At 45.6% G+C, this 72,089-nt stretch overlaps 2 protein-coding genes and 1 pseudogene across 2 annotated transcripts; 1 reads left to right on the forward strand and 2 right to left on the reverse strand.

Annotated features, from left to right (window-relative positions):
- Positions 1-568: 568 nt before the first annotated feature.
- Positions 569-3,443, reverse strand: LOC120840079 (annotated as a pseudogene).
- A 22,146-nt stretch (positions 3,444-25,589) lies between these two features.
- On the forward strand, positions 25,590-44,649 carry LOC120840047 (juvenile hormone acid O-methyltransferase-like). Its single transcript, XM_040210482.1, has 4 exons — positions 25,590-25,619; positions 38,966-39,571; positions 42,881-43,037; positions 44,483-44,649. Exons 1-4 carry the CDS (start codon positions 25,590-25,592, stop codon positions 44,647-44,649), a joined length of 960 nt encoding a protein of 319 aa, XP_040066416.1.
- Positions 44,650-55,817: 11,168 nt separating this feature from the next.
- Positions 55,818-58,857, reverse strand: LOC120836135 (TNF receptor-associated factor 6-like). Its single transcript, XM_040210518.2, has 2 exons — positions 58,528-58,857; positions 55,818-56,959 (listed from the first exon to the last, which is right to left on the reverse strand). Exons 1-2 carry the CDS (start codon positions 58,795-58,797, stop codon positions 55,979-55,981), a joined length of 1,251 nt encoding a protein of 416 aa, XP_040066452.1. The 5' UTR covers positions 58,798-58,857; the 3' UTR covers positions 55,818-55,978.
- Between the last annotated feature and the right edge of the window lie 13,232 nt (positions 58,858-72,089).

Here is a 72,089-nt window from a genome sequence, read left to right on the forward strand (position 1 = left end):
TAACTGCCCGCCCGTGAACCTCGGTGCGTATGGGCCAACGAGCAGTTTTTAAGTTTTCTTTTCTCTCTTTCGCACTCTTTCTCGAAAAATGACATAGCGTGCCTGAAGAACCAAGTGCAAGAGAAGGATAAAGTTCACCACTCCAATTTTTATTTTGCCCCAGAAGAGCGCCATTTTCGTCTCAGAAGGGCACAGACATCCTCACAAAATTAAAAAATTCTTGCTTGATCAAGCTGCAATTGCAACAAATAGAAAAGATAAAAGAACGAAACCATTGTGTCAATCTATCGTTTTTATCTCGTTTCATTTTATTTTTACATGAAATATATGATTGTAATCAACAGCAAAACCAGTACGATATAGTATATGGGTTAAAGTGATATATCAACATCCAAGTTTTCTCCCTATTATGCCTGAAGGTGATTTAGCTCTAGCAAACAAAAAAAGACAGCTGTAAAACTGCGCTATTAATGATACCGCGATATTGAAGGAGACGTAAAGATGCTAATTTTAATTTTAGCTGTTTCTTTTTTCTTGTCATTCGTTCGTAACAGAGGCAGGTTTTCAATTACACGACCTCAAAGTACAGGTGCACTGTGTCTCTTTTAACAAACCTATACTTTTTTATATCCTCCAGTTTCAGCTCCTTCAAGGATGCACCACTTCTGTGGGAATTTCCGTTTGGCCTCTGCAACTCGTCACCATTGCATATACTCGTATCAACTGAGAAGGAAAGACTCAAATTTTTGTCCACGCTGTGAACGAATCTGACACTGACAGTCTTGCTGAACGGCCATTCCAGGCTTGAATCGTAGGCTCCAGGATATATTTCTAAATACATATAAACATTACAGAAGAAATCTTCCCATTCAATGCTGCATACAATGGAAACGTTGTATCCGCTCAAATAGTGCCGGGGGCTCTCAGCAGCCGCGGCCTCATCCTCGAGTGCTTGTTCCTCCAGAGCTGTGAATCCCCTTAAGTACCAGTGGAATTTCTTTCCTCGGTGATCAGGATGCAGTCCTTGGCACGTGCTCTCTGTGGCGTGCAGCGAGCGTTCGGCGTGTGCGCTGAAGTTTCCGGCCTGACAACCCTTCTCCACTTCACCAGCGACGTCACTCAGTCTGTCTTCCGCAAGAGAAGGCCCTTTGATGTGCAATCTGGACAAGTGTTTCAAAAAGTGACACAGAGTGAGCTTTCAGCTGTTCTTTCAAACTCCTTTCTGCTTTTCTGACGTCCTCCCGACACAGGTTCAGGCTAGTTTGCAGACAGGACAGGTCTTCAGAGAGCCTGCCCAACGCTTCTTTGATTTCATTACTTGTCTGCTCGATGCTGTCGTATCCCTGTGTGGCACGGTCTGTGTCATCAACGGGCCCAACGGCGGGTAAGTGGCAACCACGTTTGCAGTGTCCCACAACCTCGCTCCTCAGTACGGACGCTTGACACCGAGGACAGGACACAACGTGGAAAGCGCACTCCATGTAGTGCTTCAAGAGACTGCAAATGGGACCCTCGAAGTTGTAGCCATTGAACTTGTTCCAGCAGGCCGCCTTGGTGAGACCAAAAACATCGAAAACGCGGGTTACATAAAGTCATGCCAAGTAAAAATACAAACAAGGGCGTATCACTAAGTCGGAAAACGTTGACGGCACTTAATTAAACAAGGGGAGCTGGAGAACTTTTGTACTTTCAGATCTTGGTAACACTACTCACAATGTAATGTGACAATACTTCGCGATGTTTGCAGTACGGTCGTAGTGCTAAGCACCTCTACATATTCCCAATCTCAAATCTATGGAAATGCATGCTCAACAGCAAACGTAACACAACGCTGCCAACGTATGCATCACCGGTCATGCTGTTTTTTTTTTTTTTTAATAACTAGTGTGCGGTAATTATTTAAATAGTTTCTGTTACCGTTGTTTATCATTTAACTTATTATGAACATCGCTTATAATCGGTATAGAGCATTCGGTACCGAGATATGCAGCGTGCGAACATAGGGGTTCGTTATCGCGTAGCGAAGAACAGCATTCTCTACTTCCTACAGAATCTACTCATAGCTACTATGTAATAACGCTGCTTGTAATTGGCCGATCTCGGGCATCCTCGACTGCAGTGAAGCCACACTTTAGCTATGCTTACCGCGATATTTCGGCGTAGTTAGGCTAAATCCAGATATGCATTTATGTCATATACTTTGGCTTTGCTACCGCCATGATTTTAGTGATAGGGAAATAAGTGCTTTAGATATACTGAACGTGCCTTATGAAACATGTAATTGTACAATATTCGGAAACGAAAATGGGAAAGGGAAGAAATCATATTAAGCAAAAAGTAAAAACGTCCCTATAAAAACTTATGCGGTTTGTCCAATGAACCTATTTGAATTTATATAACTTGTATAAGGCATACATAAGTACCTATATTATAGTTTCTTTTTTTTAACTTTTTTTTTTTACTGGGGGAGAATTTTTGTGAAACCATTGCTAGCTGCGGCACATGTACCCATGATCTCTTGATTACTGGTAATCCAGGGGGGTTTGTGTTACTGATGGCAACTTTTTTTAATAAAGTTAATCGTTTCAATGCTTCCTTAATGATGATTTCTTTGTGTGCCGCGCCAAATCCGACAGATGTCGGTTACACGAAGCATAGCGCAGAGAGGTAAGTGCGAAAGCCGACGTGTTTTGGTAAGTAAAACTTTTGAGAAGGAAACCTTAAGCCCACACTTTAGTTTAATGTCAAAAAAGAAAACTAAATTACTATTCTACCTTCAATAATCAAGAATCAAGCACAGCCGAAGCTACAAGTACGAGGATGATAAGTTGAACGGAGCTTTCACTTGTACGGGTACGCGTGGGCAGCATGAGAGCTCGGAATGGCTCGACTCTCGCGGCTCTATTTTTTACTTTGCTCGTATTTGTTTAATGAAACCAAGGTAGAGGTTTTATACTCCAATGTAGTTACCACTGGAATACAAAAGTCAAAAAACCTAGCTCAGCACTCTCGCAGAACAGGTCAAGTAGTGCCTCAATGCAATGATCTCAATCAGGAGGTACTCACTTCCTTTTGCTTATAATTCACACAACAAACATGACATTAGCACTTACCCGGCGTTTGGCTAAAAAGCCCACTGAAAGGTCGATTCGGGAGCAGTCATCCTCGCCGAAGGATTCCTGATCGATGGGACAGATGCTCTCTTGCCGAGAGCACTCTTCGTAGCAGTCAGAGCAGAGCGTGTGGCCACAGAACACCCTGATGGCTTTGAGGGACACGAGTCCACACAGTGCGCACGCGCTGTGTGCAATGGCGGGCTCCTGGAAGAGGATGGGCCTCCAGTCCAGGGCGTCGGAGAATCCGGAAATGCAGAAGGACCTCATCTTGGATGAGCCACCGTCGAGCCGGCCTCGGGTCCTTCTTCGATTAGGGGGCTCGAACCTACGGAATGGAAGGTTCTCGTTATATCAACATTACGATTAGCTTAATATTTCATTGATTGATTGATTATTAAGCGCAAAAATAAACGCAGGCCTTGCTGCGCCAAAGAAACTGTTAAAAGAGTCTATAGTGAATGAAAGGAATTACTATGCAGAAGATTTATAACTGGTTAAGGTAGCCTGTTTTTTTAAGAAAATCTCGAATGTGATGAGAGGGGACTAAAGGTTCATCTCCCAGCAAGAAGACTGGATGAAATGGAAGATATCCGGAATGTGACGGGAAACTTGTTTGACGTTCTTGATCAAAGAATTTGCAGTGCCATAGAATGTGCTTTATAGTTAGCAATTCACCACAATGCTCGCAGAATGGCATGTCCTCCCCACAGAGAAGATGTCGATGGGTCTCACGTGAATGCCCAATTCTCAAACGACACATTAAACTTTACGGCGACGGCCTCTATGGTGCGAACTCTCCCATACCCCCAAACGTGGTTTGACAACATGCAGCTTATTATATATTTCTTTGTCCCAACCTAGCTGCCAGGCGTTATAAATTGTTTTTCTGAGAACTGGTATAAAATCTTCTTGAGGCAGCCCAACGAGTGTTTCCAGAGTACCCTTGACAGAGGAGGCTACCCTATCCGCCTTTTCATTACCTGAAATTCCCACATTGCTTGGTACCCAGCTTACAAAGTGTTCTGGCTTTCACAAAGTGTTCTGAATATACAGCCTAACCGAGAGTGTGTGGAGTTTTTGCACCATCAGTGAAGAATTGTGCATAGTCCTTATACTTACACTCTAAGAAAAAATGACTGCCCTGGGTAGTCAAATGGCGCTTTGGAGGCTTTGACTACCCCAAAAGGCGAGTTACTAGCCTTTGGGCAAAGTGACGACCCCAAACCGCTGTGGAATGACCGCCTTTTTCCAGATGACGACAGTGGTGTGGTCACTTTCAAATCCGATATTCACGTGCAGGCAGTCGTAAATGATATTAGTAACTTGGATAACTACTGGAAGACTATATATGATGTGCTTCCTTAGCTTTCGTGATCTTTTAAGATCCGCCAAGATCACATCTGTCGTGCCATTCGCGTAAATAGGTGGAATAAACATTTTGTCAGCGCGAGCAGCAACACTGGTCTCGACAGCCGTGGACCGTGGTGGGGTGTAGCTGTGGCATCATAACAACAACAAACGGCGTGGGTGTTTGCCGAACTGAGGTCAGGATGTCTTTCTGCCCTATTTTATTGCAAAGAATATAAAAAAATGATTAATTGTATAACTGATCGTGTCGAACCATTGAACAATGGGACCGAGGATCGGCAGGGTAAACATGCTCAGAGGTATGTGACTGTGTCGCCCGTACTGTTTTCATCAATCTCGGACTGGTTGAATTCCTGAGCTGCACCCGTCGTGGTTGTGATCTTCTGGCTGTACGTACGTAGTGCGCGAACTTTCCAATTCAGTAGCAGGTTGAGATTCAGTGGTAGCGTAGTAATTGGCTTTTACTAGGTTGCTGTGTCGTCACGAGCGCTATTTGTGCTTTTACAAGCGCCAGCGCGAGCCCGAACTTGCGCCTCTTTCACCGTTTGCGTTCTTCTGGTTTGATGTTCTGCTCTATGATTTATTAAACCTAAATCTAAAGGTCAATCGCCTCTGCCTCGTCACCCATCAGGACACCCCATAGCGCTGCCGCTCTACCGGCCCTTTTTGGACGTCTCCTGTTGCCAAGTAACAGCCGGATCGTCGAACCTCCATCATCGTCGCCTCTCCACCAGAGGATCACTACATTTTGGTGCGTCAGCTACCACTATATTTCGGCGCGTCACCTACCGCTATATTTTGGTGCGTTGGCCGAGCCTGTCGGCCCGTCCCGTTTTTTCGACTGTTTAACTCTTTTCTGGGCACAAAAAGAGCCCCCGCGGTTTTTCACAACGCCCTTGCGCTCGTGCTCGTTCAGTTTTCTTTTTTTTTTTCTTCTTTTTTTTTTTTAAGGGCAGTATATACGTTTTTGAGGTTCTTTGCAGTGTTCCAACACATGTCTTCCTTCAGTTCTTTTAGGACAGTAAATAAGCCCCTGATATTCTTCACAGTGTTCCAACGCCCGTGATTGTTCAGTTTACCAGTCTGCCTTGCAAGACGGGGCCTTTCAAACCTTCTGATCTTTTCCCCTTGGCCGGTCGCTCTGCTGTACCCGGTTTTGGACTTTACGAAATTTCACTGCATTGAGACATGCTGCCCTATACTCCGTTCACCCTTAAGCTGAGACAGAGCCATATATGTAGAAAGTTTGGCCATTCGTTGGGAAGTATAGGAGACAAATGAGGAAGTGCCATTGGCCGAAAGCAGGCTGGGCGTGTTCCAGGGCGTCTTCACAAATTCGAATGTGGCCAATCAGAAGCCGGAAATAGTACCCTGGCGGTGGTTGCGAGAAACAAAATTCATAAGTGCGTCGGAGTAACTTTCGGTGACTGAAAATGTGGTACATGTGATGTTTCAATCACGGTCATCCGAAATTATGGTGAAAGAGTGTGCGACTGGCGGAACGATCGACATAATCCGTGCGCCGAAGGCCGGGAATCTACCGTCTGAGCGGTCACACTCTCCCCGAGCAAAACAGAGTTGAGCGGCACATTTGTTTCTTACATCCTTCTGCATGATCATGATTGTAACATCCTGTGCACCCTATTTTAAACCATGAAGGGTCACTACACTTCACACTTACGTGCCTATTAAAACCATACACCAACATATACCTATGATTAAAACAGTTTCTCGCTACTACCGCTAGGGATTCTTTTAGGCTTCTGGTTGGTCAAGAGAGAATGTCAAGCCCACTTTCTGCTTCTGGTGCATGCCCAGGCTCTGCCTGCGCCTAACACGGACCAAACACTCTCTAAACACGGCTCTGAGCTGATACTGCAGTGGGAACTGCTTGCCCGCCGAACTAACCAGCCGCCTCCCTTTCATCACCTGACCCAGTCCTCGGTCTGTGGATATGAGCGGGAGCGTGATGACGTGGTGAAAGAGGGATGTATGACTGGTCCATTGAAGACGTAGCTTTCACCACAGTTTCAGCTTAGGGATGAATGGAATATAGTCAGCGCGCAGGATGGCTACCCAGCTCCGGCCTCCCAAGAAGTTGGTGTTTACAATACGGCTGCTGTCTTCATTGGCCTCTTCGCTCTAAACCGTATGCTGAAGAACGAGCGTGCACCAGCATGTGACACAAAGCTTTATCGATCGCTGCCCGGTTGCGGACGAGCTAGCATCTCCTCCGTTCTAGACGGGCGCTTTCGGTGAATCGCAGTGCTGTGAAATTAATTGTTTCTCTTTCGATTTTTCTTCTAAAAAACGTTTTTATCATAAATGCCTGTGACCACAACAGCCGCCATTAAGTCAACATTTTTCTCTGATTGCGACTATCTCAATTATGACAAACTTTCCTCGGATATGAACTTTTTCCAATATCATTTCTCATTGATCACTTGTGTGTATTAGAAGATAAGTGTTGTGTTCTGGTATTTTTATTATTGTAGTCTTCCTATACACCAACTCATGTTTACAAACAAACCGGCGCGCCCCTAGCGGACGCCACCGGCGCCGCGCATGCGCGGTGGATGGTGGGCAAGAAGCCCGCCGTCGCCCATAAACAAACCATTGAATTGCGTTGTTGTCGGCGTCGGTGGGAGTCCCCGTGCTCTTTTTCACGTTGGAATTGTTGATTCTACGTCCTCCTAACAATGTCTGACTACTTGAGCGGCTTCAGCAAAACTAACGAGGCAAAACTTTGCGTGAATAATGTGACGTGCGGCGATTCATTTCTCGTGGACGCCGCAGAATAGGCGCTAAAGCCTGACTCCCACGATGAGATTCTACTCGCTGTTTTCAGACGCGACGTTGATTGGACTGCAAAATCGTGGACCGTAGCTGAGATGGTGGATGTCGATACTGAAAACCGCAAGTAGAATCGGGCATTACAAGTCGGTGATGCATCCACTGGTAACAATAATGATCAACATCTTCTTGTATCTGTCTACACTTAGCCTACTTACCCCAACCAACCTTCAAAAGTGTTTTGAGGCCTGCACTTAGTTCTTATCGCAATTACCGGGTCAACGTTTGGTTTACGGGCCGCTGTCGTTTGAACGAGCTGACGACAAAAAGCAGCCAATTTTGAAAGAGCAGACGACAGTTCGAACGCATGCGTAATGGGGCACGGGCAAGAAGCACCGCGTCCCGCGTCGACAAACCACTCGAATGTCACGTTGTCGGCGTCTGTGTGAGTCTGCGTACTCTTTTTCGCGTTGGAATTGTCGATTCTAGGTCCTCATCGCAATGTCTTACCACTTTAATCGCCTAAGCGAAATTATCAAGGCTCGTTACGCCGCTAAACTTTCCGTAAATAATTTGACGTGCGGCGATTCATTCCGATGAACGCCGCAGAATGGACGCCAAAACCATGATGAGATTCTTCTAGCTATTTTCGGTAGCGACGTCGCTCGTGTTGCAAAAGTGTAGAAGGTAGCGGCGATGATCGACGTCGATACTGAAAATCGGAAGCGGGAACGGACCAAGCGTAACAAGTCGGTGATGGCCACCGGTACCAATGATCAACATCTCGTATCTACTGTTTACACCGAGCCTACTTAAGTTTTTTGAGGCCTGCAATTACTTCTTATTGCAATCACCGGGTCAAAGTTTGGTCTACGGGCCGCTTTTGTTTGAACGAGCAGACGACAAAAAGCAGACATGTTTGAAAGAGCAGACGAAAGTTCGAACGATCAGGCGGCCGTGTGAATTTGAAGACGCACTGAACCCGTGGGTGGTTCGGACAACTTGACGATTTTCTCTCGTTTATGTTGGAACAAAGCAAATACATCTGGCGACCACAAGGTGTTGCCCGCACACGCAATCGTAGTTCGACAGCGTCTGGTTTGCCCTTTTCACGGCTACTATCCACGTTCTCGGACGAACGGAGGGGGCAGAAACACATGAAAACTGATCTTCAAACCTTTCCAGACTCTCTTGGTACAACCTTCGTCGCAGCATTTTGACGAGAAGGCAGGTTTTTTGTCTCGTTTCTTCCAAAGGAACACGGGAATGCATGTCTGGCACGGCGACTTCTGCCCACCGCCCCAGACCGGAAGTGCGTCCGGCGCGCCACCACCGCGGCGTGACGTAGGAGAGTTGAGTTGGTGTATAGCTACTGTTAAAAAAAATATTAAGAATGGGAGAGCAGTAGTTTTTCGTTCTGCTTTGATGGGGTACAAAAGCAACATTTTAGCGCCTACTTCTTTGTGTAGACATGGTCTGCTTCATGACTGCAGCTCTCAAACAGCAGTCTTTCGTCTATAAATGCAAGAAAAGCAATTTTAAAACAAATAAAAAAATGTCCTAATACCACCTGGTAGTTGAGGTCTGAGCTTTGTTAGAATGTCTCACGTCACGGGCCCATCAGGAGCTACACCACAGTGTGGCGTGTCCGATGGAGGCGTGCGGGAGCGAGCGACGCTTGGCGCACGTCTCAGGTCTAGTACACCGTACCTCAGGCATTCCGACTTATCAGAATTGCAACGCGCTGACGATAAAGCTGGCGCCACCTAGTGACGGCGATCGTAATTACTATACCCTTGGCCTCGTATGGGCCCGTGACGTTGCGAGCGTGACGTCACGGGTAAATATCCCGAGATTTGCGTGCCGACTCGATGGCTGTTTTTGAGGCGCTCGCCAGAATCTGTCGGTTGGAACAAAAAATATAGCCATCTGCTAAAAATACAAGCGTGCCATTATCATTTACGGATATTGTGGATCATATTTCACTTATTTCGAAGTGTTCTGGAAATATTCCAAGTTTTGATTCTGTACCCCCTTAATGTCTTTCTTGGGGTTTTGTTTGAAAAAACTTAAGGAAAGGAGAATCTAATAATTGGCTTTTACTAGTTTGTTACAACGTCACAGACACTATTCGCACTATTATGAGTGCAATCTCGAGTCCGAGCTTGCACCTCTTTGCCATTCTTGTTCTTCAGTTCTGATGTTCTGCTCTATAATTAATGAAATCTAAACCTAAATGTCAATCACCTCTGCTTTATCGTTGGCAGGGTTCGCGCTGACTGTGAACCCCGCCACTACTCGTCTCCCATCAGGGTACCCCATCACCTGGCCGCTCTACCAGCGCTTTTTGGATGTCTCCTGCTGCCAAGGACCAGCCTGATGATTGAACCACCGAACCTCCAACATTGTTGCCTCTCCGTCAAAAAACTACTACAGGTAGGCTGGCCCACTTGTGGGGAAGCTGTGTCCAGAGCTGATCTGCCTGGTGTTGGTGCTGTCCTCTTGAGGTGCCTACTGTTGTCATTCTTATACCATCAAGTGAGCAGACAATTTCAGGAATCCACCATAGGCCTAAGCTGCGCGCCCACACAATCTGTCCCACACCAAAAGGATGGTTGCCTCCCATGTGCGGGGACGAGTCCAAATGCATATAGACAAAAATCAATCGGGGATCTGATGTGGAAGCCAAATAACAGTTAAGAAGAATACCTCCTATCTTTTGCTGAGGTTCTGCAGCAGTGGAACTTCAACAACAGCGGGGAAGTGCTTGCAAGCCTGGTTCCAAGACTGTGAGGTTCAACCTCATAAATTCCCCCTTGTCTCCACATATTGCATGCTCGGATAACCTGATGAACTGCGGGTGATACAAAGCGGTGGTGGGGTGATGTACATGACTGTTGTAAAAACTGTTTGAAAACAGTACTATTAATCTGGGTTTGTTGTCGTCAAACACAAGTGTCCTTGGCTGTCCAAATCGATCAAAGATGTCGCACTGGGCTTCCACTGTGGTCTCGGCCGATGCTTCTATCTGCTTTGTGCCGATCAGTATCACGTAACTCTCCAGCTGTACGGCATAATATAAGCCATGTTCAGCGTTGCTTGGTATCCAATCAGCTGACCCGAACCTGCACCAGGGGCATTTAACAGGACTGGGCACATGTTTCGCACCTTCTTACAGGGCCTTAAATGTCTTTGTCAACACCGGGGTTCCAGAAGGTGGTTTGTGCCAAGCTCTTCATGACTGACCTGCCTGGGGCCCTATGTCGCGCTTTGTGGACTTCCGCGGCGGCTAGGAACAAGGAAGTGACGTCAGCAACGCAGCAAGCACAGATTAAGTGTTGATTGGTGAAAGTCGCTGATGACGAATTTTTGCAGAAGAAAGCAAAGCTCACTTTTCCTTTGTTTTCTTCTGCGGAAATTCGTCATCAGCAACTCTCACCAATCAACATCCAATCTGCGTTTGCTGCGTGTTTGACGTCACTTCCGTCTCCCTAGTCGCCGTGGGAGTCCGAAAAGCGCAACATAGGGCCCCAGGATAGGCGTCATGGAGCATAGCCTCCTGCATACTGATAATGCCTGCTCATTTGCCAGTTGCCAGCTATCACTACAAGGGTGTGTCGCCTTCCTATACAAGGCAGAAAATGTGAATGAAAATAAGCCTCTCGTGCGTTCTTGTATTCTTGGTGCTGTTTTTGGTATTTGTCGTGGTACCTGTGGGCAAGAACTTGCCGGGGCTGTCATTTCACGAGACCCCAAGCAACACTCGGGATCATGGAAAGTGACTAAAGCTTATTTTGAGGGAAGACTGCGTCCCAAATTCGACCTCCTATATACTTAATAGTGTGTGGTAGGCACCTTTTTGTGACGTATATGAAGGAAGGCTTGTCTGGTCCTCCTTCGTGGATTCTGCTGAGGTTCCACTCAAAGCCCAGCTTGGCTCAGGCCTCTCTGGTGTCAAAGCTGGATGAGCCCATGTACCCTTCCAGGTCCTGTTTTGGTGTTGCTTGACTAGCTGTTACTGTTTACCTACGCACATCGTTCTCGCACTGCTCGAGGTATATAGTGACGGGCGCCTGACAACAGGCACAGTGCGTCATTAGGAAACGTGAGCCCTGGCACAGCTAACACCTTCCACAGTGCTTATGTGACTTCGTAGCGGTTGTTACCCCAGAGGACCCTGGCTGTTGCAATTCCTCTTCACCTTCTGAACTTTAAAACAAAACCAATTATGCAGCCAAACCAAAGCATGCACTACCTTTCAGCATTTTAGCACCGCTTCTCGACATCATTGTCGTTGTTGCAATGCTTTGTTTGTTTGCAGTTGAGATGGTGATATCACAACACCTTCCTTGTCACTCATGGTGCTTGCAGTAGCTTTGCAGAACACGAAAACATTCAAACTGCATACACCTGACACTGCAGTGAAATGACCAAAATATTCGGTTGCAATTTCTGCTTGCGACATTGGGACGTGCCATGTCACAGTGTCATAGGACGCCAGCTACGATTGATGTGGGAACCATCATGTAATGCCTGTCTTTGTCGTGCACGTGTTTCACATCTACTTTGCCAACTGATGCAATGAAAAGAGTTTTTGTTGAAGGCTACAGAGTTGGCAGGTTACAACCGCTTGAGCATTCAGCTAATTGGTGATTTCACTTGGCTACTCGTTTCAGTGGAATGTGTAATCTTGATTCTGTTTGTTCATAATCTATTTATTGGCTGGTTTGTTCGAAAATAACTCAGTCGGTCTATTTAAGGAAGCCTCAAGAAAAAGCTTTGCTAAGGCAGCACTAGCCTTGACAATTTTTTTTGTTGAGACCAAGATAAGGCCACCTGATTTTATTTTGAGCAAGGCAGCACACTGTAGAGGAGGAATGACCCAGATTTAGCATGAAGTTATAGGTTTCACATGAGCACATTCCATTTGTAGCTGAAAAAGAGGTGTCACTTAATTAGAAAGACAAGTGAAATAAAAGCATTCTTAGGTATTTCGGTTAAGAAAGCTGTGCATACTTTAGCTCAGCTTTCAGTATTTTGGGTACATTTTGCTTTGTAGCCTTGAGTTTATCTATGATAACTATTAGTTCACTTGGAGCATGTAAAATACATTGGTTTTGACAGACAACCGCACTTGGGCATCTATCATATGTCTGAGCTGAGCCTTCATTTTTTTTTTCAGCTGAAGTGTATCTCTTGCTTGGCTTGATCAGTATCTACCTCATGTACTGAATGCCTTTTTACAGGGTTGCGTTGCCACAGGAGACTTGTGCGCTTTTGGGCGTTTGGTGAGTGGTGTCACCAATCACCATGAGCCCCGAGCCCAGCATGGGTTATGACCCCCTGCAAGCCTGGCTGTGCTAGGTGTCCCCGTGTCTGATGAAACTGGGGTCTTGGCAGTTGAGTCAAGCCCGGGCTAGGTTTCCTTCAAAGGCCACCCAGGTTAGGCAACACACCACCCCAGCCCACGCCCTGCACAAACAGGTGTCCTGTGTTGGCTCGCCTAGGACGATTCGGTCAGTCGCTTTGCTTCACCACTCCTTTCCTCTGACGTTCTTCTCCATCCCTGTTTTCAACCTCTCATCTTTCTTTGAAAGTGAAGAGGAATTATATAGCCCATGGGTGTTGAAAACCACCAGGGTGTGACATGACGACACCAGATACTTTACTATGAAAATATCTCACCCCATGAGAATCCAATGGCCTGGACACAAAGAGGCTTTGCATGGTTGGAACGACTGGATGTGCAGCAGCCTCAGCGTTTTTGCCTTTGAATAGACCAATCTCACCAGCCAGTTTCATTAAGCCTCCGCTGCCACAATGCATCAAAGAAACTTAATCTGCATGTGGGAAAACCCCGCTGGAGCTTTGCATGTGACGAGACGACACGAGCCGTCTCGTGCTTTGCCTCCTGTGAACTAAAGTTATGGCGGCATCACGCATGCGTGGAATGCTTAGTGAGATCTGCCTATTGGGACAGTTGATGGCAACAATAGATGACTGTTCCCGTCTATGGTTGTGGACACCTGGAGCACCAGTCGAGACAGCTGCCTCTGCTGTCTCGGCAAACCCAGTATCTCGGCGTGCCCATGGCAGCCCTCTCCCTTGGTGCGGCATGACTGCTGTACAGTGTGGACGGTGTGATCCTCATGCATTCTCTCAGATGCATGGTGTCTACACCGTTAGGAGAGCAACATTTGGCAGTGTGGGTGCGCTGGCGTAAATGAATGGAGACAAATGTATATTTTCCTGGTGAAGTATTTGGTGACACTGTCAACTGGCATGCTTGCAGCCAGGCTAGCAATGGCCGTGGTAAGGTGACTCGTATCACAAATGTCCCAAGATGTCTCCGTCACATTTCAATGACTGCATTAGATGTGCTTCCAAGAATGTGACATTCACAATAAAAATATAGCAATTTACTCAAGATAGATATTAAACATATTTTAATGAACCTGTATGTGCTTGTAGTTTAATTTCATTATCACTGCAGGGTCAGAAGGTTAATTGACAACAAAATTTGATTGCTTTATTTTTTTCTAGTTTTGTAATTTATGGTTCTAGGTGCATCAGCAAAAGACATAGGCATAGTTGCAAGTGATCACTCCGAAAGTTTGGGTCTATACAGCATGAGCTAATTGTATTTTTGGATAGTGATCATACAAGAAATAGCACGTTTCTATTTCAGCGGTTGCTGCTCGTGAACTCAGGAGACTGGAGTTGCAGCTATTGCTACTTCAATATGTAACGAGATTTCAGCTGCTCGTCAGACCATGGCCAGGCGGTGGAATGGATCCTCAATCCTTTGGGGGGCGTGCTTGTTGGTTTAGATCGTGAAACTTCCAGAATTATGTTCGCCTTGCAACGTCAAAATGTTGAAAAAGATTTTTCGTGTGAAGTCAGCCTAAAACAAATCTGTTTGCTACATTGTTCCACGTTTGTCACCGTTTTTTTGTTTTGTTTTTTTATAGTGATTTATAACTGTTGTGGGAAACACCAGTGCCCACCATCGAGCACAGCACCTCATGTAGAAAGCACCAGCAAAAAGATGCGAAAGAGGGTTAGCAGATAAGGCCCACCATGTAATAGATGCCACCAGCCCGACAACCCACAGGACCACGTATTGCATGCAATGAATCAGTTGTCGTCGTTAACCTGTCTCGACCACGACATGCCGGCAGCGGTGGGATCCAGTGTTGCCCATGAGAAGAACAAAGGCTATATCAAAATCATAGGAGACGAGTGAACAGTATGCGCTTCTGCTATTTGTATTGCAACCAACAGCAGCTTGTCAGCTACCCTTGAATAGACCCTTTTCGAAAGTGTGCACCAGCTATACTATGTTCCTCCTGCCGGACCAATCAGCCGGCTCCCTCTTATCACCCAGTATTGTGATTGCTGCGCCAATTGTGCCAAACTGTGCCTAAGTGCTTATTCTGCTACACTTGCTACATTTGATCAAAATGTGAGGAATTCGCACCAACATAGCACCAGAACTTAAGTTCAATTAAATAATACTGAAAATATAACAGCTGCAGGCCTCGCTGCCGGGGCGAATCGTTAGTGTAGGCTCGTGCGGGTTTTCAGGACTTTCGATAATCGTCTCAAATAACATACTATTCGATTTGATTTTGCACCAAGCACTGACAGTGCTTAGAAGTTTCACAAGTCTCGTGTTCGTGGTCTGTTCTGGTGGGTTAGTTAGCTTTGTTGAGTGCGCTTCTCACCGCGTAGTGTAATGCAGTGAAGCAACAATTGCAAATTAGGCGTCGCTATGTTGCGTGTCTTGCTTCGCCGCAGCACAAACGCGTGCTAAGGGGAAAGGTACTCCTCCAGAGCGAGACGGGGTGCAAGAAGGTATATATGGACTCTTGTACGTTTATTTTTTATGGGTCTCTTTTTTTGTCTGAATGAAGAGTTGCAGTTTCGTTACAACCCCCTTAGAACTTGAAGGACACATAGATCTAGGTGCTCAAAATGATTGCATTTTAACATTCTTTCAGTGGGATTTCGTACCTAAAATAATCATCCACAGTTGTTTGCGCTGTTCTTCATCAGTCATCGTCTTGTTGCCGTGTCTGGTGCTTACACAAGCAACTAAACAGCTGGTGTTTGTTCTCCTAATATTTGCCATCTCTCCTCACATTCGCAGTGATATAAATGAAAATGAAGTGTGGGGTTGTGCTCCAAGAGCTCTTTTTGCTCCTCCAAAATGAACTTTTGGCTGCTCAAACAGCTGCTCCAAGGCAATGACCAATCACATCACTGCTTTTATCACCTGACCCAACTCTTTGCGCGTGGGTATGGCCTGGAGCGTGATGATGTGACAAAAGAGAGGCGTATGACTAATCTAACGAGGACGTAGTTTCCACCAGTCTCAGCTTAGAAGTGAGTGGAGTATGGTAGCTGCAGCACCAATTATCGAAGTCTGCCATTATTTGGGCACACACTGTGGCCGATGTTTTGCTTGATGTTACAGAGAAAATTGCCTCATCTCAATTAAGCTTATGCGAAATTGCTTGGTAGTCTGACAACACTGAGAGCGTCACTGTTTTAATGTTAGCAAGCGTTGTCGGTACTGAAGCACGGTGGAGGACAGTATGTGATGGCGCGGCAGCTGTGTTTTCCGCCTTCTGACCATGGAACGGGGACGAACAGTTTAAACAACCTACCGCAACTGTCTGATGAAACTTTTGGAGGCCTGTGCACACGCTGGCGACAACCCGCAGTGTGTAAGCTTGTACAGCAAAGGCGAAGGATTTGCACCGCTGCTTCGACGAGGCTGTTGCCAGCGTGCACAGGCTCCTAGAGCTTCATCAGACAGTTGCGGTAGGTTGTTTAAACTGTTTGTCCACATTTCATGGTCAGAAGGCGGAAAACAGCTGCTGCGCTATCGTACACTGCCCGTACGGCTCTCTCTGATGCCTCCACTGTGCTTTGGTACCGACGACGCTTGCCAACATTAAAATGTCGACGCTCTCAGTGTTGTCAGATCACCAAACAATTTTTCATAAGGTCTATTGAGCCTCTTTGACTGGTTGCCATCTTTTGTTTTAAACATGGCATATATCGAAAGCTTTTGGTGCAGTGATTCGATCCAGGTTGGATGCAAAAGTAACCGGAATGAATTTCTGAAAGGCGGGCTGTTTGTAGTACCAGCTTCCGCCGCTAGCATCGCTTTGCAGCATCCCTTCCGAGCGAGTTTGCCGACTGGCATTGTCTGCTGCAAATATTTTTTCCAAGCGCTTCAAAATCTTTTTTTTTTTTCAATGTCTGATATGAAAGAACAACATGGGGCTGTGAATTATTGCTTTAGGTAAAACTGTGCCAGAAACTCTTGTAATGCTTCAGAGAGCTTACAAGGAAGATGCTAATAAGAAATTGCAAGTGGTTTTCTCGCTTTAAGACTGGTGATTTTTTGATCGATGAGCAACCTCGTTCTGGGCGACCTTTAACCTCCTCAACTGAAGAAGAACACAACAATATTTGGGCACTGATCACTCAGAGTTTGTTCCTCTTGGTGAATCTGTTAACCAGGTGTTTTACCGGGGAATTTTGCGACACTTGCGAAACTCAGTAGGGCAGAAATGCCCCGATATGAGGGAAAGGGGGAATGATCGTTCCATCACAACAATGCCTCAGCAGACACTGTCCTGGCATGACACCGCTTTTCAACCTCCCATATTCTCAGGACCTCGCCCCGTGTGACTTTTTTCTCTTCACCCGTATGAAAAGTCTTGAAAGGAAATAATTTTATGGATGTGGAAGGTCCTTCAAGTCAGACATTGCAAAAAACAAGGAATGATTTTGAAGCGCTTGGGGAAGAAATTCACAACATGCCGCTAGATCCTTAGCAGACGACGCCGGTCGGCAAACTAACTTGGGAAGGGTGCTGCAAGAGGTGGATGCTGGTACTACGAATGCCCGGCCTCCTGAAATTCATTTCGGTTATTTTTGGGTACCCACTCATACTTTCTTTTATTGTTGAAACTTTGGTTCTGTGGCCCAGTATCTTGCTTGGTGTAAATCATATCCCTTTTTCTGTTATACATATTTTCAGGTATTTGTTTTTTTAGAATGGTGAAGTGATTGTGATGTTGCATATTTTTATGACTTAATATGTTTGTAATGCATACATAACATTGTTTTTTTGTTTAAACGTTCCCTGTTTCTATGTAAGTTTTCTGGTTTGTTTCATATTCAAAGGGTTGTTTCTGGCTTTTGAAAGTATCATTACTATAACTATTATAGTTCGATAGTCCGGTGCTGGAAAAAGACTCCTTTTCAGATTTCCATTTCCACAATGTGTCAAAAGTACCTACAAGGTTGTTTTATGAGTTTTATTTATTTTTTAGAGGAAAGTATTTTCAATATAAAATTGTATAATCAGGTTTGGAAAATAAAATAATACAAACAATTGCCACCTGAGCACTTTGTCTTCATTATAGCCACTTTATGTATATATACTCAGTATAGTTTTGGTTGTAATGCCCTAATGTTTTGAGCTTAATACACTGTTTATATCAAGTGTCCCCATACTTGAAAAGTGCCAACCTTTTGTTGTCAACAGAAAACTGAAAGATTTAAAATAATTTGATATCGGTGTACATGTTCCCCAAAAGCAGCACAAAAAAAAGGAGAAACCTTGGCTATGCTAGTTGTTTTTGTTTCTTTTACAGGTATCCCAATCCTTTTTTTTTTTTTTCACGAGTATAATTTAGGGGATTCTAAAGTGGAGCGAGTAGAGCGACTCATCGGTCACACGATCAACACGGGAAAGCGTGCCGCCAGCGTTTGCCCGTTACAATTGTCACCTATTCTCAAGCACTAAATTTAAGTGCTTGAAAAATTTATGCCCAAACATATTTCTAGGCAAACTAAAATTGTAGAAACTTGTGTGCCTTTATTTATGGCTAACGTAAGTACATTCATACAAAAAGAACAATGAAATTTTAAACCAGTAAAAAATTATTGAACGTATCAAATATGATACACTGGGCTTTTCTGCTATGTCCTTGCCAGCTGCAGTCTCGTGGCTTGTGGTATTCAAAGAAACAGTAGCGTCGCTTGCTCAGACTCGGAGTTACATTGCATTTCGCGCACACAACTGTGCTAAATGTGTTCACGCTGGGCACACAGTTCCTGCATCGAAGTCGGTTGCTCGCCATAGTTGGAAGATGCCCAAACCCGTCTTTTTGAACGTCATCTTGGGGATGACTTGGCGGTAACTTCCTCTTCTTCATCGGAGGCGAAAGCAGACTGACCGGCCGTCCTCTTGGCGCATTTCCAGTAGAGATTGGGCTTTCTGATAAACTGGCAATGAAGGTTCTCAGCTTGAGTGGCCGCTCCTTCAGCTGATGGCTTTGGCGCCTGTGAATATTCCACGCATTCACGACACAGATGAAGATAACATGATATATGTGGTACGCGTACCAGCGCCTCGACCGAATGGTGTATTTGTACAGCGACACTTGATAATTATGCTGGTCGATCCCCCCCCCCCCCTAAAACTGTTGTACATACCAACAATTGCCGGGCGTGTGATGTCGATGTGGAGTTTGGTCTTCCGGTCATACCGTTTGACTTGCTGAATTGACTCAACAGAGACGAAGTTTGACACTATACTCTGTTTCACCTTATGCTGTACCGCAGGAAAGGCTGTAAGCGCGAGCTCCTTACTCTGGGGTAGATCTCGGCGGCACAAGCTCTCGTGCAGTAAGGGCAGCTGTCAACGCTATGAGCTCGCGCTTCCAGCCTTCGCTGGGGTACAACATCAGGTGAAACAGAGTATAGGGTGACAGCTTTCCTGTCAAACCAGCGAACTACCACAATTCCTTTGTCATTGCCAACTTTGTAATCATGTGAGCCTTGGCCAACTTTTCTCAGAGTCTTCTCATCCTGGAGTTTGCAGTCTCTCAGCCGATTTTGCCTCAGAGTTCCAACGTACTGTATTCCTCTCGTTAGCCCTTCAACAAGGTTCAAAGAGCTAAAAAAATTGTCAGCTGCAACCTTGAAGTCTTCATTTGAACGTATTTCAGAGCAGATGCTCAGGACAGTATCACCCCAAGTCCAAAAATGTTGTTTTCTTTGGAGTGGCCTTGGTGTACCTCGAACTGGTAAAGGACACCGGTTGTGCCTGCCCGTCCCCAAAGCGTGAAACCCCATGGCGTCGGTTTGTTTGGGATGTACTGTTTTAGCGAGCTCCTTCCTGTAAATAACACCATTATCTCATCCATCGCATTGAACTCTTCTTGTTCCATGCTCTAGAGGTTGTGCTGGAATAAAATCCAAGGACGAATCTTCTACAACTTGTCCTCCTTCGCTTCTTTGGTCCTTTCCATGTTGTTTACAACATGCATGCATTGAATCAGCTTCAAGAAACGATTTCTCGACCTCTTGTCAGCGATAGGAGAATACCTTGTCCCATTCTCGCAGTAGCACATGACGTTCGGCATTTTGTAAGCCCCATTTTCAGGTATATTCTAATATACTGCACCAGCTCTTGCAGAGTTGTGTCACGGAGCTGCCGTGTTTCTGCGCACTGTGCACATTTGTTTGCTCCACTAGCATAGTGAGCATATCAGTACTTAGAAACTGGCGGAAAAGGAACAATGGTGAATCTATGGCATCCGGCTCAAAGAATACTTTGGAAAATTCAGCTTGACTGTTTTGGAGCAATTCCTTTCGCCATTTGTTGTATGGACGAGAAGACGAAGCTACAGGGGTGCTATGTTGCGCTTTCTGCACTCCCAGGAGACTTGGAAGAAGGAAGTGACGTCAACGACTAGAGCAAACGCAGATTGGATGTTGACAGAAGAAAACAAAATCAACATCCAATCTGCATTTGCTGCGTTGTTGACGTCACTTCCTTCTCCCTAGTCTCCCGGGAGTCCAAAAAGCGCAACATAGCAATTTTCTACGGTTTCTTCATCATCACTTGTCTCAGAGGGCTCAGCCGCGGCGGGGGGACTAATTTTCGTCACTTTCCGACAGATCACTAAAATCTCTGACATCTTCGCCGGCGACGATGTTCAATATGTTCCTAACTTAGGAACCTAAAATTAGAAAGAAAAAATCAATAAGAAAAACGGTTAAAACGTGTACCATTCAAAGCTTTACCAAAAAAAATTGTGCCATCAATTACGACCCACTGTATCGAAAAGGATACGCAGAAATTTGAAGCAATGTTACTAAGCGGACGGGACTCAAAAACAATCGCGAACGCAATAATGTGGTTGCGCAACACATTCTGAGCAAAAAAAAAACTGCCGAATATAGGACGGCTTACTGTTTTTCGAGTAAAATGATGCCGACGGGGCCGACGGTATGCCTTCGAACGAGCTGCTGCGTGCGGCCATTTTGCTCTAGCTGCCAGCAGCAGCCTGGCGGGGCCTTGCTGAATCGGAAAACTCCGTCAGCGTATCAAAACCGATACTGCAGGCTTTGGTCTTAGCCATAGAGTTATTGCAATAATACCTCTATGGTCTCAGCTTCACGCAATTTATTGTCACCTTTTGAGTTATCAAACTCCACGTAGCAAATATGATACGCTGGGCTTTGTGGGGTATTTAACAACACAAGACTAAGAATTATGTTACCTTTAGCCGATTACTGACTAGGAATGCAGATATTATTGTAACCTTTGCTGCTATTACACGCGCGGAACGAGCATGGGGCAACATGGCATTAGTAAGCTTATCACTGCGAAATCTGAAACCGAAACTGATCTGGAGCATGCCATGTGGTGTTACTTTTGCCGATTACTTTCATATCATGTTGCCTTTCAAAGCGTTAGATTAAGAGAGGTGTCTAACCGCCCAATCTAAATACTCAGAACAACTGTATACTAGTAATACTGGCAGATACTTTTTGTATTCATCAACTAAACAGCGGCAGTCACTTGCCTAATCCTTGTCAGAACCGATTAGGGCATATATACGAATCGGGTCGGTAGGGTGGTCAGAGTAGAGAGTCGCGGTGGTGTTGTGTTGCAGTTGCTTGTGCCTCGTTGTACTGTTGATATGTATGTGCTTGTAACAGTGTTCGGTATCGTGGTTGGTGTGTGTTGGCGCATGAGTTGTCATAGGTGCAGTACGTACGTAGTTCAAGAGCTCAGGAGAGTTAGTGAATGAGCTTTTTTTTTAGTGCATCTAGCGGTTACTATTACACCTCCTAGGTGGTGCAAGCTGCCGCCTGATTCAATAAACTAAGTGCTGTGAAGTCCTGTAGCTATTGATTACAAACAGCTGGCTACGGTCCAGCCGTCCAGGCTCTGCGGTCCACTGGGCTCCCTAGTGACTCTCAGATTGAAAACAATCGTAATAATTGTTTCACTCGGCAACCTAAATTATTGTTCTGTGTCGAAGAGCTGCGAAGTGCAGGCAGCAATGGATAACCACGTCGATTGAGGTAGGCCCAAACAAGAAAGAGATAGGGAAAAAAAAAGACAGAAAGCGGGGCGTTGGTGCGAGTTGAACGCCTCCCGTCGTGTCGACGAAGGTGCCCAGCGATTCATCGCCGCAAACGACAAGCATACGTTGTCTTCAATAAAGTCAGCACACCCACTCCTCGCGTTACGATTTCTTTTTTGAGCGTTCTCCGCCGGCGGTAAAAATACAGTCAATCTAGCGAGATGCCGTCGGGTGCAATCGCGACGATTCCGGAAAACACGCTGCCGTCCTCCCCGCTAATAGGTACGGTACCGGTGTCTAAGGACAGATGTTTAGAGTGTCTGGTGGCGCCTGGAAGACGTCGAATAGGCGTATGCGCCCTATTCTCTAACTCGGCCGAAAAGCCGTGCTGTTCGCTAGGCCTTACCGGGGAATCCGAGCCTCGCTAACCGTCCGCCATGTTGCTTTTGGGGGTAGTCAAATTTCACTACATGCTTTTTGACTACATGTGGAGTCGTCATTTTTACCCTAGGGGTCGTTATATTTGGCACAACTTTTTACCACCCCAAAGGTAGTAACCTATGACTACTTTTGTTTTTAGAGTGTACAAGCTGTACAACAAGCAGCCTCCATGGATGAGGGGCGCTGTTTTCGCTCGCATCGACTGTCATCTGAACCTCTCAGCGTTTCGCGCTCGCAATTACCGACCAAAAGAGCGGTCCGCTAAGAAGGCTTGTCATCGCCACCAAAAAAAAAAGGGGGGGGGGGGGGGGGGGGCAAAGTGGTCTACTACAAAGCTAGTCATCTTGCCTCTTTTGGTTGAATCACCAGGCTCGCACGACCTACGAGACGAATAACGGCGGAAAAGTTTTTAGAAGGATCAGATGCAAATACATTGTTCAGGGAAACCATTTGGCTTCGCGTCTGCTGCAAAACGCTATCCTTGGGACTTGCAGACGTCTATCAAGCGAACCTGGTGGAAATTTTAAAAAATTGCCCAATACAATGATGGCAAACGATCCATTTTGTTTGTGATTGATAAGTTTTCACAATTTCTCCCTGCCGTCCCCATAGCTCGAAATACAGGAGAGGAAGCTGTGAGGTCGTTGAAAATTGTCTTTCCCAGAATGAATAAAAGCAAGGTTTAATATACGGATCACGGTCGTGAATTGTACGGGGAATTTGTTGCGTCGCTTCTGGAGAAGCCATCGGCGCCTTTCAAGGCGAGTACAGCTAGAACTAGTCTGACCTTCTGTTGTGCCAACTACGCAGGCGTCAGCTGTATAGGTACTCACAAATATGAAATTTTCTGCACAGGCCAGTCTCCCATGTCCCGCTCCCTTCGTTGAATGAAAGAAAATGACCCGATAGCCCGTTCTCCGTGCGTGTGTTCAGTACAGTAAGGAAAGGAAAGCGCGTTCCAAAGATGCGCGCTCGGCCCGCCCATACGACGTGGAGAACTCGAACTGTAGTAGCATCGTAAAGCCAAAAGCGCGTGCTTTAACAGCAAACACCGATAGACTCCGGCTATAATGAATCTTTTCCACATACCGAAGGCACCACGCGGTGGCTGCACGAACTAAAACTCGAGGAAGTGACCTACCTGCGCTACCAATCGATAATGGGAGCTACGCTACCAGTTTCATCGTTCTCTGAGCTGCGGCGCGTGCCCAGCGCGACTTTAAAAAGGGGCATCCGTGGCGTCCACCCAAACGTCGTGTTTTTCTTTCCGTCCATTTTCTTTCTTTGTGTAATACAATTATATATGTGCTGCAATTACTTGTTCTACGCGCTGATCCACAGCCTCCTTCCGAATTTCCTCGATTTCTCGTGCCGACTTCCGCCGCTTGGCATTAAGCGCTCGTGCGTGCGCAGAACGCTTCTCGGAAAAGGTCCATCGTTGGGATGGTCGAGTGCGAATGCGAAGAGTCGTAGCTTGCGCTCACAGTCCAGACGCTTTCGCGAGTACGAAATTGTTCGTGCTACATATAAACGTGCAGCACATGCAAATGCAGCATTCCACATAGGCGTGCAGCGCATACAGATCGCAGAGCGTCCGCTCGCGTTGTTAAACCCCACGGAGGCTACATTAATCCCGCAAGTCGGAAACTGTTTCATAACAGCTCGAATCATTCGTCGCGATCAAGCACTCGGTAGAACGCAAACTAGCTAGCGGCACCGCGCCGTGCTGCCCCAGTGCCGTAACGCGACAAAAACACTGCCGGCATCGGTGTGTGCGATGGCATGTTGTGACGACGAAAATATATATGTACACCGTAAATAACTTCGGCGCTTCCCACTGCACTCTAAAAAAGCCGGCATGTCTACTTTCCCGCACAACACTCGAAGCGCCAACCAGCGCAACTTACGGAGGCAGCTCACCGAATGACGATGCTGAAACATATGGTTAGACCAAAAAACGCAGTCTTAGTTGTGACATTAAGCAATGCAAGCGTGCCGTTCTGCATTGCTTAATTCACAACTCAGACCGCGTTTTCTTGTCTAAACATATGTTTCGACGTCGTCATTCGTTGAGCTGCCTCCGTAAGTTGCGGTGATTGGCTCTCCGAGTGTTGTGCGGGAAAGTAGACGCACGGGCGTCTTTTAGAGTTTGGCGTACGCGCGCTACACTATAAAAACGTCTGTGCGTCTACTTTCACGCACAACACTCCGAGAACCAATTAGCGCAACTTACGAAGGCAGCTCAGCGAATGACGATGCCGAAACATCTGTTTCGACCAAAAAACACAGACTGAGTTGTGACATTAAGCAATGCAAGCGTGACGTTTTGCATTGCTTAATGTCACAACTCATACTGCGTTTTTTGGTCTAAACATATGTTTCAGCATCGTCATTCGCTGAGCTGCCTCCGTAAGTTGCACTGATTGGCTCTCCGAGTGTTGTGCATGAAAGTAGAGGCACAGACTTTTTTTAGAGTGTAAGCCTAAGCCAGCAAGTAGATATGTGTTCTACCTAGGTCGCCGGTTATCTTATTGGGAGCCACGGGCGTGTCATCTACTGTAAAACCAAATATCATATAGCTTCGCCAATACTGGAAACTCCTCCGAAAACCCATTGGCGCCTCTAGCGGACTGGAAGTCTACGCAAACAGACTACGCAATGGAAAAGTATAGGCTCCGCGACGTCCTCGAGCTTTGCATGCCTCGTTTCGTCACCCTAACAGCAGAAACAATTTTTTACGGTCAGTCCGCTTGCAAAGCGGAATCCACTGATCGCAGCTGCAACGACAATCAAATAACAAGGCGCAGAGAAACAAAGATAGAGGAGTTTATTTAGCAGTCTCGAACGCCACTCAGGGGATCACACGTGTTTGAAGCGCATCTGGGAAGCGGAAAAAGGCGTTTAGCTACTCAAACTACGTCGTAAGAGGTTACTCTTCACCCGTTACAAACTGCGTTATTACAATTTCTTACCTAAATAGGTGATCATGAAAACGTGCGCGAACTCCGGTAGCGTCGGCGGGGAAGGCGTGCGGGCCCGAGCGGCCAACGGAGTGTCCTTTGCTCTCGGGCGTGGGGCGCTTGCGGGAAGGGGGGGGGGGGGGGGGGGGGGGGGGGGGGCGGGGCGGCTTGCACAAGCTGGGAACAGCCGGGGCGTATACCACGTGACTCTAAGGACCAATCGCGCTTCTCTCGTTACTCCCTTTTCTCCTCTCTCTCTCTTTATTTCTTTTTTTTTTTTCTCGCGGCTTTGTGTTTTTGACGAAAGCCCTATACGTTACCCGGAACTACAGATTGCAGACGGCATTTCAAGAATTTATTATGCCAGTAAGGTAATCCCCTCGTTAAGTAATAGCATAAAGCACTGTAGAAGCTGCGACTAGATGATTTGAGATAGTGGACCCCTGGTAACAGAGGGTATATAAAGAACGCACAGTTACGATGACGACAACTGCTACGCCATGGAGGACCAAGGCACTGCCGGAAACCCTGTAAGTGGGCCTAATAATTAGGCCTATTTATTTTTTTTTTCACCCAAAGTATGCATGGTATACATTTTTGTAATCAGCGCGACGCGGGCAAATAGGCTGCATACTTTTTTGGCAATTGGCCCGGGGCAAAATGTTTTTGGCAGTTTTTAGATCGTGTTTTGTATCGTTGGAAGGGGCTCGTCCAGACGAGTCCAAAGGTTTCAATCCCGTTAACCTAGGACCCATAGGGGTTGATAAATTTGGGTTTTAAATGTTTTGAGTCGGGATGAAATTGGTGCCATCAGGCCCGACAATTTTGCAACTTGCTACTTTGTACACATATCTACATTTAAACTTAGAGCGATGCTATATGCACTACGTAGTGCACTTTGGACGGAAATTGCTAAACGCACTACGCGGAGAGCTCATGCCGCTCGGGCCACCCTTTTTCGAACTGCGCGTGTATCACTGGGGAGCTCGTTAACACAGCCCCCCGCCTGTATTCACGCCGCTGCTAAATAGAAAAGTTAACCAGCACACGCCGCTTCGCGGTGTCCAGCCGGCAACCCAAGCCCCGCTGTCCCCGATCTGCGTAGTTTCGTCGACAACATTCGGTGTTTTTTTTTTTGTTTTTTTTTTTTTTGTTTTAGTGTTTATCGCAAAAAGAAATATAAATATCGCCAAATGCCTTGACAAAACAACGTTCAAGAAAAAAAGAAAAAAAAAGAAAAGGGCCCACCGCGGCTCGAACCCGCGTCCACTTGTGTACGAAGCGGACCCTTTCGTCGTTTACCCTGAGACTGGGTTTTTCTTTTTGAAGAGCAGAAGTAACAGAAAAAACAGACAGGTCTTCAAAAAAAAAACCAGTCTCAGGGTAAACGACGAAATGGTTGACTTCCACCAGCTAGCCTGTACTTTGACTCTTTTCACCTTAACCCCTACGCTATGCTACCGCTTAGAAAATTTGTTGTGACCATTCGTTTTATACGAGACAAACGTAGTGCGTATAGCAATTTCCGGCCGAGCTGCACTCCGGAGTGCATATAGCATTACTCTTAAACTTACTGTTTTAGAGGGGATATTTCGTGCAAACAATGCCTAACTACTAGGTAAGGACAAAATCCAATATAAAAAATAAATGCTAAGCAATGACAGCAGGACAAAACTAATCTAGTTAATTTGAGAAAATCAAAAATAGCAACTGCACAATCAGAAGAAATAACGAATGAAATTAAGCCCGAGTTTATTTTCAAACAACCCCGTCATGTAGTAGAAAATAAAATTGTAGGTGTACCTTTAAGACATAAGATCATACCATCTCAAGCTAATCCCAAATGTGATAATTTGCACAGATAATAGTTAATCTCTTTTTCCTTTATTACAACAATCAGAAATAGCAACTATTGAATGTACATGTAGACATATCAAAATAGTACTAATAAATATTTATATATTTCCAATATGTGACTTTGAACAAACTTCAGACAAACTAGACAACTTTCTTCGTTCTCTAACAAATAAGAAGATAATATTCGGGGGATTTTAATGCCAAACACGAACTATGGGGAGGTTAAGGCCACAGACAATAAAGGAGAACTCTTAAAGGGATACTTCAACGAAATTTGAAATATTCCCGTCGTGTTCAAAAATAGGTTGAATATGATCCACAATACCCGTAAATGACAATCGCACGTTTGTATTTTGATCCTGGTGGCTGTATTTTTCGTTATAAACGGCCCACTCTGGCAAGCGCTCGGAGAAGGCCCAGCTTAGAGCACGTGACATCCAACGCAATCGTGACGTAGGTCGTCTCAAGACGAGCAAAGCTACGGCGAGGCTGACGTCGAGAGGATGGCCTTGTCATTCCAGCCACCGAAGCGGCTGCTTTTGTACGAATTTTGAGTGAAGGGTTAATCTTCTATAATCTTCTAGGGGGACAATAGCGACTTCTGCGACACACAAAAGGAATTCTCGGGAAGAAGGGAGTTCCTCCTTCCCCCCTTCTCTCGTCGTGGCCGGAGACGAGACAACCTCCGTCACTAGCTGTCAAGGTTCCAAGACGAGCATTACAAACGAAGCGTTAGCGACAGCCACCAGGTGCTCTTTGCTAATCGTTTAATTCGTTTTAAAATTCCTTTTCGAGACTTTTTTAACAAGATATTGGTATGTTCCATGTGATACTGCTCTTTTGAACACATATAGACCAAAAAATGAGCGCCGAAATTTCGTTGTAGTATCCCTTTAAGTAAATTTGTAACAAGACATCACCTTTTTACTCTTAATAGTAAACATTTTCCAGCAACCTTTTAAACAAATAACGGTAAAAGTTGGATAGATTCAATGATTGTTTCAAGCGATATTCTAAATAAAATATCTTACTGGGAAATATCAGATAAAGAGTATTTAAGCGATCATCAATATATTTCATTTGGCCTAATGTAATTAAAAACTCAACCACGGAGACAATTAACAATAACTGGTTTAACAAGACAAAATGAACTTATCAAAAGTTACCTCTGGTTAAAATCTAAATATTTTGTGATTTAACAGGGGATATAATAGAGAATAAATTGTATCAATTTTATTACTAATTTCACAAATGGATTAAAAATGAAAGACGTTTACAACTCTCCGTAATGCCGAATTAGAGGGCAGCTCTAGGGAGGTGAAGGGGAGGGCCCGGAGGGGAGGGTATGCCCGTGTGACGTCATGAGGGTGACGTCACACGTGACGCTCTCCTCGTGACCTCTGTGACGTCATCCTCGTGACCCTTGTGACGTCACTCGTGAACCTCGTGGCCCTCGTGACGTCACTTGTGACCCTCGTGACGTACACGTGACGTCATTGTGGGAAACGTCCCATAATGCATCGCCAGGTTGCGCCGACGGCGACGCCGCTCAACACGGAAAAGGGCGCCTAAGAGCTGCGCTGTAAAAGCTGTGAAAAAAAATGTTAGATATAGTGCGAATACTACACCATGGTCGAACTCAGAACTAAAAAAAATCTGAGTGAAATTTAATGCGTTACGCAGAAGACATCAAAGATGCATCAGTACAGAACTAAAACCACTATATAAAGAAAATATTACGATTTCAAAGAAACGATTAAAAAGAAGAAAAAACTTAGCTAAAGTAACCTCATGAAGGAACTTTTGTTACGGAAATACGAAATTATCACTATTTAGAGTACCTTACAAAAAATCACATTAAAGAAGTTAAAACACCACTTTTCACACCTTTAATAACCAAAACAGATGGAACCAGCACCACATCCTGCTAAAACCAGTAGATCATATACTAGATAACCTTTTTAAAAAGATGACGTATCCACAGACTGTGATATTTTAATTATTATAGGAAATAAAATAATGGAACTCTCAGTAAATGCTGGCGACAATCTATTCAATTACCAGGAAATAAATATCATCATCAATCGATCGTTTATGTACAGAAACAGCCCCTGTGGTGGATAAAATAACATGTCCTATAAAAGTACAAATATGAACCTATCATCCACATTTTTACATAAATATGTTTTTTTAATATATTTATAACTCGTGTTTACAATCAGACTATTTTCCAAAAGTATGGCAAGTCGGCAAAGTAATTCTATTACATAAACCAGAACGTCCAAATAATCCTACAACCACATATAGACCAATCTGTTTAAATTCACTACTTTGTAAAGTCTTAGAGCGATTACTTTATAATAGACTATATTTTTACTAGCAAATCAAACCTATTACACCAAAATAAATTTGGGTTTTTTCATAAGAAATCTTCCACAAAAGCACTATATAACTTCACTCAATATACCCGTAAAATCAAACTATAACAAAAGGTTGGCACAGTAATCTCATTAGATTTTCAAGGAAAATTTGAATCGGTATGCTACCCTTTAATTCGACATTTCTTAAAGAAACATAACTGTCCACCAAATCTATAATCTCGACTCCGCTTGCTCTTTATAATAGAACTATTCACTATCAATCAATCAATCAATCAATCAATGTTTATTTTTCTCTTGTGCTAACCAACAGCTCGAAAGCCTACTGGGTTAAGCACACCCAATTGAAATACACCCAAAATACACAGTAAACAAAATAAAGAGTTGTGAAAAAAAAACAAAAAAACATGCAAGCACACAAACGTGTATATATGCCAATTAAAAACACATGCATCAAAATGATCGTTCTCCAAAAGACAGGTTTGTACTAAAAGTATCGACGTCAGTAAATTGCGTGTTTAAAACATGTTGGATACGCGAAACCGGTGATGCGTTTCGAATGAGGTCTGGGTAAAAGACCCTAGGATTTCTAGAGTTCGTTCTAAGTGGTATACGAAAGTGAACACAGGTGAGGAGAGTAGGGCTGTCTATTGCATTATGAATTAGCCTATGTAAAAACTGAACATCCCGAATGGACCTTCTTTTACCTAAGGTGCCCAATGTTAATTTTGCTAAAATCGAATTATATTCATAAAAACACTTTCTTCCAAAATATCGGTCGTAAATGATGCGCACAAATCGCTTGTGTACATGTTCTATACTTTCACTTGCTGTTATAGATATGCAGTTCCAGACTACAGATGCAAATTCTAGTTTCGAGCGTACATGGGTACTATATAATTTCAAGAGACAGTGATGAGTGATAAATGGTCTAGTTAAGCGAGACATTATTCCTAGCGTGCGCAATGACTGGCTGATAATGGAGTTTACATGAGAAAGGAAAAAAAGATGGTCGTCCACAAGAACACCTAGGTCTCGCATCTGCGTGGTCCGACAGATCGTTTCATTTTCCAGAACATATGCATAGGATAAATTGTGACGCTTTCTTGACAGCGACATGACTTTTGTTTTGCGCAGATTTAAGAAAAGATTGTTAGAACTGCACCATTCTATCACTGAACGAAGATCGTCCTGCAGCAAAGTACAGTCAGTGACTGAGGTGACCTCCCGAAACAACTTCACGTCATCTGCGAACATAAGTAATTGAGAGTGTTTTACGGACGACACCAAATCATTTATAAAAATAAGAAACAACAAGGGTCCAAGGTTTGAGCCTTGGGGCACTCCTGATATAGAAATGAATGGACGAGACAAGAAGCCAGATACCCTTACACAGTTCTGCCTTTTATGAAGATAACTCCTAAACCAGGTATTGTACTCAGGACTCAGGCCATAGTCCCTAAGTTTCAGTAATAACAGCTCATGATTGACCTTATCGAAGGCTTTGGACATATTCAGATATATTGCGTCTACTTGGCCCCGAGACTGAATAATTGGAAAAGCAAAATTTAAAAATGTGCACAGATTTGTCTCGACGGATCTGCCTTTGACGAAACCGTGCTGTACAAGAACAAACTTTCTTTTAAAATAATTATACAAACGATTGTACACCAGCTTCTCAAAAACCTTTGAAAATGCATTGAGAAGGGAAACAGGACGATAGTTACTAACATCACTAGAATTACCTGACTTGAAAATCGGGACTACTATTGAATTGAGGAGTTTCAGCGAATATAGGGGGCGCTCCGATAGATCCAACATGGCGGACAAGAGGGGGATAGATTTGCGACGCCCGTAGACCGGTAGCGTATAAATAGAACAAAGCGTGTCGTTCTCTGTTTGTTGCCGTGTGCGAGACGATCATCATTTCAACCAAGACCTACCGTGATGCTACAGATGAAGTGTTCAAGCCAGTCGAAGGCAAGAAATCTTGCCATAGTCAAGATAGGTGTGCAAGTGTTCGACGTGAGCTCTCACGCTGGTGCAGCTGTCATCAAGTTGAACCGAATGTTCGCGGGTCCAAAGAAAGGTACATATCAACAATGTTCGCGCGTTCAAACTATGACGCGTACTTTATCTCAAACTAAACTTATCGGTCTGCGGCTACGAACATTTTCCTTGACGTGGCTTAGATGATGTAACCATTCAGGCCTCGCATTATAAGGTGTTGCGAACTTTTCGGTTGTTCTAGTTAATTGTGCTAAAAAGCGGTTGGATGGAAAGTATGACAACTACAGCATACAAGGGACGATTGAGGTCTTTATCCTGCGTTCTATGTATCGAAACATCGGTATCCTTGGTGTTATATTGCGATCAGCTGGTCGCCGATCGTCCTGTTTTTACGCATAATGTAAACAAGCCCCGGAAGCGCCAATCTCATTTCCATGTGCTTGTGCACCACTACAAGCCTCATTTTGGCTCTTGTGGAAAGCTTTATTGTAATAGCAATAGTCTCATCGGTCATTCGAGTTGTATGTGCCACGGTGATATCTGCTGTGTGTGATCTGCTGACAAACAAGTCCGTATTAAATGCGAGGAGGAGAACGAAGGTAAAGCGTTTTTAACTGTTTTCTTTTTACAGAACAGGGCAAAGCTTCTAAAACAAGAGCAACCTTAGCTGATATTTGAGTGTGCTCAAGAATGAATTGCAAAACGTTCTTATGCCAAGTGGTAGATGTATGCAGTTGATTTTCTGTTTGCTTCTGCATTGTAAATTGGAAGATATGTATCAGCAGAAGACATGTGTCCTTTACAAAATGTCTTTTATTAGAGCAAATAGGTTTTCATACACAACCGAAGAGTTCAAAGCACCATTTAATTTGAGGCCTGAATGGTTACATGATCTAAGCAACGTCAACGAAAATGTTTGTAGCCACAGACCGATAAATTTAGGTTTAGATAAGTATGCATCATAGTTTCAGCCTCAAACACTCAACATTGTTATGTACCTTTCTTGATGACAACTGCACCAACGTGAGAGAGCCCACGTCGTCGAACACTTGCACACATATCTTGACTATGGTATGGCAAGATTTCTTGCTTGAAGTGAAGATCATCTCGCTACGACTAGCTACGACCACCCACCGCAGCGATGCAGGCACCGAAGGGGCACAACGCAGTCAGTCGTCGTCACCGGACGCTGCTCGTTTGGCATTCACGGCTTTCCGCCTAGGTGCTTCGTTTGTACTTGGCACCGAGTGTTCTTTTCTGTGCTTGTGTGTGTGCCGAGTGGCTAGATATGGGCCTCAAGAGCACTTCTTCAGGCTCAATAGCGTTCGCCGAAGAACTTCTGAAGAAAATGCCACCCAGGAAAAAAAGCACAAAGACGCAACGCACCAGCTTTGTGGACTATGCACTGGGTGCGGAAATCGGGCCCTGCGAATTATACACCAAATGCAAACTATCTAAACAAAACAAAAACATTTTTAGGCTCAAATTGGCTTCTGTGGACTATACGCCTGGACACTGGTGCCCGTTATTATGCATTGTACATTCACTGCTGTTTGTTGTGGCTTGAGAGTGCCTTCCTGTAATGATGCAGAGGGGTCCACTGAACCTTGAAATAAAGATATTTAAGCACATCTAGATGCAATGTCTCTTTAATTTGCCAACAGCACGCCAATGGTCACGATCAAAACTCACCGAGTCAATGGGCAGTTTTCCACAATATTTATTGCCATGTAATCACCAATTTGGTCCATTAAAAGTCTTGAGCCTGTAGCACATCCATTCTGGATCTGCAAAGCTTATGCTGTAGACGTGCGTCATCATATGAGCATGTTTCTTACCAATCTTAAACGTAAAACGCTAGTTATACAACGACATTCCCATATCACATTTTTAGCAAATTGAATGGTCTTACCTGTCATACTGTTACCTTTGGAAGTAAACCAATTCACAATACCACCAGTAGAATACATCGTGCCAAGCATTAGTGCCGCATGTGGCACAAAAAATGTCCTAACTAGGGAAGCAAACTTCATCGATCGTGTTGATTAAAGCACTCAAGTACGGGCGAAATCATCAATCAAAGAAGGTCACTCGAAAGGGAAGTTTGCTCGCTGAACGAATATGACTTTTTATTGGGCGTTCCGCAATGTAGGCCGAAGACATTCACACCGTGATTGGTAAGAAGCATTTTCAATCGGTCGTGCGAGCGCAAAAACAACAACAAAAGCAAAGGTGGATTAGAAACGCGATAGATTCGCCTTTGCACGGAGTACTTACACTCAAAATCGTGTCAACATAAAGCGACTATGGCCCACCTTGCTAGCAGCAATCTTAAAATTTATCCGTGTAGTCGTCGAACCCGTGCACCAACCGAAAGCGTTGCTGCAAGCCCCTCCGCCGTCAACTTTGAGTCGCTGTCGAGTCTGAAGAACTCTGCTCTATGAGGTCCACATCCAGCCACTGAGCACATACAGAAGCACAGGGAATAATACTCGGTTCCAAGTGCAAGCGAAGAACCCGGGACGGAAAGTCCTGAATGCCAAACGACCTGCGTCGGGCGACGGCGGCGACTGACTGCGTAGTACACAGGCTGCGCTCCTTCGACGCCTGCATCGCTGCGGCGGGTGGTCGTAGCTCGTCGTAGCAGTTCGTGTCATCTCTGTTGCTCGTACCGGAACACTAGAGCCGCGTAATATTCTTGCTGCCGAAGTTTATAAGCCTACGTTCGCGGCCAACGCATTTACACAAAGCCAACGCCCAGCGAGCCTATCCCCCTCGTTCTCTTTCGGCGACCGGCCGCCAGGGCGGTGACACCGTCGCTGAAACTCCTCAATATTTCCATTTTTCTGGAAAGACACCACTCTGTATAGACAAGTTAAACACTTTTTCAAGAACAGGAGCAAAACATTCGGCACATCCTTTTAGAACGAAGTTGGGAATACCATCTGAACCTGTGGACAGTTTAGAATTCAGCTTTCCAATAGCTAAAAGCACTTCGTGAACAGTACATCTAGTAAAAGGTAAATAGTCATCAAAAGTAGTATTACATGTCATGGGTAAAGGGGTGTTGACATTGGAAAAGCATGAACTGAAATGATGCGAAAACAACTCACAAACAGATTTTGGGGACGTTTCAATAACTGACCCGTTGCTCAGCGTTATATCATTTAACGTTCTTCGTGGTATGCTTTTTCACAAAGCGCCAGAATTATTCTGGTCGCTTGTTCAGGTTACGCTCCGTCTGCCTGCGGTAGTGATATTGGTCGTTAGCAAGAAGCTTTTTTGTTAATTCACGACAGATGCTAAATTTTTCATACCATAAGCCGAGCCTCGTTTTTTTATATAATCTGTGGTAACGTAATTTTAATCTCAAGTAATATCGCAAATCTTTGGAAAACCACTTAGGGTACTTCTCTGGGCGGTTGGTGCGCTGGGGAACAAACAAGTTCATGGCATCATTGACTACCGCTGTGAAACTATCCACCATCGAATCTACGTCAGAGCATTGTAAGACATCAGTCCAATCATATTGTTCAAAATATTTGTATAAACTAAAGTAATCGCCAGCACTGTACGCGTACCGTAGTGCACCAGACGAAACCCTTGACCTTAGAAACATAGAAAACGGAACCGTAAGGGGAGGATGATAAGCATCAGGGGTGACCAGGGGATCGTCTACACGAGCCACTTTCGAAGTAGGAATGTTAGATAAAGCCAGATCAAGAATGTTACCGGAACAGTTTACGAACATGTTGTGTTGTGTAAAATCATTAAAATCTATGAAGTTAAACAAACAAGACGCTTTTTGACGTGTGCAGGAGCTTTCACTGTTAATACGACCATTAATCCAGTCAAGTTTCGGTAGATTAAAATCCTCGTATAGTTGCACGCGATATTTAGTAACGTCTATTTCATTTTCAAGAAAATTAAAGTGGCTTACAAAGAGAGCCGCATCTGAAGCGGAAGTGAAATAATATGCTCCAATTAGAAAGTTGAACCCGTCACCAGACGGTATCTCGACCCAGACGGATTCTTGATAGGTTTCCAAATGATTTCGCCTATGTGCATTCAGTGATTGTTTGCAAGCTATCAATACACCACCTCCATATTTTATCCTGGAAGTATAATCACGATCTCTACGAAACACAGTAAAGGCAGGTGTAAAATATTCACAATTCGCAATGCCGTCATGAAGCCATGTTTCTGACAATATGACAATATCGTAATCGGTACCTAGCAGATTGGACATAAATTCATCCGATTTTGTTCTAAGGCCGCAGACATTTTGATAGTAAACGTTAAGATTTCGAGCCATGAGTACCTTCGGTTAAACTTTCCGCTGCAACCACGTAATGCCGGGAATTAGGTAACCTCCCCAAAAAAGGGCGAAAAAGAGAGCCATCTGGCCAGACGTCTGAGTTATTTAACACTTGCAACGACTCCTCGTCAACGGCAAGATGGAACGAGTTATGCGTGGGGTATTTTGTTTTAAGTTGCGTGTAAATCACTGGCTTGTCCCCGATAACAGTTGATACTATAGATTCGACGTCAGTGACGCTAGTGGATGGGTCCCGACGGGACACAAACAAGCCTTTGGAAGGTGGTGGGCGAGGCACCGCTTTGACGGTGCAATTCTTGGCTTCACCAAATGAGGCCTGAGGCCTTGGACGGCGCTCCTGGTTAGCTCGCGGGAAACCCGCGTTGTGGGCCATGCTGGTAGACTCACCGTTGCCTGGAGGTGCCGACGAGAACGGTGCCCTCTGAGCTCCGACATTCCCAGGATTATCGCGGGATAGTCCCCAAGGTGGGGCTAGGGGCCGGGGAGCCAACGCCACAGACGCATAGGATGGTTTCGCCGGCGGCGAGCCGGCGGGTGCCGCGTCCTCGGGGGAAACCGCGATTGCTTGTTGCGCAGCTGTCTGGCTTACAACCGCTTGGCGAAGTTGAGCGACTTCCACCCGAAGCGCACTGTTGTCCGCACGTAGAAGCTTGATCTCGGCCGTCAAAATATCCAGCCGAGACGTTAGCCTCAGCAGCAGGCCATAAACTTCTGACGAAACTGCAGCCTGTGAAGTGTCAGCGCTGTCCCCTCCGTTGATGCTGAATCCCGTCTCGCCATCGGTGGGCGTCGCTCCGCTGTCATCAGCATGTTCGCTGATAAGCCTTGTCGACGAAAAATCGCGGGTTCTATAATTTAGAACTTAGTACAATACAAACGAAAGTAACTTTGGGATGCACACAGGGATCTTCACTGTGTTTATTATTATGGAATATTGTAATTAAATGCTAACCTCCTAATGCATACATTTATATATGCACTTGCAGAAAATGTGGCGCTCGGAAATTATTTTAAACAAAATAACACAATGGGCAAAAGAAAGTTAGCATCTAATTACTCGAAATGTTGCTGCCTACAAATAGCTCCAGGAAACAAATACAAAAAGCACCTTCCACAAATCAAGTTCACCACAATAAGTTACATTTATAAGATACGAACAGGAACTGAAAATGTTAAGATTCATTTTTGACCCCCATTATCATTTATTCAGCACGTAACATGTCTCAAAATAAAATACTTAAACACACACTTAATTTAGCTCGTTTTTCGTTTGTGCAATGGGGGCCTGAGCGGGAATCAAATTAGAAAAATTCATTTGGATTCTATATAGCGAATATAGTAAACGGTGCACCTGTATGTGGAAAAAAAAGAACACAACAGTCATTTAAAAATAAATTTTATTTCTGCTCAAAGAATTCCAATATTAAAAATATGCCAAGCTTATCGCACTACGTTTAATGCTAGTCTGCCAGCTCTATGTGATACCAGACCAATAACGATAACTTTCGATTTAGAAACATTTATGTTTAGTGTATTTCAAGAGAGGAAAGCAATTAACCCGTCACCCAAAATTCTTACCAAAGCCAACTTCCCTCTCCTCCTTTTACATGGTGGTCAAAAGTATGCGATGTGGCGTCAGTGTAAGGAGCCGTTTGTTCTCTCGGAGGATGGTTCCTCTCCCTTTCCCTGCTGACATTAGCGGGCGTTATGCTGCAGCTTAAAGCCGAGCGAGATCACGTAAGCTTCTCGTCGCAGTTCCTTCAGCTGCCAGTCGTGGCTGCAGGTGGGAGAAGAAGCTCAACTTTTGCTTTAGGATTATGCAGCGTAATCGCGACATTTTTTAATGACGGAGATGTTTTCTCTATCCGCCGGGACACGATAAACAACGTAAACATGACGAGATGCTAATTCTTTCAATCTTAAGATCGTTGCATCCCCCCCCCCCCCTTTACTATCAGGGCGTATGGACCAATTTCTAACCCTGGCTTCCTACTGAAGATAAGATAGCTCTCAAAGATTGCATGCATGGATGACCCCTCAATACTTATGTGGGTAGTTGCGGACTAGTTTTGTATACTCGGGCTTCCTCTCAGCTTTATAAATATATGTCTCAATGCGCACTGTTGCTGTGAAGATGGGGGAAAGATATATTCATTAAACTAATCAATACTTTTGCAAGCACGCTTTCCAAGCAAGCTATAAAAAAAATTCGCAGCCTTGAGCATAGAGTAAGCTTTAAACATATGCATGCCCAATGAAGACCCTTTTAATATCAGGAACGTTTGGACCAGTTTCTAACCCTGGCTTTCTACTAGAGATAGATTTCAAAGATTGCATGCATCGAAGACCCCTCAATACATAAATAGGGAAGCGCGGACTAGTTCCGTAGCCTCCAACTTCCTCTTAGTTTTTTAGAAAAAAAAGTGTCTCACTTCTATTGTTTTTATGAAGATGAGGGAAGGATATATTCATTAAACTAATAAATAATTTTGCAATCACTCTTTTTCAGGAAGATATGAACAAAACATATAAATGGATACAGAGAAGAGATTGAACGAACTAGTATAAATATAACTTTAGAGATAGTATACTAGTATAAAAACAAAGAAACAAGCAAGAAGAGACAGGGAAAAGTGTAAAGATTCCGGGGAGAAATAGGTTATTATTACAAAATATATTGACTATAGAAGAAAAAAGGAGAAAAGAAGGAACCGAGGGGTGCTATGGGTGGTTAAGGGCGAAGACCTGAAAAGAACTTCGTTTTGATAAGCAAACATGAATACTCTAATAAACCCAATAATACACACTTGACTTCTTTGATATTAGATTGAAAAAATAACGCAAGCAAAAGTAACCAGTAAAGAAACCTCGTCGTCGCCTCAAACGAAACATAAGACCAAGAGGAACAAAACTAAATGGACAATATATTAAACTACGACATTATTAACCAGAATTTATAATCGATGAAAGCCCGCAGACAAAACACAAGCCTGTATTCCGTTTAGTAGTTTCGTTGCGTCCCCGTTTTTCTTTGATTTGCTTTTAAATCAAAATTTACTTTTTGGTCATATTAACCCCTATTTGTTTATTTTTAATTGGTTTCGGCCTGTTGTTGCGCTTGGTGGTGTAGGGAGAGAGACAAATTTTATTTTTATTCATTTCAGCTCTCGTTTAGAAACTTAAAATGAAAATTCCTCCCTAGGATAGTATAGATTTGGTACGCTCGAACTTAAAGTGAAACGGATTGTGATAGACATTATTGACAGTGATTACTTCCAATTATAAATTTCAGAATTTTCACTGGAAGAAAACTACGAGTCAGGTCGCTTCATCTCCCTCCCGAAACTTGCTGGGTCCTCTAATCGCAGAAGCACTCGAAGAGCCTCGACCAACAGCGATGTTCATCCCGGAGGTATACGTGATGGCCAACGACTTTCAGCGAACGCTAAACATCAGGACGCTCGAACGACTGGGGACATCTTTCAAGAGGAGGCCCAACACGGGCCAGCAGTTTATGGACATAGGATGTGGTACCGGCGACTTCACTCGCCAAGAACTCCTGCCACGCTGCCAGCCCTGCAGGAGGATCGTGGCAACGGACATCAGCGAAAGCATGGTGGGCTTCGCGAGAGAGAACTTTGCCCATCCGCAGATCGAGTACCAGGTGCATGACATCTCGAAAGACGTGTCGGGACTTGTGAGGAAGTACGGCCAGTTCAACCGCGTCTACTCTTTCTTCACTTTACATTGGGTGAAGGACCACGTGACCGCTTTCAGAAACATGTCCGACTTGATGACCTCTGGAGGGGAGTGCATGCTTTTCTTTGTGGCTCGTTCGACAAACTTCGAGATGTGGAGGAGAACCTGCCTGATGGACCAATGGAAAGCGTATAGAGAGGTAATGACTTTGCTAATATGGTGAGTTGTGTTCTTTTTTTTTAGATGAGTCAAATTCAGACACCGAAATTAAGCCAATTTCGGCTGAACGTCGCAGTATGTCTGGAGGTTCATCATTTCCACGAGGTACTAATTTGTAGTCGACCATATTATGATATAAAAACTCATTCACAGGTGACTACGGTTCAGGGTTGAAAGCTTGTCCGATAAGTACAGATTCCTGTTTATCTCGGTGTTTCTTCAGATGGATGTGGCTCACTAAAAAAGAAGAAAAAACTCGTCATATATTGTTCTAAAGCAAATGATCTTACATGGAAACCCTGCATGAACTTTGCGGTCTCGTGTTGATGTTCTCCTCACCGTAGCAAGACGATGGGAGGGTTTTATAAACAAGCACTACAACGCAATACTGCAAAAGTGCACGCACACTGTATACTCACTCCTTACAAATAAAAAAAGAAAGGGAAATCAAACGAGCCGCGCTGACTCACAACTCATTTTATGTACAGGGTGCCGCACGAAAACATTACAGGTTTTTTTTTGTACCGCAAAAATGAACTAGGCATCGCCGACCGCTCGTTGTCCGCCCAAAGGTAGCGCTAGAGGTCGCAACCAGATGAGTTTCAGCCCGATCCGATACCTTATTCAAAAGTTATAAGGGATTTTCTGAAAATTTCAATGGGAAAATGGAGCCCATTTTTGACTGTTTTCAGTTTCTGGTGCAATAGAGCCCCATGTATTCGGAAACTCCGTCGGTCGCCTTTTTCCCATATAAATTATCAGAAAATCACTTCTAAATAAGGAATCGGATCGGGCTGAAGCTTTGGCATGTGGTTGTGACCTCTAGCACTTTCTTAGGGCGGAGAATGAGCGCTACCTTAGGGCGGAAAAGTTGGCAGGGCGCCTTGATATTCTTGGAGACGTTCGGGGATCGATTCCAAACAAGGCGGATTTTTTACAGAGGCCACCAGTTGCCTAGAGAGCGTCAATATCACGCCATCTCATGTGGAAGTCTACTTAATCTTATTCGAAGGAATAATTTGTTCAGTCCGGCACGCTGGAAGGCGATCGATACGCTACAAGTTTGCCGTAAAAATGCCACCTGGAAGGGAAGGACCGCACTGTCCTCCTCTGACGTCATGACTGGATGGATAGGTGGATGGATGGATACGGCTGAACCTTTTGAATCGGGCGACGACTTGCGCCACCAAGCGGACATCGGCGTCGCCACGAGAACGCCTTGCAGCGTCTCACAACAAGCGCTATGCCAGCACTAGGCGACGCCAAGACGTTCGTGTCTACCGCTTTGTTACATACCTTTTTCGAGCAGAAGGGTGTTTGCAACTTGAGTGGGTCAAAGACTCTCCAACGATGCCTTAATTCCCGGGTCTTGTCCTCTATGTTGTGTTTGTCATAGGTTCCCAGAACTCGCAAAAACGGAAGCCGAAAGAACTTCCCCAACCAATAGCCACTCGAGGCACCTAATGCGCCGCCCAAACGTCACAGTGACGTAAGCTTCACGAGGGAGAAGTGAGTGGTCAGTTTTAGAGCGCAGCTCTAAAACGCTCATTTCCGTGTTGAGCGGCGTCGCCGTCACCGTCGGCGTAACCGCGCGCGTTGCATTATGGGACGTCGCAGTATCTCCGCTAAATTTAGCGGGAACACTGCATTGGTGTCGAGGTCATGTGACGACAGTTTTACCGCTACATTAAGTGGGGAAACCGAATGCACAGTGTTAGATTATGGGACGCCACAGACCTACACACCAATTCAGTTTCTTCGCTAAATTTAGCAGGGAACTGAATTAGTGTTGAGGTCACGTGGCGTCAATTTTCCAACTAAATTTAGCGGGGAAGCTGTGGGAGGAGGGGAGAATATGAAGGAGTAGAAGGGGAGGGTACGGAGGAGGAGGAGGAGTGAAGGGCACGGATGAGGAGGGGAGGCTATAAAGGAGGAAAAGGGGAGAGTTCGGGGGAGGAGGGGAGGGGAGGGAAGTGGAGGAGGGGAGGACACGAAGGAGGAGGGTACGAAGAAGGAAGATGAGACGGAAGGGGAGGAGGGTGCAGAAGCATTATGTGAGGAGAGTGACTTATATTTGTACATATAAATATATTGTTCTCAAATTGTTTAGCACGGTATATCGCAAAATCAAAATACCTCAAAAGCTGCGCTCTAATTTCCCATTAAAGAGATTTGTAAGAGTCTTTTTTTTCTACCACCGGTGATGTGACTTGATCCTTTTCAAAGGCGCTTCGACACTATTCATGTTCTAGCCATACATTTTCACTGCAGTGTGCTTGATAACGCCACTGCCCCCCAGCAATTAACGTCCCTCCAGTTCGTCCCCCAGCTATTAACGTCCCTGCGCAAATTCCCATTCATGAATGAATATTCTCTTTGCTGACGATTATATAGGTCTATAAAGTACATTGTGCAACACTGTTACCATAAACCCGCCATCGCTGTCTTTTAGAGCGCAGCTCTTAGGCGCCCGTTTCCGGGTTTAGCGGCGTCGGCGTCGCCGTCGTTGTCACCGTCGGTGCAACCTCGCGGTGCATTATAGGTAAATTTCTCCGCTAAATTTAGCGGAAAAATTTCCCCGCCAAATCTAGCGGGAAAATTTCCGTGCTAAATCTGGCGGAAAATTTTCACCGCTAAATCTAGCGGAAAAATTTCCCCGCTGAATCTACCGGAAAAATTTACCCGCTAAATCTAGTGGAAAAACTTCGCCGCTAAATCTAGCGGAAATATTTCCCCGCTAAATCTACCGGAAAAATTTCCCCGCTAAATCTAGCGGAAATGTTTCCCCGCTAAATCTAGCGGGACATTTTCCCCGCTAAATCTAGCGGAAAATTTTTTTTCTGGGGGGGCACATGACCCTTTCCCTCCCCCCTTCCCCCCCCCCCCCGAGAACGCGTGACCCTCAGTACCCTTCCCTCCTTCTCCTCAAGCGCTGCGCTCTAATTCGGCGTTACAGGGAGTTGCAAACGGCTTTCATTTTTTTTTTTTTCGAATTTAGTTGTCACAAGAGCAGCAGCCAATCTCTGAATGCAACGAGTGCGTGCTGGGGGTCGGCCATTCGAAAGGTGATGCCCTGCCGTTCCCATCCCGCCAGTGATTACTGCTGGACAGGACGGTGAAGACACTGGCTTACTTGTAAAGTCATCGTACGATTCTGCTCCTTATTGTTACTTGTCTTGCGAGACATGTACTAGTACAACAGTACGAACGTTTTTATTTCTGGAATGACGTAGTTGGTAGTGTTCCGATTGTACGAGTTTGGTTAAACGCACCCTTAATCCTGTTCCAGATCTGCGAGAAGTTTATTCCTGACCGCCAGGACAGTGAAGACCACGCCAGCCTCATATCTTACATGCTGGACATTCTGAAAACTGTGAACTTGAAGCCCCATACGTGTGAAATTCTAACAAAAGCTTCTCTCGCTGAGGACTTGGAGGAGATCATTCGTAAGTCGTTTTTAAATTCAAATTCTTTATTTGTACCAATTTTGGGAAAAAGGAGGTAGGGAAAAAAGGCAACCCGTTGATTGAGAGACGAGTATTAACCCTCCGCCCTAAATTTTCCAACTTGTACAAAGTTAAACTTCAAAGAAAAATTTAAAAAAAGCCATCTTCGATTTTTTTAATTCATACTGAGAGCTTTAAACCATACTCTAATGTGCATCCACACACAAAAAAAAATTTCATCATTTTGTTTTTCTTCAAATTTACATCGGTGCGAAGTGTACCTACCATGCCAGCATGTTTGCCCAAGGCCACAGAGATTATCTTTTGATTCCATGTATTTCATGACTAGATATATTTTAGCTGTATTCGGGTATTGACCTCAAGTTCAAGTATTCTACAAATTAAAACAATACCTGCATTGTTCATCCTATGTATTAATTTAACCAAAAATCCTCCTTTGTCCTTCAATATTGCAAGGTCTAGAAGCTTTAGCTGACTCTTTTCCATAAAAGCGGGACAAAAACTTGTAATTTTTACAACTTTATTTTTTCTTACAGAAAGCAGTAGAAAAGTAAGAACAGCAGTGCAGTATGAAATATACAATATCTTATACCGCGGTTTCCACTCACTGTTCGAACGCGTACGGACGCAAAATTCCGGCGTCCTGCGTTCGAACGCCAGACAGTGCGCAAGAATCAAATGACGCACTTGTACGCTCTGATTGGAGGCGGACAGATACCACCCGTTCAACAGGCGTAAAGCTGGCAGGGAGAAAACGCGGATGATAATGCAACCGCGAGCTTATCATTCAGGTTTTCGTACCGCCAGCCTTGAGCCCGTTGCACTAAAGTCACTGTACCCTGCGAACGTAGCGCGAGGTGCACGTCGGTGCAAGAGGCACGTGCAACGTGCAGCCTTCGGGAGTACGGCGGCACAGCGCAGCACTGAGCTATATTTCAGACACCATGTTCTTCCCAGAAATGGCGTGCGCCACGTGTCTCGAGCATTTGTACAACAATGAATGGAGCCAGTTGTCAGTTCATGAGGGGCTTTACGTTGCACTAGTGACTTAGGCGCAACACAACGCTCCCCGCTCGCTCCGAATATGTATAAACTTTCCTGGCGCTTTTCGATGACGCTCAGCAAGTTTTCAATTGGAACCATATGTTTATATTCATGAATTAAACAGTTAAAGAACTGATTTAGTCCATTATGCAACCTAACGAGACGATTAACTTTTTACATTATGTCCCCTTGTCCGTATAACTCGTGTTAACAGACCACATTAGTGTAGTTTTCAACGGTTTAAAAACAAAAACTGAAAAACCTGAAAAAGGAACCGGTAATTGGTTTTTACGTTAGTGTTAAAAAGCAGAAAATAATTCGCTCAATCTGTTAAAGGGTTAATTACGCAGTTGATGATTGAAGTGTTTTCTATGTTTCAGGAACGACTATCGCTGTCCTTCCGTTTTTGCCACTACTTCCGGTCGAATCAAGGGCAAGCTACAAAGATGATATGGAAAACGTCATTCGCTCATACTGGAAACAAAGCAACGGCGGAGACCCACATTATTACACCGATATGTTTGTTGTCCACGCTGGGAAATCTTGATTTAAAAATAAATGAACTTAACCACTTGTGTAAGCACAACTACAACAGCGGCGAACTTAACCCTTAAACTTATTCGTCATCATCATACAACTGTTCACAGGCGCACCCTAGAAGGAAATGAACCCGACACGCGTGCATATACAGGCATTCTCGATGCTACCAGCACAACAACCAAAGCACTTCCGGTTTTCGCTGGACAATTCAATTAAGCAAATCCTCCCTCGAATCAGAAAAGGGGACGGTATAGTTTGGCGATAACGTTCGGAACGGTAGTTTGGCAACACCACTAGCCTCTCCCGTCCATCTTACAAGTCTACGAAAGAAAACAAACCAAACAATCGCAGACGAATCCGCGTCGCACCTCGAGACGCGAGGTCGAAGCACGAGCAATTATCGAGCCCCGAGTTGACCTAACCGCAAACAAAGCAGCCGTTAGCCTGACCAACTCAAGAAAGCAGAACACCCGCAAGATGAAAGCACCCGAACACCGCCGGCACCGTCGGCACAACGAGACCCAGGAGAAATGCTTGCAAGAAGAGAAAACCAATTCATCCACTTGGTCAATTTTACACCGCCATAAAGCGGATGGACCCCCGAGCCGACAGACCCCTGTCAAACACGGAGAGCAGGTTGCTAACACTGGCACTGCGACTCTCTGCAAGACAAAGCCATCAGGCCCTCCGAGGGTCCGTTGAATAGCGCTATGCTAATCCACCCCATGGCCATCGGGTCTCCAGATGGCGAGCTTGAAACAAGAGCTAGAAACAAAACATGAGCCCAAAAAAACACCAAGTTTCTGTGGCATATTCGAAGAGAGGGGGGAAGCGCGATCAGTTTCAATCAGTGCTCAAAATGAGAGAGGGCAGTCGAGCCCGTGCCTTAGACTGCACTGCCACGGAAACTTGCCCCCGAGTATATAAATACTGAGTTCATTCGAGAGGGACACCCGTTTCTTCAACATTCCCATTGAAGTGCGGTTCTATATCCACAGTTTCCGAACTGATGAAGCGAGTAAGCGGTACCACGTCGTTGGACAGCTGGCTGCGTAAGATACAGAGGACAGTGCAACATGCTGTGGAACCCGAGTTAAGCAATACTCGAGGTTTTATGATATGTTATTTTAGTAATTATGCTTCTGTGGTCTAGATGGCTCGAATGCGTTGGAACCGCTCCTTGGCACTCAATACAGTTCAGCAGCTTTTGCGTCGGCATTCGGTTGCAGCAATAGGTTGTCATTGCAGAAATTATCAGAGACTGCGGTGACGACAGCAACATGACGGGCATAAGCAAAAATGGATCAAACACAGCTGACTTGCTATTGCCAAATAAATCACTTATGTCGGTTCTGAACCAAGAGGAGCACTAATAAGTTGAATAAGTGGAACAGCTCCCTAAAAAAAAACACATCAGAGCATCTTGGTGTAACACCAGAAAACCCTGATGTAACACCCAGCGATCTGGTGTGTCCCCCAAACAGGCTGATGTAAACCGCACACCAGCCTGGTGAGCCCACCAGAGGCTGGCTGATGGCTACACTAGATGCTTGTTGAACGCACCCGGTCAGCGTGACCTTGTGAACTTGTTGGCACGCCAGACGGCTTGATGTGCTCATCAGACTGTGTGTCAGACATACCAAGCAGTTCACCAAACACTTCAGCCTGGAGTGGTTCATAATAATAATAAGAAGAAGAAGAATGATCATTATGATAATGATAATGATGATGATGATGACGAAGATTATGATGATGATAATAAGTATTTCAAGGATGTTCTTCAACTTTTGAAAAGCAACGGATCTGTCCGCCCTACTTGTCAGATGCCGTTTGGTGTTTCCATAAATCGTAACAGAAATACTAATAAAAATTAAAAAATCAGCTGTCTTTGTGACGTTTTTGAAAGGCGTTCAACTTCTAAATACACAGCGTTTAGGGCCTCTTGAGCTTCCCCTTGGGCGGGCACACTCACGAGGCCACAGAAGGGCACACTGCCATGGGCTTGTAATCTAAAGCTTTTTTTTCTATCTTAATATTTGTTTAAAGCAAGCCGTGAAAGCTACACTTCTGCGGTTTGTGTTGGTGAGTTAGATGGCAAGGGGAAATCGTATATATGGCCGATCGCAATGATCAATCGATTAATGAAAAAAAAGTGTTAATTTACTTTTAATTATTACAGACATAAGGCTCCAAATGGAAACTTGCTGAGCGTCATCGAAATCCATTAAATCAGTAATGTATAAAGACTTTGAGCGCATGCGAAGCGCAGTAGTGGACTAAAGGTACCAGTCGCGCAGCAGGGGCCAGGCTACAGGTGCGATAATGCTTACTTAGGGTTTATTTTGTGGGGTCCTTGCCTGGTAACAGTAGGTGCAGGAGAGCTAGTAACATTGATTATATTTTCAGTGCCCGAGACTGCAGCACAAAAATCAGAACATTTGGTAAAGGAAGAGACAGAAAAAGGGACATCTCGAACTCAGATACTTTCCTTGCTTCCACGAATCCTCATGCACCCAGAAATCGAAGGCCGACTGCAGCCATTACTGAACTTCTACAAAGAAACCAGTTACATCAAACGCACCCTGGTATCCCAAACATTGGCCAGATGCACAGAAACTAACCTCCCTTCTCTGTCCTCTTCTCCCACCTTCAAACTGAAAAACGAGTCCAACCTTCAGGAAGGACTGGTAGTTTTCAAGACTGACCTTCAAAAAGCCCTACCTTCTTCTCCATTTGCACGCCTTCCTGACAGCAGCATCGAGAAGCAACTGTTGTTAAGTTTGAACACGGGACATTGTTAGATTGAAACGTGTGAGTTTGTTGTAAAACGCCTGTGCAATGGGGGTAACAGTATATTCGGCTCGTCTGAATTGTCTACCACAAACGTGACTACAGCAAAACGCTAAGGTTTTCTTTTTTTTTAATTAATGTATCAACAAATGAAACCTTGCATCCGCTTGTTTACTTCCCCTAGCGTCCTTCCATCATGGCATTCAAATTAGTATGTTGCTATTTAATGGGACAGATAAAAGAAATGTTCGTTTATTCTAACTAAATATTTTAATTAGCAAAATGCAAATGTAACGTATATGTAACGACACGTTCCATTTTTTAAACTGTAACGGGTTCCTTTCTCGCAGACGGAGCTTGTAACGGGAACGCATTCCAAAAATCAGGAGGAACGAGGAACGAACTTCCGTTCCTCTTTTTGAGGAATGTGTACAGCACTGCTTTCTCCACGGTGCTCCCACACCCCGGCGGTTCCTCACCTATACACCAACTCACGTTTACAAACAAACCGAAACGCCCCTAACGGACGCCAAAGGCGCCGCGCATGCGCCATGCAGTGTGGACAAGAAGCTCGCCCTCGCCCATAAACAGACCATTGGAAAGCGATGTTGTCGCGTCGGTGGGAATGTTTGTTCTCTTTTTCGCGTTCGAATTGTTGATTCTACGTCTTCCTGGAAATGTCGGACTACTTTTAGCGGCCTCAGCAGCAAAATTAACTAGGCTCGTTACACCCCAAAACTTTGAGTGAGTAATGTGACAGGCGGCGACTCATTCCCCGTTTGACGCCGCAGAATGGACGCTGAAGCCTGATTCGCATGATGAGATTCCGCTCGCAATTTACAGTCGCGTCGTCGCTCGGGCTGCAAAAGCGTGTACCGTAGCTGAGATAGTCTGCGTCAATACTTAGAATCGCAAGCAGAATCTGGCCAAGTAGATCGGACATAACAAGTTGGTGATGGCCACTGATAGAAATTATCATCATCTCTTTGCATCTAGCGTTTACACCGAGCCCACTTAACCCAACCAACCTTTAAACTTAAAGGTCTTTTGAGGCTTGCACTTACTTCTTATCGCAAGTACCGGGCCCACGTTTGGTTTACGGGCAGGTGTCGTCTAAAAGAGCAGATGACAAGCAGAAATTTTTGAAAGAGCAGACGACAGTTTGAACGATCAGGCGGCCGTTCGAACTTGAAGACGCACTAAACGTAGTCCGCAGGTGGTCCGTACAACTTGGCGGTTTTCGGGCGTTCATGTTGGAACAAAACAAATAAATCTGATGACCGCAAGTATCCGTGAATTCAACCCAAAGTGCTTCCCGCCCAAGTAATCGTGGTCCTACGGCGTCTGGTTTTCCCTTTTCACTTCAGATATTCACGTTCTCGGACGAACCGAGTACATCAAAACTGACCTTCAAACCTTTCTCGACTCTTTTTGTACAGCCCCAGTCGCGGCGCTTTGACGAGAAGGCAGGTTCGTCTCTGGTCTTCTCAAAAGCAACGCAGAAATGCACGTCCCCCATGGTGACTTCCGCCCACAGACCCAAACCGGAAGTGCGCTCGACGCGCCACCACCGCGCCGTGACGTAACAGAGTTGAGTTCGTGTATACACGAACTCATCTATGTTACGTCACGGCGCGGTGGTGGCGCGTCGGTTGCACTTCCGGTCTGGGACTGTGGGCAGAAGTCCCCATGCCAGACGTGTATTCCTGCGTTGTTTTGAAAGGAACCAGACAAAAACCTGCCTTCTCGTCAAAACGCCGCGACTGGGGCCGTACCAAAAGTGCCGAGAAAGGTTTGAAGGTCAGTTTTCACGTGCTCGGTCCGTCCGAGAATCTGGATATGTGCCGTGAAAAGGGGAAAGCAGACGCCGTCGGACAACGATTGCTTAGGCGGGGAGCACTTTGGGTTGAATTCACGAATACTTATGGTCATCTGATTTATTTGTTTCGTTCCAACATGAACGCCAGAAAACTGTCATGTTGTGCGGACCACCGGCGGACTACGTTTAGTGCGCCTTCAAGTTCAAACGGCCGCCTGATCGTTCGAACTGTCTTCTGCTCTTTCAAACGTTTCTGCTGGTCGTCTGCTCTCTTGGGCGACGCCGGCCCGTAGACCAATCGTTGGCCCGGTGCTTGCGATAAGAAGGAAGAGCAGGCCTCAAAAGACTTAAATTTGAAAGTTGGTAAGCAGGCTCGATAAAATAGTAGATACAAGGAGATGTTGATCATTGTTACCAGTAACAATCACCGACTTGTTAGGCCTAATTCACTTGGTCCGATCCTGCTTGCTATTTTCAGCATCGACGTCGACCATCTCAGCTACGGTTCAGGCTTTTGCAGCCCGAGCGACGTCGCGACTGAAAATTGCGAGCGAAATATCATGCAAATCAGGCTTCAGCGTACATAATGCGGCGTCCACGCGGAATGAATCGCCACATGTCACATTATTTACGCGAAGTTTTGCGGTGTAACGAGCCTCGGTAATTTCGCTGACGCCGCTCAAGTAGTCAGGCATCGCCAGGAAGACGTAGAATCAACAATTCGAACGTGAAAAAGGGCAGGGGGACTTACACCGACACCGACAACGTCGCGTTCCAATGGTTTGTTTATGGGCGACGGTGAGCTTCGTGCCCACACCCCCATCGCGCATGCGCGGCGCCGGTGGCGTCCGCTAGGGGCGCTCCGGTTTGTTTGTAAACATGAGTTGGTGTATAGACCAACTCATGTTTACAAACAAACCGAAGCGTCCATAGCGCAGAGCCGTATATGTAGAGAGTTTGGTCAATGGGAGGCGCGTGCAGAGCCAGGGCGTGCGGCAGATTCGGAAAGAGGACTTGGCATGCTCTCTTGACCAACCAGAAACCGAAAAGTATCCCCTAGCGGTGGTAGGGAGAAACAGTTCTGATCAAAGGTCTATGTTCGTATATGGTTTTAATAAGCGCGTAAGAGTGAAGTGTAGTAACTCTTCGTGGTTGAAAATAGGATGCACGTGTTGTTTTGATCATGATCATGCAGAAAGATGTACGGAACGAATGCGCCGCTCAACTCCGTTTTGCGCGGACAGAGCGTGATCGCTCGGACGGCAGATTCCTGGCCCTCGGCGCTTGGCGTAAGGATTATGTCGATCTTTCCGCTAGTCGCACTCTTCCACCATCATTTTGGATGAGTGTGATTGAAACATCACGTGTACCATATTTTCAGCCATCGAGAGTTACTCCAATGCAGTTATCAGGTTTGTTTCTCGCGACCACCGCCAGGGTATTATCTCCGGCTTCTGGTTGGTCACATTCGAATTTCTGAAGACGCCCTGGAACACGCCCAGCCCGCTTTCGGGCAATGGCGCCTCCTCATTTGTCTCCTATACTTCCCAACGAATGACCAAACTCTCTACATATACGGCTATGCCATAGCGGACCCCACTGGCGCCGCGCATGCACGATGGAGTGTGGACAAGAAGTTCGCCGTCGCCCATAAAACAAACCATTGAAATGCGATGCTGTCGGCGTCGGTGTCAGTCCCCGTGCTCTTTTTCGCGTCGGAACTGTTGATTCTGTGTCTTCCTGGCAATGCTTAATTACTTGAGCGGCCTCGGTGAAATTACCGAGGCTCCTTACACCACAAAACTTAGCGTGAATAATCTGACATACGGCGATTCATTTTGCGTGGACGCCGCAGTATGAACGCTAAAGTATAATTCGCATGGCGAGATTTCGCTCGCAATTTTCAGTCACGACGGCGCTCGGACTGCAAAAGCGTGAATCGTAGCTGAGATGGTCGACATCGATATTGAAAATTGCAAGCAGAATCAAATTAAGTGAATCAGGCATAACAAGTCAGTGATCGCCACTGGTAACAATGATCAACATCTCCTTGTATCTACTGTTTACGCCAAGCCCGCTTACTCCAACGAACTTTCAAACTTAAATGTCTTTTGGGGCCTGCTCTTACTTCTTATCGCAATTACCGAGCCAGCGCTTCGTGTACGAGCCGGCGTCGTCTGAAAGAGCAGACGACAAGCAGAAACGTTTGATGAGCAGACGGCAGGTTGAACGATCAGGCGGTCGTTTGAACTTGAAGACGCACTGAACGTATTCCGCAGGTGGGCCGTACACCTCCCCGGTTTTCCCGCTTTTATGGTGGCAAAAAAAAAACATAAATATGATGCCCACAAGCATCTGTGAATTAAACCCAAAGTGTTTCCCACCCAATCAATCGTTGTCCGACGGCGTCTGGTTTTCCCTTTTCACGACACAAATCCAAGTTATCAGACAAACCGAGCACATGACAGCTGATCTTAAAACCTTTCTCAACTCTTACTACAGTCGCGGCGTTTTGACGAGAAGGCAGGTTTTTGACTCGTTTCCTTCAAAACAACGCAGGAATGCACTTCCCGCATGGCAACTTCCGTCCACAGCCCCAGACGGGAAGTGCGCACGACGCGCCACCTCCACGCCGTGACGTAACATAGTTGAGTTCTTGTATAAGCAGGTTCTGGTGTGTAACGAACGAGCGTCCAATTTTTAAGCTACACAGGAGGACTTTGTGGAAATTACTTTTATTACAAGAGGTTTCCCGGGCACCAAGTTCTGGTTTGATCACAGCTTATTATTATCGCCTTACTTTCATTCGAATCGCCATAGTCGTACAAGTGACAATCTTATGCCCCTTTTAAGTTATTGGTGACGTACAGGGCCATTTTATGGTAAAAGGTTCTGGGAAGAGGCGGCTAGTTGATCTGCAGCCTCGTTCAAAGCGATGCCCACATGGCTCGGGACTCGGAAAAACTTAGTGTCATTCCCACCCGCGAGTCCCCGTTGTACCTTGGCCCGTACGAGTTGAGTCAACTTATTTTTGGTTGGTGTGACGGAACATACTGCAGTGAGAACACTTTGAGAGCCTACAAAAAGAATGGCTTTCATCTCTTTGCTCTTGATTATAAAGTCAGATGCAGCCGGAACACGATATAGTTTAGCAGTGGAAATGCTGGCGACATTGTTAAGCCGAGTCTCATGGGTAAACGAAGTTGCATAAACAGCGGAGCCAACATACATTAAGGACTTCGACCATCAGTGCAAAACTGGCAGTAATGTTTGCATTTTTCTAGCTGAGCTGGGAATTCCTGCTCTAGAATGAGTGGGAAGACGTTACGTTTATTATATTCTGTAGAACACCAAACACAAGCTACAGGCTTGATGTCCCATGGGGCAGCATGACATTCATTTTCTAGTAAATAGATATTCTCAAGAGGGAGGTTAAGGGAGAGACGGAGGTTCTCATAACGGAGACTTAAGGGTCGAAATTTAGACGGTCAGACGACACGAATCCTGCAAAAATCGTCAAAATTGACGCGTCGGCTTCAGTATTGACGATTTTTGCACAAGTCGAATCGTCAGACGATTTCTGTGGGCAAGCCAACTTCACGACTTTTCTCCTCGCGTCCTCCACTTTTCATTGGCGTCGGTGCTCGTCAGACTTGACGTCATACGCCACCTGCCACTGGTGTTCTCCCATGGCTCGCTGGCCTTGCTTCCGCCGTTGCCTCGGCAGGAAGGCCAAAGAGGTCCGGCCTCGGGTGGATTTGAGAGATTCCTGTGTCGTAGCGTGCGTTTTGGTGTCATTTTATTTTCCGCTTTCGGAACCTGAAATAAGGCGGAGGCCTTGAGCGATTGACCCACAACGAACAGAGCGTGTGGGTTGCTCTCCGGGCCCACGTGATGAGCACATCAAGGCCACCGTGGAAGGCACGGGCGAGATTTGACCAAAACAAACTTTCCCCCCGACAAAAAAAAGAAAACGGCCCGGAGCGGAGCGCCGAGCGATTTGTCGGAGTCGAGTCGCCTGACGATTTCTCTACTGTCCTGTGTGGACAGGCCTTTAAGCCGTAGAGCAGGGGCTGTCACGCACGACTGTAGTAACGCGGCGAGCCGCGGGAGAGTACTACTGGATCACTCGGGCTCGTTCAAACTCGACGATTTTCCGTCCGGTCAGGGGTTATGACAGTGCGCCGAAACATGTCCCATCCAATAAGGGCTAGATAGAATTCCATTCGGTACAGGCCCCGAAGCCCTCTCAACCAATCGGACGGACAAAACTTCAGCTCCCAACGACAGGGCCCACGGCTAGAGCCCAAACATTGAGACATTGGCCTTTGTTTGTTTGTGGTCGGAAAGAATAGACTGACAGCGATGATTCCAGCGAAAATTGCCAGGACGTGCCCCGCGGGGAAAGCCGTCCGTCGGTGTGTGAGCATTAGTAACGTTAAAAGCGATAGATAAACGGAGAACTTACCAGACACAACATACATGGGTCTCGAGAACGCAACTGTAGCGAAAGATCACACCGGATACCCAGAAATATGGCGACCCGATGCTGCGTCTACGCCACCGCGTGAACCTCTGACGCGCTCGGGACCCCCGCAGCCAGCCCCCACAACCACTGGAAGATGATCCGCGGTCTCCGTTGTCGTGGCTTGCGCCCGAGATGCGCGTCCACGGCCCTTCGTATATGATTATAATCCAATTAAATGCAAAGGTGCAAGCGAGCTGGACAAGAATGACGAAAATAATCCCTGGAGAAGGGATTATTGCACCTTTGCATTTAATTGCATTATAATCATAACCTTAAATTGCAAGCTTCACCCTTTATGGTGTTATACTGGTGGCGGCTGATAAAACCCGTTTGCTCTACTGACGTCTAACCCCTGGTTAGCTCAGTCGCGTGAGCGCTCCACCTGTAATGGAGAGGTCCCGGGTTCGATACCCGGACCAGGCGGATTTTTTCGGTCGCGCACCAGTCACCTAGCTGTGTTGGGAGATTTGTGTTTGTCCTTTGTCCCTCTTGTTCCCCTTCTCCAGGGATTATTTTCATCACTTCGTATAGTTTACAAAACACCTTGCCCATTTTGTAAGCTAAGGTTTGCATGTCTGGATGCCTCGCCCTTTGGCGTAGGGGAAGGACTTTTAGAGCTCAGCTCTTACGGGCCCGTTTCCATGTGGAGCGGCGTCGGCGTCAGCGTGACCGTGCGCCTTGCATTATGAGACGTTTCCCCGCTAAATTGGGGGTAATATTTTCCGGCTAAATATAGCGGGGAAATTGACGTCAGGTTACCTCAACACAAATTCAGTTTCCCCGCTAGATTTAGCGGGGAAAATGACATCACGAATCCGTGTCACGTCCCCGGCGGCAGGAGGAGGAGGGGCATTCTTCCCCTACCCCCGTACCCTCCCTTCCTCCTCCTTAAGAGCCTTCGCTCTAGTTTCGCATTACAGACATTTCTAAACGCCTTTCATTTTCCCTCGTCGGTTTCGTGCACACGGTGCCACTGTGAACATCGCGTGCAAACGCAAGCACTGTGGCAGGGGCGTTTCCGTGATGCTTTCACAGCTTTCGATTGGCTGCGATGGCTCGGAGCGTCTATAGTCGGCGACAGATGAAGAACGAAGTGGAAGCTCCTCCCACCTCTTTCCACTTTAGCAGAACGAACGCTGGAGAGGAGGCGACCTCCTCTCCACCGTTGGCTCTGCTGAAGTGGAAAGGGTGGGAGGAGCTTCCACTTCGTTCTTGACCTGTCGCCGGCTGTTGACACACTGAATGAGTTACGCTTAGACTATCGGCACGCTGTTCCCCGACATTGTTGTGGGCGCCGCCATTTTGGTGCTTGTGCAGGCCAGACGCAACTGCCGATCATCAGGATTCAAAAGTGAGACTTCCTCAGCATTAGATTCAATGTTAGTGAGCTTACATAACATTGTTTCCCACTGTCGCGAACTGTTTAAACATTTGTGGAGGACGGGAAAGAGTTTCCTGTAATTTAAGATAAAGCTTCAGATAACTGGCCGCCATGATTTTAAGCTCCAAGATAGGTAAGTGCCGTTACTCTGAAGCGTAGCTTATCGAGTGGCACTAGTAGCGTCCTTTTGCAGTTCGGTGATCCTTGGCAGTAGTACGCCATCCACCTCTTCGCCCAGCTCTCTCTTCTTTAACTTCCCGCCCGTGAACCTCGGTGCGTATGGGCCAACGAGCACTTTTTAAGTTTTCTTTTTTCTCTTTCGCACTCTTTCTCGAAAAATGACATAGCGTGCCTGAAGAACCAAGTGCAAGAGAAGGCTAATTTTCACCACTCCAATTTTTATTTTGCCCCAGAAGAGCGCCATTTTCGTCTCAGAAGGGCACAGACATCCTCACAAAATTAAAAAATTCTTCCTTGATCAAGCTGCAATTGCAACAAATAGAAAAAATAAAAGAACGAAACCATTATGTAAATCCATCGTTTTTATCTCGTTTCATTTTATTTTTACATGAAATTAATGATTGTAATCAACAGCAAAACCAGCACGATATAGTAAATGGGTTAAAGTGATATATCAACATCCAAGTTTTCTCCCTATTATGCCTGAAGGTGATTTAGCTCTAGCAAACAAAAAAAGACAGCTGTAAAACTGTGCTATCAATGATACCGCGATATTGAAGGAGACGTAAAGATGCTAATTTTAATTTTAGCTGTTTCTTTTTTCTTGTCATTCGTTCGTAACAGAGGCAGGTTTTCAATTACACGACCTCAAAGTACAGGTGCACTGTGTCTCTTTTAACAAACCCATACTTTTTTATATCCTCCAGTTTCAACTCCTTCAAGAATGCACCACTTCTGTGGGAATTTTCGTTTGGCCTCTGCAACTCGTCACCATTGCATATACTCGTATCAACTGAGAAGGAAAGACTCAAATTTTCGTCCACGCTGTGAACGAATCTGACACTGACAGTCTTGCTGAACGGCCATTCCAGGCTTGAATCATAGGCTCCACGATATATTTCTAAATACATATAAACATTACAGAAGAAATCTTCCCATTCAATGCTGCATAAAATGGAGACGTTGTATCCGCTCAAATAGTGCCGGGGGCTCTCAGCAGCCGCGGCCTCATCCTCGAGTGCTTGTTCCTCCAGAGCTGTGAATCCCCTTAAGTACCAGTGGAATTTCTTTCCTCGGTGATCAGGATGCAGTCCTTGGCACGTGCTCTCTTTGGCGTGCAGCGAGCGTTCGGCGTGTGCGCTGAAGTTTCCGGCCTGACAACCCTTCTCCACTTCACCAGCGACGTCACTCGGTCTGTCCTCCGCAAGAGAAGGCTCTTTGATGTGCAATCTGGACAAGTGTTCAATAAGTGACACAGAGTGAGCTTCCAGCTGTTCTTTCAAACTCCTTTCTGCTTTTCTGACGTCCTCCCGACACAGGTTCAGGCTAGTTTGCAGACAGGACAGGTCTTCAGAGAGCCTGCCCAACGCTTCTTTGATTTCATTACTTGTCTGCTCGATGCTGTCGTATCCCTGTGTGGCACAGTCTGTGTCATCAACGGGCCCAACGGCGGGTAAGTGGCAACCACGTTTGCAGTGTCCCACAACCTCGCTCCTCAGTACGGACGCTTGACACCGAGGACAGGACACAACGTGGAAAGCGCACTCCATGCAGTGCTTCAAGACACTGCAAATGGGACCCTCGAAGTTGTAGCCATTGAACTTGTTCCAACAGGCCGCCTTGGTGAGACCAAAAACATCGAAAACGCGGGTTACATAAAGTCATGCCATGAAAATACAAACAAGGGCGTATCACTAAGTCGGAAAACGTTGACGGTACTTAATTAAACAAGGGGAGCTGGAGAACTTTTGTACTTTCAGATCTTGGTAACACTACTCACAATGTAATGTGACAATACTTCGCGATGTTTGCAGTACGGTCGTAGTGCTAAGCACCTCTACATATTCCCAATCTGAAATCTATGGAAATGCATGCTCAACAGCAAACATAACACAACGCTGCCAACGTATGCATCACCGGTCATGCTGTTTTTTTTTATATTTTTTAAATAACTAGTGTGCGGCAATTATTTAAATAGTTTCTGTTACCGTTGTTTATCATTTAACTTATTAGGAACATCGCTTATAATCGGTATAGAGCATTCGGTTCCCAGATATGCAGCTTGCGAACTTTGGGGTTCGTTATCCCGTAGCGAAGAACAGCATTCTCTACTTCCTACAGAATCTACTCATACCTACTATGTAATAACGCTGCTTGTAATTGGCCGATCTCGGGCATCCTCGACTGCAGTGAAGCCACACTTTAGCTATGCTTACCGCGATATTTCGGCGTAGTTAGGCTAAATCCAGATATGCATTTATGTCATATACTTTGGTTTTGCTACCGCCATGATTTTAGTGATACAGAAGCAAGTGCTTTAGATATACTGAACGTGCTTTAAGAAATATGTAATTTTACAATATCCGGAAACAAAAATGGGAAAGGGAAGAAATCATACTAAGCAGAAAGTAAAAACGTCCCTATAAAAACTTATGCGGTTTGTCCAATGAACCTATTTGAATTTATATAACTTGTATAAGGCATACATAAGTACCTATATTATAGTTTCTTTTTTTTTAACATTTTTTTTTTTTTACTGGGGGAGAATGTTTGTGAAACCATTGCTAGCTGCGACACATGAACTCATGCTCTCTTGATTACTGGTAATCCAGGGGGGTTTGTGTTACTGATGGCAACTTTTTTTAATAATGTTAATCGTTTTAATGTTTCCTTAATTATGATTTCTTTGTGTGCCGCGCCAAATCCGACAGATGTCGGTTACACGAAGCATAGCGCAGAGAGGTAAGTGCGAAAGTCGACGTGTTTTGGTAAGTAAAACTTTTGAGGAGGAAAACTTAAGCCCACATTTTAGTTTAATGTCAAAGAAGAAAACTAAATTACTATTCTACCTTCAATAATCAAGAATCAAGCACAGCCGAAGCTACAAGTACGAGGATGATAAGTTGAACGGAGCTTTCACTTGTACGGGTACGCGTGGGCAGCATGAGAGCTCGGAATGGCTCGACTCTCGCGGCTCTATTTTTTACTTTGCTCGTATTTGTTTAATGAAACCAAGGTAGAGGTTTTATACTCCAATGTAGTTACCACTGGAATACAAAAGCCAAAAAACCTAGCTCAGCACTCTCGCAGAACAGGTCAAGTAGTGCCTCAATGCAATGATCTCAATCAGAAATACTCACTTCCTTTTGCTTATAATTCACACAACAAACATGACATTAGCACTTACCCGGCGTTTGGCTAAAAAGCCCACTGAAAGGTCGATTCGGGAGCAATCATCCTCGCCGAAGGATTCCTGATCGATGGGACAGATGCTCTCTTGCCGAGAGCACTCCTCGTGGCAGTCAGAGCAGAGCGTGTGGCCACAGGAGAACCTGATGGCTTTGAGGGACACGAGTCCACACAGTGCGCACGCGCTGTGTGCAATGGCGGGCTCCTGGAAGAGGATGGGCCTCCAGTCCAGGGCGTCGGAGAATCCGGAAATGCAGAAGGACCTCATCTTGGATGAGCCACCGTCGAGCCGGCCTCGGGTCCTTCTTCGATTAGGGGGCTCGAACCTACGGAATGGAAGGTTCTCGTTATATCAACATTACGATTAGCTTAATATTTTATTGATTGATTGATTATTAAGCGCAAAAATAAACGTAGGCCTTGCTGCGCCAAAGAAACTGTTAAAAGAGTCTATAGTGAATGAAAGGAATTACTATGCAGAAGATTTATAACTGGTTAAGGTATCCTGTTTTTTTAAGAAAATCTCGAATGTGATGAGAGGGGACTAGAGGTTCATCTCCCAGCAAGAAGACTGGATGAAATGGAAGATATCCGGAATGTGACGGGAAACTTGTTTGACGTTCTTGATCAAAGAATTTGCAGTGCCATAGAATGTGCATTATAGTTAGCAATTCACCACAATGCTCGCAGAATGGCATGTCCTCCCCACAGAGAAGATGTCAATGGGTCTCACGTGAATGCCCAATTCTCAAACGAGACATTAAACTTTACGGCGACGGCCTCTATGGTGCGAACTCTCCCATACCCCCAAACGTGGTTTGACAACATGCAGCTTATTATATATTTCTTTGTCCCAACCTAGCTGCCAGGCGTTATAAATTGTTTTTATTAGAACTGGTATAAAATCTTCTTGAGGCAGCCCAACGAGTGTTTCCAGAGTACAATTGACAGAGGCGGCTACCCTATCCGCCTTTTCATTACCTGAAATTCCCACATGGCTTGGTACCCAGCTTACAAAGTGTTCTGGCTTTCACAAAGTGTTCTGAATATACAGCCGAACCGACAGTGTGTGGAGTTTTTGCACCATCAGTGAAGAATTGTGCATAGTCCTTATACTTACACTCTAAGAAAAAATGACTACCCTGGGTAATCAAATGGCGCTTTGGAGGCTTTGACTACCCCAAAAGGCGAGTTACTAGCGTTTGGTCAAAGTGACGACCCCAAACCGCTGTGGAATAACCGCCTTTTTGCAGATGACGACAGTGGTGTGGTCACTTTCGAATCCGATATTCACGTGCAGGCAGTCGTAAATGATATTAGTAACTTGGATAACTACTGGAAGACTGTATATGATATGCTTCCTTAGCTTTCGTGATCTTTTAAGATCCGCCAAGATCACATCTGTCGTGCAATTCGCGTAAATTGGTGGAATAAACATTTTGTCAGCGCGAGCAGCAACACTGGTCTCGGCAGCCGTGGACCGTGGTGGGGTGTAGCTGTGGCGTGATAACAACAACAAACGGCGTGGGTGTTTGCCGAACTGAGGTGAGGATGTCTTTCTGCCCTATTTTATTGCAAAGAATATAAAAAAAATGATTAATTGTATATCTGATCGTGTCGAATAATTGAACAATGGGACCGAAGATCGGCAGGGTAAACATGCTCAGAGGTATGTGACTGTGTCGCCCGTACTGTTTTCATCAATCTCGGACTGGTTGAATTCCTGAGCTGCACCCGTCGTGGTTGTGATCTTCTGGCTGTACGTACGTAGTGCGCAAACTTCCCAATTCAGTAGCAGGTTGAGAGTCAGTGGCAGCGTAGTAATTGGCTTTTACTAGGTTGTTGTGCCGTCACGAGCGCTATTTGTGCTTTTACAAGCGCCAGCGCGAGCCCGAACTTGCGCCTCTTTCACCGTTTGCGTTCTTCTGGTTTGATGTTCTGCTCTATGATTTATTAAACCTAAATCTAAAGGTCAATCGCCTCCGCCTCGTCACCCATCAGGACACCCCATAGCGCTGCCGCTCTACCGGCCCTTTTTGGACGTCTCCTGCTGCCAACTAACAGCCGGATCGTCGAACCTCCATCATCATCGCCTCTCCACCAGAGGATCACTACATTTTGGTGCGTCAGCTACCACTATATTTCGGCGCGTCACCTACCGCTATATTTTGGTGCGTTGGCCGAGCCTGTCGGCCCGTCCCGTTTTTTCGACTGTTTAACTCTTTTCTGGGCACAAAAAGAGCCCCCGCGGTTTTTCACAACGTTCTTGCGCCCGTGCTCGTTCAGTTTTTTTTTTTTTTTTTTTTTTTTTTTTTTTTTTTTTTTTTTAAGGGCAGTATATAAGTTTTTGAGGTTCTTTGCAGTGTTCCAACACATGTCTTCCTTCAGTTCTTTTAGGACAGTAAATAAGCCCCTGATGTTCTTCACAGTGTTCCAACGCCCGTGATTGTTCAGTTTACCAGTCTGCCTTGCAAGACGGGGCCTTTCAAACCTTCTGATCTTTTCCCCTTGGCCGGTCGTACTGCTGTACCCGGTTTTGGACTTTACGAAATTTCACTGCATTGAGACATGCTGCCCTATACTCCGTTCACCCTTAAGCTGAGACAGAGCCATATATGTAGAAAGTTTGGCCATTCGTTGGGAAGTATAGGAGACAAATGAGGAAGTGCCATTGGCCGAAAGCAGGCTGGGCGTGTTCCAGGGCGTCTTCACAAATTCGAATGTGGCCAATCAGAAGCCGGAAATAATACCCTGGCGGTGGTTGCGAGAAAAAAAATTCATAAGTGCGTCGGAGTAACTCTCGGTGACTGAAAATGTGGTACATGTGATGTTTCAATCACGGTCATCCGAAATTATGGTGAAAGAGCGTGCGACTGGCGGAACGATCGACATAATCCGTGCGCCGAAGGCCGGGAATCTACCGTCTGAGCGGTCACACTCTCCCCGAGCAAAACAGAGTTGACCGGCACATTTGTTTCTTACATCCTTCTGCATGATCATGATTGTAACATCCTGTGCACCCTATTTTAAACCATGAAGTGTCACTACACTTCACACTTACGTGCTTATTAAAACCATACACCAACATATACCTATGATTAAAACAGTTTCTCGCTACTACCGCTAGGGATTCTTTTAGGCTTCTGGTTGGTCAAGAGAGAATGTCAAGCCCACTTTCTGCTTCTGGTGCATGCCCAGGCTCTGCCTGCGCCTAGCACTGACCAAACGCTCTCTAAACACGGCTCTGAGCTGATACTGCAGTGGGAACTGCTTGACCGCCGAACTAACCAGCCGCCTCCCTTTCATCACCTGACCCAGTCCTCGGTCTGTGGATATGAGCGGGAGCGTGATGACGTGGTGAAAGAGGGATGTATGACTGGTCCATTGAAGACGTAGCTTTCACCACAGTTTCAGCTTAGGGATGAATGGAATATAGTCAGCGCGCAGGATGGCCACCCAGCTCCGGCCTCCCAAGAAGTTGGTGTTTACAATACGGCTGCTGTCTTCATTGGCCTCTTCGCTCTAAACCGTATGCTGAAGAACGAGCGTGCACCAGCATGTGACACAAAGCTTTATCGATCGCTGCCCGGTTGCGGACGAGCTAGCATCTCCTCCGTTCTAGACGGGCGCTTTCGGTGAATCGCAGTGCTGTGAAATTAATTGTTTCTCTTTCGATTTTTCTTCTAAAAAACGTTTTTATCATAAATGCCTGTGACCACAACAGCCGCCATTAAGTCAACATTTTTCTCTGATTGCGACTATCTCAATTATGACAAACTTTCCTCGGATATGAACTTTTTCCAATATCATTTCTCATTGATCACTTGTGTGTATTAGAAGATAAGTGTTGTGTTCTGGTATTTTTATTATTGTAGTCTTCCTATACACCAACTCATGTTTACAAACAAACCGGCGCGCCCCTAGCGGACGCCACCGGCGCCGCGCATGCGCGGTGGATGGTGGGCAAGAAGCCCGCCGTCGCCCATAAACAAACCATTGAATTGCGTTGTTGTCGGCGTCGGTGGGAGTCCCCGTGCTCTTTTTCACGTTGGAATTGTTGATTCTACGTCCTCCTAACAATGTCTGACTACTTGAGCGGCTTCAGCAAAACTAACAAGGCAAAACTTTGCGTGAATAATGTGACGTGCGGCGATTCATTTCTCGTGGACGCCGCAGAATAGGCGCTAAAGCCTGACTCCCACGATGAGATTCTACTCGCTGTTTTCAGACGCGACGTTGATTGGACTGCAAAATCGTGGACCGTAGCTGAGATGGTGGATGTCGATACTGAAAACCGCAAGTAGAATCGGGCATTACAAGTCGGTGATGCATCCACTGGTAACAATAATGATCAACATCTTCTTGTATCTGTCTACACTTAGCCTACTTACCCCAACCAACCTTCAAAAGTGTTTTGAGGCCTGCACTTAGTTCTTATCGCAATTACCGGGTCAACGTTTGGTTTACGGGCCGCTGTCGTTTGAACGAGCTGACGACAAAAAGCAGCCAATTTTGAAAGAGCAGACGACAGTTCGAACGCATGCGTAATGGGGCACGGGCAAGAAGCACCGCGTCCCGCGTCGACAAACCACTCGAATGTCACGTTGTCGGCGTCTGTGTGAGTCTGCGTACTCTTTTTCGCGTTGGAATTGTCGATTCTAGGTCCTCATCGCAATGTCTTACCACTTTAATCGCCTAAGCGAAATTATCAAGGCTCGTTACGCCGCTAAACTTTCCGTAAATAATTTGACGTGCGGCGATTCATTCCGATGAACGCCGCAGAATGGACGCCAAAACCATGATGAGATTCTTCTAGCTATTTTCGGTAGCGACGTCGCTCGTGTTGCAAAAGTGTAGAAGGTAGCGGCGATGATCGACGTCGATACTGAAAATCGGAAGCGGGAACGGACCAAGCGTAACAAGTCGGTGATGGCCACCGGTACCAATGATCAACATCTCGTATCTACTGTTTACACCGAGCCTACTTAAGTTTTTTGAGGCCTGCAATTACTTCTTATTGCAATCACCGGGTCAAAGTTTGGTCTACGGGCCGCTTTTGTTTGAACGAGCAGACGACAAAAAGCAGACATGTTTGAAAGAGCAGACGAAAGTTCGAACGATCAGGCGGCCGTGTGAATTTGAAGACGCACTGAACCCGTGGGTGGTTCGGACAACTTGACGATTTTCTCTCGTTTATGTTGGAACAAAGCAAATACATCTGGCGACCACAAGGTGTTGCCCGCACACGCAATCGTAGTTCGACAGCGTCTGGTTTGCCCTTTTCACGGCTACTATCCACGTTCTCGGACGAACGGAGGGGGCAGAAACACATGAAAACTGATCTTCAAACTTTTCCAGACTCTCTTGGTACAACCTTCGTCGCAGCATTTTGACGAGAAGGCAGGTTTTTTGTCTCGTTTCTTCCAAAGGAACACGGGAATGCATGTCTGGCACGGCGACTTCTGCCCACCGCCCCAGACCGGAAGTGCGTCCGGCGCGCCACCACCGCGGCGTGACGTAGGAGAGTTGAGTTGGTGTATAGCTACTGTTAAAAAAAATATTAAGAATGGGAGAGCAGTAGTTTTTCGTTCTGCTTTGATGGGGTACAAAAGCAACATTTTAGCGCCTACTTCTTTGTGTAGACATGGTCTGCTTCATGACAGCAGCTCTCAAACAGCAGTCTTTCGTCTATAAATGCAAGAAAAGCAATTTTAAAACAAATAAAAAAATGTCCTAATACCACCTGGTAGTTGAGGTCTGAGCTTTGTTGGAATGTCTCACGTCACGGGCCCATCAGGAGCTACACCACAGTGTGGCGTGTCCGATGGAGGCGTGCGGGAGCGAGCGACGCTTGGCGCACGTCTCAGGTCTAGTACACCGTACCTCAGGCATTCCGACTTATCAGAATTGCAACGCGCTGACGATAAAGCTGGCGCCACCTAGTGACGGCGATCGTAATTACTATACCCTTGGCCTCGTATGGGCCCGTGACGTTGCGAGCGTGACGTCACGGGTAAATATCCCGAGATTTGCGTGCCGACTCGATGGCTGTTTTTGAGGCGCTCGCCAGAATCTGTCGGTTGGAACAAAAAATATAGCCATCTGCTAAAAATACAAGCGTGCCATTATCATTTACGGATATTGTGGATCATATTTCACTTATTTCGAAGTGTTCTGGAAATATTCCAAGTTTTGATTCTGTACCCCCTTAATGTCTTTCTTGGGGTTTTGTTCGAAAAAACTTAAGGAAAGGAGAATCTAATAATTGGCTTTTACTAGTTTGTTACAACGTCACAGACACTATTCGCACTATTATGAGTGCAATTTCGAGTCCGAGCTTGCACCTCTTTGCCATTCTTGTTCTTCAGTTCTGATGTTCTGCTCTATAATTAATGAAATCTAAACCTAAATGTCAATCACCTCTGCTTTATCGTTGGCAGGGTTCGCGCTGACTGTGAACCCCGCCACTACTCGTCTCCCATCAGGGTACCCCATCACCTGGCCGCTCTACCAGCGCTTTTTGGATGTCTCCTGCTGCCAAGGACCAGCCTGATGATTGAACCACCGAACCTCCAACATTGTTGCCTCTCCGTCAAAAAACTACTACAGGTAGGCTGGCCCACTTGTGGGGAAGCTGTGTCCAGAGCTGATCTGCCTGGTGTTGGTGCTGTCCTCTTGAGGTGCCTACTGTTGTCATTCTTATACCATCAAGTGAGCAGACAATTTCAGGAATCCACCATAGGCCTAAGCTGCGCGCCCACACAATCTGTCCCACACCAAAAGGATGGTTGCCTCCCATGTGCGGGGACGAGTCCAAATGCATATAGACAAAAATCAATCGGGGATCTGATGTGGAAGCCAAATAACAGTTAAGAAGAATACCTCCTATCTTTTGCTGAGGTTCTGCAGCAGTGGAACTTCAACAACAGCGGGGAAGTGCTTGCAAGCCTGGTTCCAAGACTGTGAGGTTCAACCTCATAAATTCCCCCTTGTCTCCACATATTGCATGCTCGGATAACCTGATGAACTGCGGGTGATACAAAGCGGTGGTGGGGTGATGTACATGACTGTTGTAAAAACTGTTTGAAAACAGTACTATTAATCTGGGTTTGTTGTCGTCAAACACAAGTGTCCTTGGCTGTCCAAATCGATCAAAGATGTCGCACTGGGCTTCCACTGTGGTCTCGGCCGATGCTTCTATCTGCTTTGTGCCGATCAGTATCACGTAACTCTCCAGCTGTACGGCATAATATAAGCCATGTTCAGCGTTGCTTGGTATCCAATCAGCTGACCCGAACCTGCACCAGGGGCATTTAACAGGACTGGGCACATGTTTCGCACCTTCTTACATGGCCTTAAATGTCTTTGTCAACACCGGGGTTCCAGAAGGTGGTTTGTGCCAAGCTCTTCATGACTGACCTGCCTGGGGCCCTATGTCGCGCTTTGTGGACTTCCGCGGCGGCTAGGAACAAGGAAGTGACGTCAACAACGCAGCAAGCACAGATTAAGTGTTGATTGGTGAAAGTCGCTGATGACGAATTTTTGCAGAAGAAAGCAAAGCTCACTTTTCCTTTGTTTTCTTCTGCGGAAATTCGTCATCAGCAACTCTCACCAATCAACATCCAATCTGCGTTTGCTGCGTGTTTGACGTCACTTCCGTCTCCCTAGTCGCCGTGGGAGTCCGAAAAGCGCAACATAGGGCCCCAGGATAGGCGTCATGGAGCATAGCCTCCTGCATACTGATAATGCCTGCTCATTTGCCAGTTGCCAGCTATCACTACAAGGGTGTGTCGCCTTCCTATACAAGGCAGAAAATGTGAATGAAAATAAGCCTCTCGTGCGTTCTTGTATTCTTGGTGCTGTTTTTGGTATTTGTCGTGGTACCTGTGGGCAAGAACTTGCCGGGGCTGTCATTTCACGAGACCCCAAGCAACACTCGGGATCATGGAAAGTGACTAAAGCTTATTTTGAGGGAAGACTGCGTCCCAAATTCGACCTCCTATATACTTAATAGTGTGTGGTAGGCACCTTTTTGTGACGTATATGAAGGAAGGCTTGTCTGGTCCTCCTTCGTGGATTCTGCTGAGGTTCCACTCAAAGCCCAGCTTGGCTCAGGCCTCTCTGGTGTCAAAGCTGGATGAGCCCATGTACCCTTCCAGGTCCTGTTTTGGTGTTGCTTGACTAGCTGTTACTGTTTACCTACGCACATCGTTCTCGCACTGCTCGAGGTATATAGTGACGGGCGCCTGACAACAGGCACAGTGCGTCATTAGGAAACGTGAGCCCTGGCACAGCTAACACCTTCCACAGTGCTTATGTGACTTCGTAGCGGTTGTTACCCCAGAGGACCCTGGCTGTTGCAATTCCTCTTCACCTTCTGAACTTTAAAACAAAACCAATTATGCAGCCAAACCAAAGCATGCACTACCTTTCAGCATTTTAGCACCGCTTCTCGACATCATTGTCGTTGTTGCAATGCTTTGTTTGTTTGCAGTTGAGATGGTGATATCACAACACCTTCCTTGTCACTCATGGTGCTTGCAGTAGCTTTGCAGAACACGAAAACATTCAAACTGCATACACCTGACACTGCAGTGAAATGACCAAAATATTCGGTTGCAATTTCTGCTTGCGACATTGGGACGTGCCATGTCACAGTGTCATAGGACGCCAGCTACGATTGATGTGGGAACCATCATGTAATGCCTGTCTTTGTCGTGCACGTGTTTCACATCTACTTTGCCAACTGATGCAATGAAAAGAGTTTTTGTTGAAGGCTACAGAGTTGGCAGGTTACAACCGCTTGAGCATTCAGCTAATTGGTGATTTCACTTGGCTACTCGTTTCAGTGGAATGTGTAATCTTGATTCTGTTTGTTCATAATCTATTTATTGGCTGGTTTGTTCGAAAATAACTCAGTCGGTCTATTTAAGGAAGCCTCAAGAAAAAGCTTTGCTAAGGCAGCACTAGCCTTGACAATTTTTTTTGTTGAGACCAAGATAAGGCCACCTGATTTTATTTTGAGCAAGGCAGCACACTGTAGAGGAGGAATGACCCAGATTTAGCATGAAGTTATAGGTTTCACATGAGCACATTCCATTTGTAGCTGAAAAAGAGGTGTCACTTAATTAGAAAGACAAGTGAAATAAAAGCATTCTTAGGTATTTCGGTTAAGAAAGCTTTGCATACTTTAGCTCAGCTTTCAGTATTTTGGGTACATTTTGCTTTGTAGCCTTGAGTTTATCTATGATAACTATTAGTTCACTTGGAGCATGTAAAATACATTGGTTTTGACAGACAACCGCACTTGGGCATCTATCATATGTCTGAGCTGAGCCTTCATTTTTTTTTTCAGCTGAAGTGTATCTCTTGCTTGGCTTGATCAGTATCTACCTCATGTACTGAATGCCTTTTTACAGGGTTGCGTTGCCACAGGAGACTTGTGCGCTTTTGGGCGTTTGGTGAGTGGTGTCACCAATCACCATGAGCCCCGAGCCCAGCATGGGTTATGACCCCCTGCAAGCCTGGCTGTGCTAGGTGTCCCCGTGTCTGATGAAACTGGGGTCTTGGCAGTTGAGTCAAGCCCGGGCTAGGTTTCCTTCAAAGGCCACCCAGGTTAGGCAACACACCACCCCAGCCCACGCCCTGCACAAACAGGTGTCCTGTGTTGGCTCGCCTAGGACGATTCGGTCAGTCGCTTTGCTTCACCACTCCTTTCCTCTGACGTTCTTCTCCATCCCTGTTTTCAACCTCTCATCTTTCTTTGAAAGTGAAGAGGAATTATATAGCCCATGGGTGTTGAAAACCACCAGGGTGTGACATGACGACACCAGATACTTTACTATGAAAATATCTCACCCCATGAGAATCCAATGGCCTGGACACAAAGAGGCTTTGCATGGTTGGAACGACTGGATGTGCAGCAGCCTCAGCGTTTTTGCCTTTGAATAGACCAATCTCACCAGCCAGTTTCATTAAGCCTCCGCTGCCACAATGCATCAAAGAAACTTAATCTGCATGTGGGAAAACCCCGCTGGAGCTTTGCATGTGACGAGACGACACGAGCCGTCTCGTGCTTTGCCTCCTGTGAACTAAAGTTATGGCGGCATCACGCATGCGTGGAATGCTTAGTGAGATCTGCCTATTGGGACAGTTGATGGCAACAATAGATGACTGTTCCCGTCTATGGTTGTGGACACCTGGAGCACCAGTCGAGACAGCTGCCTCTGCTGTCTCGGCAAACCCAGTATCTCGGCGTGCCCATGGCAGCCCTCTCCCTTGGTGCGGCATGACTGCTGTACAGTGTGGACGGTGTGATCCTCATGCATTCTCTCAGATGCATGGTGTCTACACCGTTAGGAGAGCAACATTTGGCAGTGTGGGTGCGCTGGCGTAAATGAATGGAGACAAATGTATATTTTCCTGGTGAAGTATTTGGTGACACTGTCAACTGGCATGCTTGCAGCCAGGCTAGCAATGGCCGTGGTAAGGTGACTCGTATCACAAATGTCCCAAGATGTCTCCGTCACATTTCAATGACTGCATTAGATGTGCTTCCAAGAATGTGACATTCACAATAAAAATATAGCAATTTACTCAAGATAGATATTAAACATATTTTTTAATGAACCTGTATATGCTTGTAGTTTAATTTCATTATCACTGCAGGGTCAGAAGGTTAATTGACAACAAAATTTGATTGCTTTATTTTTTTTCTAGTTTTGTAATTTATGGTTCTAGGTGCATCAGCAAAAGACATAGGCATAGTTGCAAGTGATCACTCCGAAAGTTTGGGTCTTACAGCATGAGCTAATTGTATTTTTGGATAGTGATCATACAAGAAATAGCACGTTTCTATTTCAGCGGTTGCTGCTCGTGAACTCAGGAGACTGGAGTTGCAGCTATTGCTACTTCAAAATGTAACGAGATTTCAGCTGCTCGTCAGACCATGGCCAGGCGGTGGAATGGATCCTCAATCCTTTGGGGGGCGTGCTTGTTGGTTTAGATCGTGAAACTTCCAGAATTATGTTCGCCTTGCAACGTCAAAATGTTGAAAAAGATTTTTCGTGTGAAGTCAGCCTAAAACAAATCTGTTTGCTACATTGTTCCACGTTTGTCACCGTTTTTTTGTTTTGTTTTTTTATAGTGATTTAGAACTGTTGTGGGAAACACCAGTGCCCACCATCGAGCACAGCACCTCATGTGAAAAGCACCAGCAAAAAGATGCGAAAGAGGGTTAGCAGATAAGGCCCACCATGTAATAGATGCCACCAGCCCGACAACCCACAGGACCACGTATTGCATGCAATGAATCAGTTGTCGTCGTTAACCTGTCTCGACCACGACATGCCGGCAGCGGTGGGATCCAGTGTTGCCCATGAGAAGAACAAAGGCTATATCAAAATCATAGGAGACGAGTGAACAGTATGCGCTTCTGCTATTTGTATTGCAACCAACAGCAGCTTGTCAGCTACCCTTGAATAGACCCTTTTCGAAAGTGTGCACCAGCTATACTATGTTCCTCCTGCCGGACCAATCAGCCGGCTCCCTCTTATCACCCAGTATTGTGATTGCTGCGCCAATTGTGCCAAACTGTGCCTAAGTGCTTATTCTGCTACACTTGCTACATTTGATCAAAATGTGAGGAATTCGCACCAACATAGCACCAGAACTTAAGTTCAATTAAATAATACTGAAAATATAACAGCTGCAGGCCTCGCTGCCGGGGCGAATCGTTAGTGTAGGCTCGTGCGGGTTTTCAGGACTTTCGATAATCGTCTCAAATAACATACTATTCGATTTGATTTTGCACCAAGCACTGACAGTGCTTAGAAGTTTCACAACAAGTCTCGTGTTCGTGGTCTGTTCTGGTGGGTTAGTTAGCTTTGTTGAGTGCGCTTCTCACCGCGTAGTGTAATGCAGTGAAGCAACAATTGCAAATTAGGCGTCGCTATGTTGCGTGTCTTGCTTCGCCGCAGCACAAACGCGTGCTAAGGGGAAAGGTACTCCTCCAGAGTGAGACGGGGTGCAAGAAGGTATATATGGACTCTTGTACGTTTATTTTTTATGGGTCTCTTTTTTTGTCTGAATGAAGAGTTGCAGTTTCGTTACAACCCCCTTAGAACTTGAAGGACACATAGATCTAGGTGCTCAAAATGATTGCATTTTAACATTCTTTCAGTGGGATTTCGTACCTAAAATAATCATCCACAGTTGTTTGCGCTGTTCTTCATCAGTCATCGTCTTGTTGCCGTGTCTGGTGCTTACACAAGCAACTAAACAGCTGGTGTTTGTTCTCCTAATATTTGCCATCTCTCCTCACATTCGCAGTGATATAAATGAAAATGAAGTGTGGGGTTGTGCTCCAAGAGCTCTTTTTGCTCCTCCAAAATGAACTTTTGGCTGCTCAAACAGCTGCTCCAAGGCAATGACCAATCACATCACTGCTTTTATCACCTGACCCAACTCTTTGCGCGTGGGTATGGCCTGGAGCGTGATGATGTGACAAAAGAGAGGCGTATGACTAATCTAACGAGGACGTAGTTTCCACCAGTCTCAGCTTAGAAGTGAGTGGAGCATGGTAGCTGCAGCACCATTTATCGAAGTCTGCCATTATTTGGGCACACACTGTGGCCGATGTTTTGCTTGATGTTACAGAGAAAATTGCCTCATCTCAATTAAGCTTATGCGAAATTGCTTGGTAGTCTGACAACACTGAGAGCGTCACTGTTTTAATGTTAGCAAGCGTTGTCGGTACTGAAGCACGGTGGAGGACAGTATGTGATGGCGCGGCAGCTGTGTTTTCCGCCTTCTGACCATGGAACGGGGACGAACAGTTTAAACAACCTACCGCAACTGTCTGATGAAACTTTTGGAGGCCTGTGCACACGCTGGCGACAACCCGCAGTGTGTAAGCTTGTACAGCAAAGGCGAAGGATTTGCACCGCTGCTTCGACGAGGCTGTTGCCAGCGTGCACAGGCTCCTAGAGCTTCATCAGACAGTTGCGGTAGGTTGTTTAAACTGTTTGTCCACATTTCATGGTCAGAAGGCGGAAAACAGCTGCTGCGCTATCGTACACTGCCCGTACGGCTCTCTCTGATGCCTCCACTGTGCTTTGGTACCGACGACGCTTGCCAACATTAAAATGTCGACGCTCTCAGTGTTGTCAGATCACCAAACAATTTTTCATAAGGTCTATTGAGCCTCTTTGACTGGTTGCCATCTTTTGTTTTAAACATGGCATATATCGAAAGCTTTTGGTGCAGTGATTCGATCCAGGTTGGATGCAAAAGTAACCGGAATGAATTTCTGAAAGGCGGGCTGTTTGTAGTACCAGCTTCCGCCGCTAGCATCGCTTTGCAGCATCCCTTCCGAGCGAGTTTGCCGACTGGCATTGTCTGCTGCAAATATTTTTTCCAAGCGCTTCAAAATCTTTTTTTTTTTTTCAATGTCTGATATGAAAGAACAACATGGGGCTGTGAATTATTGCTTTAGGTAAAACTGTGCCAGAAACTCTTGTAATGCTTCAGAGAGCTTACAAGGAAGATGCTAATAAGAAA

Source organism: Ixodes scapularis, unplaced genomic scaffold (assembly GCF_016920785.2).
Source record: "Ixodes scapularis isolate PalLabHiFi unplaced genomic scaffold, ASM1692078v2 PGA_scaffold6__148_contigs__length_123643588, whole genome shotgun sequence".
NCBI classification, from domain to species: domain Eukaryota; kingdom Metazoa; phylum Arthropoda; class Arachnida; order Ixodida; family Ixodidae; genus Ixodes; species Ixodes scapularis.

What these genes read in the sequence shown, in the direction of transcription:
- LOC120840047 (XM_040210482.1), top strand. Translation starts at nt 25,590, where the DNA reads ATGGAGGACCAAGGCACTGCCGGAAACCCT. An exon ending in AAGGCACTGCCGGAAACCCT is followed by an intron (nt 25,620 to 38,965) that starts GTAAGTGGGCCT and finishes TATAAATTTCAG; the next exon opens with AATTTTCACTGGAAGAAAAC. An exon ending in GGACTTGGAGGAGATCATTC is followed by an intron (nt 43,038 to 44,482) that starts GTAAGTCGTTTT and finishes TCTATGTTTCAG; the next exon opens with GAACGACTATCGCTGTCCTT.
- LOC120836135 (XM_040210518.2), bottom strand. Translation starts at nt 58,797, where the DNA reads ATGAGGTCCTTCTGCATTTCCGGATTCTCCGACGCCCTGGACTGGAGG. An exon ending in GCTTTTTAGCCAAACGCCGG is followed by an intron (nt 56,960 to 58,527) that starts GTAAGTGCTAAT and finishes GGTCTCACCAAG; the next exon opens with GCGGCCTGTTGGAACAAGTT.